At 62.2% G+C, this 68,350-nt stretch overlaps 1 protein-coding gene across 5 annotated transcripts; it reads left to right on the top strand.

Moving 5' to 3' along the window:
- The first annotated feature begins 17,198 nt into the window (after positions 1 to 17,198).
- Positions 17,199 to 63,638, top strand: WNT7B (Wnt family member 7B). Of its 5 annotated transcripts, XM_059187275.1 has the most exons (5): positions 31,353 to 31,577; positions 31,977 to 32,120; positions 41,811 to 42,037; positions 56,238 to 56,509; positions 62,403 to 63,638. In XM_059187275.1, the coding sequence occupies exons 3-5, from the start codon at positions 41,941 to 41,943 to the stop codon at positions 62,880 to 62,882; spliced, it is 849 nt and encodes a 282-aa protein (XP_059043258.1). In that variant the 5' UTR covers positions 31,353 to 31,577; positions 31,977 to 32,120; positions 41,811 to 41,940; the 3' UTR covers positions 62,883 to 63,638. The 5 variants fall into 5 exon arrangements, with proteins under 5 accessions (XP_059043254.1, XP_059043256.1, XP_059043255.1 ...); XM_059187271.1 differs by lacking the exons at positions 31,353 to 31,577; positions 31,977 to 32,120 and adding an exon at positions 17,199 to 17,662 and having other exon boundaries at positions 41,811 to 42,033; XM_059187273.1 differs by lacking the exons at positions 31,353 to 31,577; positions 31,977 to 32,120 and adding an exon at positions 17,199 to 17,662.
- The last annotated feature ends 4,712 nt before the right edge of the window (positions 63,639 to 68,350 follow it).

The following is a 68,350-nucleotide window of genomic DNA, read 5'->3' as shown; positions in this document are numbered from 1 at the left end:
TGTGGGGACCCCCTGCACCCACACCTGTGCCCACTCAGTGCTCAGTGCACATGGAAGGCTTCAGGGAGGAGGGGCACAGGTGTGGGTGGAGGGGGTCCCCACACCACACAGAGGAGGGGAGCATGGATTTGAGCCCAAGCCCAGGGCAGAGGTTAAGCGGTACCTCTCTTCTCCGTTTCTCTCTCTTCTCCTGTTCTGTTCCCCGGCGCGTCTCCTTCAGCCTGGCCCCGGGCTCCTGAGTGCAGCAGGCACAAAAGTGCCCCCCGCCCGCCCCCACACTGAGCTTCCTCCTCCCATCGGACAAGGCCCTCAGGTGGCACTCCAGGCCTCTGTCTCCGGGAGCCCAGGGGACAGGGCGATGGGCGATGGACAAAGTTCCAGGCAGCTGTGAGAGCCTGGGGGCAGGCGGGGACCATCAGGGGAGGCTGCCTGCAGGAGGGAGCCTCAAAGGGGAGCCGGAAGCCAAGGACGGGCAGCCAGGAGGAGGCCAGGTCCGGGAGAGCAGGTGGGAAGGAGGCTGAAGGCAGATGAGAGCAAGTGGACGGAGCCCCCGAAGCCAAGGAACCGAGAAGGTCCCTTGACCCTGAACTTGTGAGCTCGCCTGCTGGGCCAGAGAGGCCTGTGTTGGCAAAGACCGGGAGGCGGGGCTCCCGTGTGCCTGGGGACCAGGGAGCAGGCGGGAGGCTCAGGAGGGCTGTGCCTTCAGCGAGGCGATGGGGAGCCACAGAAGGTTATGGGGAGCGCGTGTGCCAGGCCCTCAGATGCTCACACTGAACGCCCAGTTCTGATCTGCTCATTTACTCGGACTCCATGACTCCTCGGACCGAGGGACATAACCACCCTTGCCTGCCCTGGGAGACGTGCCACTCTCGACAACACCGGCACCCACACCTGGCCAGGCAGCAGCGGAGAGGAGGCAGATGTCTCGGGGAGGGATCACAGAGATTCCTGCCAGCTTCTGACATTAAAATAGACTTTGGAAAGCAAATGGCTGAGACATTTTGAAAGAAAAACAATAAAAGAAGCTTCGAGAAGCCAGAGCCCTGGCCATCATGTGTTCTTGTCCCAGACAGCGGCTGTGGGGGACTGATGAGCGAGTGACCCTGAGAAGGCACTGCTGCAGGCTCAATGGGGTGAGGGGCCAGACCTGAGAAGTGTCACCGAGCCTCAGGACAGGGCAGGGCTGGCCGACACCTGCTGGTGTCCTGGTCCTGGCCGGAGGAGCAGGTCCCCATTTCCAGACACCCTGAGGAAAACATGCTGTCCCTGAGGCTTGTCTGGAAAGACAGTGTCTGAGGCTGGATACCCTTGGCCGTGGTGTTGTCACAGTCAGGGACAGCTGGAGAAAAAGCAGGACTCTGAGCTGACTCACTTTACCCTGTGGACCACCAGCATCGTGGGTCAGCAGAGCTCCACCTCCTAAGGCTGGACATGCCCATCTTTCCTCGAGGATGCTCTAGGGACAGAGTGCTCAGGGGGAGGGTCGGGCTGGGATGTGTCAGTCCCTAGAGCCCCCAGCCCAGAGTGCACCACGGGGGGCCAGTGGATGCCTGTAGGGTCCCAGGTTTGACCTGTGCACCCCCCTCCACCGATCTTGGATGCAAATTCCCATGGGGCCAGGAGCTGAGGCTCTGTGGCTACACTGACTTAGTGGGAACCCAAAGCATGGATTATTTTTCTTTGGGGAGGAGGAGGTGGCCCATCCTGGAGACATTTCACTTGTAAATTAGGTCTTGGCATTTCTCCCCCCTCTGTCTTGGCCCAGGAGTGGCCACCATCTGCAGTTGGGGCAACGGTGGTTTGGTTGCCCACCCAGTTGTTGACTGGGTGGTCCTGGGGTGAGCCGAAGGGCAGGGATGAGATCTGAGCCTGGGCGCCTCTGCTAGCAGGTGGGGGCCAGACAGCCATGTCCAGCCTCCTCAACTTCAGGTTCTGGGGGGGCCTGGGGGTCCCCCTCCCCCAGCCCCGATGTCCAGGCCAGGGAGTGGGGGCTGATCACAGAGAGTGGCGCCACTAGAGGCTTCTGGGCGGACAAGGAGCTGGTCACTGGTTCACTGTCCCCACGCCCCCGCCTGCCTCGGGCAGGAGCTGCTTCCGGCCTGCCGCAGCACAGACAATGCGCCAGTGGGGGAGGGGTGGCCTCGCGCCAGACCCCCCCACCCCCATCCCAGCCACACAGGAAGACAGCGTGTCCTGGAGTGAACCCGCAGCCAGGCGCTGTGACTTCGGGTGCCAGATTCCCAGAGATGCTGTCTCCATTCGACTCAAACTGATTCCTTTCAGCTTTAAAATGATGAGGGGCCCTAGGACCCTGTCTGGGAGGTAAGTGGGGGGCTTCAGAAAATCTCACCCTCCTCATCTGTGCCTCTTCCACAGTCGGTGTCCTTGGGTTATGCAGAACTTCTTTCTACCGCAGGGCCTTTGCATGAACTGTGCACTCTGCCTGACCTGCTCTCCTCCAGGTCTCAGCTGCAGTGCTGCCCCATGGCTCAAGTTTGTCTCCGCCCTTGCAGTAGCGTCCCTCCCCATCAGGTTGTTCCTGTTAAATGTGCCGTTGTGTTGGGCGCCTGGGTGGCTCAGTGGGTTAAGCCTCTGCCTTCAGCTCAGGTCATGATCTCAGGGTCCTGGGATGGAGGCCCGTATCGGGCTCTCTGCTCAGCCGGGAGCCTGTTTCTCCCTCTCTCTGCCTGCCTCTCTGCCTACTTGTGATCTCTCTCTCTGTGTCAAATAAATAAATAAAATATTCAAAAAATTAAAAAAAAAACTGTGCTGATGTGTCATCCGCTACCTCATCGCCGCACCCCACGGTCCTGAGCGGCGCTGGGACCTGCCTGTCTTGGTTCTTTCCCTATCCAGGGGGACCGCGTAAGTTCTCCCCAATCACTCCCACCCTGCCTTCCCTGCGTGAGGCCAACCTGGCAGTCCCCTCTACACCCTGCAGGGCTCAGCGATCATGACCCCCATACCGCCCACCCCTAAGTGTGTTTGTCTCTCCACCCTGGAAATGCCCTCGAGCCTGGGCCGAGGGAGCCGACAGACTCTCTGCAGAGTGCTCTGGGCAGGTCACCTGTGACCTCATCACAGACCAGCCCCACTCTTGGTGCAGCCCAGCAACAGGGGGCTGGTACTCTGGTGACCAGACGGGGTCCAAGCTGCTGGCCGCCCCCCTCCTCTGTGACCCCAGGGCTGGCCCCTGTGACGGATGATTGCCCAGCCACCAGGCCTGTGGCCCAAGAGGCCGGCTTGCAGAGCCCGCTGGGAGCCCAAAGAGCAGATGTGTACCGAGGAGCTGCCCTCCCGCCCTGAGGTCTGAGCCCCAGCCGCAGCCCTGCCCAGCTTCCCTGGTCCTCCGCCAAGGACGCAGCTCTGTCCCGGCCTCAGGCCCCGCCTGCTGCCCACTGTCCCTTGTCTGTGGCCCTCAACCAGGTCCCCCAGCCCACTGTGCCCAGGGCCACGCGCATCCTGAACCCCGTGGGTTCTGCGCCCCACCCCACAGACTCAGCCAAGCAGGGCTGCCTCTGGGAAGCCCTCCAGGATCTGCCGGCTCTCTGCTCTCTCTGGCATCCAGGACTCTTCCAGCACTGAGAAGGGGCCTGTGGCAGCTCTGACCAGCTTTCTCACCCGTTAGAGTCGGCCCCATTGTTCTTCTTTTTTCCAAGGGGAAGACACTCAAGTTTTTGCCTATTCTGGAATCTCCGACATCTCTTAGCATAAAGCCCAGCGCACAGCACGCCGCCGGGAAGATCTTGCTTGACATACTGCTGAGTGAGGGAGCCGCGGTGGGGCCGAGACTGAGGGAGAGAGTGTGTGTACGTGTGGCGTGCACACCTGTGTGTGCAGAACGTGCGTGTGTGCGGGGTATGAGTGTGTCTCTCTCTGGTGTGTGTCTGTATGTGGTGTGTGGAGTGTGTGGGGAGTGCACGTGTGTGTGGTGCGTGTAAGGTGTGTGCGTGTGAGATGTGTGTGTGTGTCTATGTGTGTAGCTTCCGGCCCTTTCTCCTTCCCCCTCCGGTCTCTGCCACCATCAAGGAGGACTGTCTGTGTGTTCCCTGCTGCCCCGGTGTCCCCAGCCTCAGTAGACGCCCACCTGCTCCGCTGGCCAACTCACCTCGACCCTCACGCCTTCTAGAAACTTCCCTGAAGCGCTGACTTCTCCCCAGCTCCGCGGCCCCTATCGCTGCCTTAGCCACCACTGGGGACTTAGTGTGGCATCGCGGTCCCTCTCCCTCCGGACCACGAGGGAGAGCACAGGGTATTATCCCACCCCAGAAAGGCAGGAAGCACAAGGAGACACTTCACATCCACTGGGAGGCTACAACAATCAGGATAAAGATAAAACACGGGGCGCACTGACAAGAGAGCTCGGCGAAATCGGGGCGCTCCCGCAGGGGTGTCCAGGGCGCAGGCCCCGGGAACACAGTCTGGCAGTCCCTCCAAGAGTGAAACACCGGGTGCCTGGGGACCTCCACTGGTTAAGTGCGAGACTCCTGACCTCGGCTCAGGTCGTGATCTCGGGGTCCCGGGATCGAGCCCCGCCCCAGTCAGGCTCCGCGGGGGGAGGGGGGGTCGGCCCCAGAGTCTCTCCTCTGCCCTCCCCCAGGGCTCCCGCGCGCAAACAAGTAAGTCTTAAAAAAATAAAAAAGTGAAACAGTGTCTGACCCGGGCCCCACGCGTGGGCAAACCCCAGGAGAGCAGAGAGCAGGGGCTTGGCCGCCCCCACGTGGCCTGCAGCTCCAGCCACAATGGCCCGGAGTGGACACACCGCGGATGTGTCTGCCAGAGGAGGAAGGCAGGCGCGACACCTGAGCCATGTGCACCAATCTTCGTCAGCCATCTCGGGTGGCCTCTGGGAGTCCCGTTCCGCGCCCTCGGCCCCATGGGGGCCCCACATTCCGGCGCTCCTCCTGCCCACTGGGTCTCCGTGTCCCCCGTGGGGCGGGGGCGCAGCCGGAAGCTACCTGGGCCCTCGCCACGTCCACCTCACAGGCCCCCACCCCCCCCTTTGTCACCACGGAGAGGTGAATGCCGTGCGGGGGACACACGGCTCTCTGGACGTCTGTCCCTCCAGCCGCGTCCCTGACTCACGGCCAGAGCCCGCGGTCACATCCTTTCCCGGCTGCAGCGCGCCCTCTGGTGGGCGCACTGGGAGTTGTCGGGGACCCGGAGCAGAAACCAAGAAGGGGGCGGACTCCAAGGTCAAGGGCTGCCTGGGAACAAAGACTTGCAGCCTCGAGTCTGGGGACAGGTCAGGAAGCACAGTGGGCAGGGTGCAAGGGGAGGCGGAGACGTCTGATTCCTCAGGCGTGAGTGCTGTGCCCCAAGGCACAGAAGGGGCTGCGAGCCCAGGACGGGAGGAGTCCCCGGCTTTGTCACCGAGGAGCTCTGGGTCCGTGTCTCACAGGGACCCACCTCCTTCGACTCAGCTCTGTCCCCAGGCCGGGCCAGCCTTTGGGGGCTCTGTGGCCCAGACTTTATCCTGACTGTGCCCACGGCGGAGAGGGTGACCATGCAGATGGAAGAGGCCCCGGGCCCAGGACGGATGGGCAGAGCTGGGACAGGGACACTGGGATTCATCAGGAGAAACACGGAGCTGGACCTCAGGCCATTTCTGGCCTCAGAACAACAGGGTCTTCTGTCACGGTCACGAGGAGGCTTGGTCCACACCTGAGGCTGGGGGCTGGTCCCCAGGAGACCCCACTTGGTGGTGGGTGGGGGGGTGGGGGTTTTCCGTCTCCGCCCTCCCGACCCCCTCCCCGACCCCTAGAGCAGAGCGGCCGGAGTGGAGGTCGGATGGGTCGCCAGGGGCCACTGAAGTCATCACTCAGGCCCACGTAACTGAGTCAAGACCCCAGAGCACCTGCTGGGGGGCCTCCAGGCTGGGGAGTGGGAGCGGGGGCAGGAGGGGGGTGCCCCCTGCCCACGCCCCGCCCTCTGCCTCCTTCCCTGGGGCCGCTGCTGAGCGCACTGTGCCTGCAAGCCTGCGGGGTGGGAGTGGGACGTTTCTCGGAGCTCTGTGAGCCCTGCTAGCAAGTTCACGGAACCCAGGAGGGGGTCATGGGAACCCCTGACTTGTAACCATCGGCGAGAAGCACAGGGGACGAGGGGGACTTGTGTCTGGCTTCTGAAGGTGGGGGCAGATTTGTGGGACTGGGCCCTTAACCCGTGGGCCCCACGCTGTCTCTTAGTGGACGGTCACAGCCAGTCCCACTGTAGGACGTCCGGCTGGTGTCCAAGGACCGCTTGGTGGGGAAAAGAACCCTCACATCAGAACCGGGTACAGAACTTTTTAGCATGACTGGGTCACCTAACCCTCTCCTCCAGTCACTTCCAGGGAAACTGAGGCAGAAGTGGTTGCTCTTGTCCGAGGCCTATAACATGTGGGGGCAAATCCAGGTTCAAAACTGGACCCAGTGGGTGGAGAAGAGGTTTTCCTTCTTGTTATGTTCTAAAATACCCCCGCACCCTCTTCGCCACCCCCTCCATCACTCATCAAAGAAGGTCTCTGCACGGTCATCCCAGGCAACCCACAGTAGCCTGGCCTGTGGACAGCCCCTGCCCCTGGACAGCACTTCAGGATCCAGGCTGAGATGAAGGGCAAAGGGGCTGCACAGACCAAGGGGAGGGAGCATCTTGGGCTTACCTGGGGCAACCAGGAGGGCTCCTTGGAGGAGGTGCCAGCCACCTCAGTGGGCTGATGAGGGGTTTCGGGAGCTTCATGGTGAAGTGGGGCTGGGAGAGGCAATGTATCCAAAAACAGACCATGAGGGGTCACCGTACACAGTCTGTGGGGCTGGAGGGGTTGGTGGGGGCTTGGGCTGGAGCCTCAGTGCAAGTGGGTTTGGTGAGGGTGAGGTGCAGGGACAGTGCTCCTGGGGACCACAGGGACGTGCCTGCAGGGACGCTAGGGGACAGGCAGGCATTATTCCTTTCTAAAGATCAAAGCTTCTGAAGGAAATTTCTTGGAAGCTTCTTGGAGCTTCTGAAAGGAAGTCACTCACCAACACTGCAGGGAAACCAAGGCCCGCGTGGCTCCCTCCTCAGCGGATGGACCTTATTCTTGTTCCCCTCCATGTCTTTGCTCATGCTGGTCCCTCAGCCCAGAAGACTGTTCCCTGGGCGGTCCGCCTGGCTCATCGTTCAGGGCTCAGCAACGGCCACCCTCCTCCCGGAAGCCTTCCCTGAACACCCCTGTCTGGTGCAGGCCTCCTTGGGGTTCCCACAGCCCTAGGCGCGTGTCGGTTTCTGTGGCTGTCCCAGGGACCCCGGGGCTCTGGGTCTCCGTCAGATGCAGCCAGTGGTCTCCCCTCTTCCTCCTGCCGTCCCTAGGGCTAGTGAATGAGCCTCTGTCCCAAATCATTGACAATGCTCTGCTATCCTGGGGGTCCTCCACACTTGCCCATCCTGGACCACAGGTCCCAGGGGGAATAGTGAATATCTTGGGGCCTAAGAAAGTCTGCACCTCTATTTCTGGGCTCCTAAGAGGACTTTCCTGGCCACAGAAAGATACATCTGTCCCGTGGACCCTGTCAGGCAACCTGCCCCTGGGATGTATTTGCTTTACATACGTATGTATGTGCTCCTGCGGCCATCCTCCTGTGAAGGACTGGAGACCCGACATCAGTCCATTCCAGGCCCATCCGCTCCCCCTGCAAGCTCTCATTCCAGCCACATTGGCTTGTAAGGCCTGGGTCAGGGTCTGTGTCCTCCGCGGCGGGCTCTGAGGGAGGACCAGATTTGGGGAGGGAGGTCATGGGACATTACGGCTGGCCAAGGCCTCAGCTTCAGTGACAACCTCCCATTTCACAGCTGACCAAACTGAGGCCCAGAACTTGAGCTGCAGAGGCAATTCTTGGGCCAAGCCTGGATGCTGGCAGCCTGAAAGCTGCTGTCGAGTGGCCTGTGTCTCAGGCTGAGATGAGGAGCCCCCGTGGAGGGGCTGAGGGGCGGGGTCAAGGCCCCCACCGCCCGGAGTCCCTGCACTGGGCGATGTGTGCAAGCAAGGAAATCCTCGTGAGGGCCGGGGACCCCAGTCCGTGGGTAGGATGCTGGATTGTGACAGCTAAAGGAGGGATTATGGTGCAGGAAGCCCAGGGGGCCCCCTTGGATGCTGGGGCCAGTACACTGGGGTGTGAGTCCTGGCTTGGTCACCGGGTGACTCTGGCAGCTTTCTCCCTCCTTGGGCAGCGGCTCTCTTCCCCCCCCTTAGAGCACAGGCTCTACCTGATATTGACTGTGAGTCATGGGGGGCATGGAGGCCACGTCCCAGGTGTCCTGGCACTCAGTGGTCAGCTCTGGGGCCATGGCTTTTGGGGCCCAAGACAAGGAACGAACACCCCATTCATTCTGGGAGATCAATGCGGCAAATGGGATTATGGCTACAGTTGCAATAACATTTCAGTTAATCCAGCTTCTTAAGGGTGAGTCCCCGGCTCAGTTTCCCAGTCCCCCAAATGGTCGGCCAGTCACTCCCCACATGGCTGGGGAAGCTGGGGACTCAGTCCTGGTTTCTAAAGACTACACCTGGTTTCGGAGGCACGGAGGGTACGAGAAGTTAGAGGGAGCAGCTCACGGGCAAGGAGCAGAGAACAGAAGTGCTCCCGTTAGACAACGAGCCTCTCTCCCGCACCTCCCCAGCCCTGCCTGCCTCAACGCTTTGACTGGAGCAGCCCAGCATGGGTCCTACTCAGCTCTCTTCTGGAGAACAGGAACGGCTGGGAGCGGGGGTGGGGTGGTGTGTCCGCCTGTTCCTTTATCCTTCAGCACAGAATTCCCGGACCTGGCTGCAGGCTAGGTTGAATAATCCATATTACTAAGAATAATACTAATCCAGGGAGGAGGTCTGAATAATTCGTTGCCCACCGGCTGGTGGATCCAGGCAGGGGACATCTGAATTGATCACAGAGTGGGGAGAGGTTGGTGACCATCTCCGCAGCTGCCTTCATAACAGAGCTCCAATTTTAGCTGGGTGTAATACTGCTCAGATAAAAGACTACATTTCCCAGCCTGCCTTGCACCCAGAGCTAGCCATGTGACCAAGTCCTGGCCAGTGAGAAGTCAGTGGGTGTGTCCAGGAACCAGGCGAAGCATGCCCTTCTTTGGTCCTTCTTCCTTCTTGGGGCCTGGGAAGTAGCTGTGATGGCAGAGCTCTAGCAGCCATCTCACACTCAGAGGCGAAGGGACACATGCTTGAGAAGGCAGAGGGAGGAGCTAGCAGGAGTCTGGGTCCCAGGTGACATGTACCACCCTTATCCTAGTCCTACTTTTCCTACTTCTCGACTTCTTTTATGGGAAAGAAAAGTACATCTGTGTCTTGCTCAAGCTCTGCTGTTAGGGTCTGAGTGGATCACATGGTACCAGCAGGATGACTGGGGAGGTCTCTAAACTAAGGAGCTGGGGCCACATCCTCCAGACCCGAAGCTGGGAAAGGCCTAGAGGGGCCAATAGAAACACAATACTTGCATGTTGGGGGTGGGTATGTCAGGCACTGGGTGTGGAACCTGCATCCTCCACTCAGAAACGTCCAAGCCTTGTATCTGCCCGAACTGCCCCCACCTCACCCAGCGGACATGGGCAATGACTGGAGACACAACTGGGGGGAAGGGTGCTACCTGGGTCTAGCAGGTGTGGGCTTCAGGGCACAGCAGAGACCCCATCACAGAGAGTGATCCAGACCCGAACGTCCATGGTGCTGTGGCTGAACACCCCCAGCTTCCTCGGGCAGCCGCATGCATAGTGTTTGGCCTTTGCCTAGGACACGGTCCAAGGTGCTGGCCTGGCTTTCAGCGTCTTTCATGGCCTGATCCATCCTAACAGCTCGAGACGTCAGTGGTCAGAGCTGGAAAGGAATTTCAGATGGGGAACAGCATGGAACAGCGGGGAAACGGCCCAGAGGTAGGGCCGCAGACTGCTGCCCCAGATTCCAGGCTGAATGGCTTTGGGGGGTGCATAGCAAGAGCCCAGAACACCCAAGGCACAAATGGCTGGCCTTGGGGGCAGGGAGGGGGTGAGGGCGAGCTGGTGAAGTCCAAGTACTTCCCGTCATGGGAATGAGTCTCTGGTCCAAGGTTTCCAAGTTTCTGTTTGTGGTCTGCTTGTTTTTCTCACATGAGGAACGGGCCTTGAATTTTCCTCAGTGTCCCATTGGCATCTTTGGAGAGACACCCGTGGCCTTTCTTCTTTGGCCGACTGATGGAACGTGCAGCAGCAAGCTTCTGGGGCTGCAACGCCCTCCAGGCCCCGAGCCCCACCCGGTCCCCACTGTGGCTCTGTTCCCTCCTCAGGGCCGTGCTGAGGCTGAATGAATGAATGGATCCTGTCCTATACGTTTGTGTTAAATGGAACATTTGTGATGTGTGGCGGACTCTGGCTCTCCTCTTGCCTGGCACTCACTCATCTCTTTCCATCTTCCTCGAGGGGCCGCTGCTTCCCCTTTCTGAGTCTGTGCCTTCTGGATGAGAATGACCCCAGCCTGGGTTCCCAAACCCCATGGGACCCAGGCCCATGCTTCCCGCTGCAGCCACAGTGCCCATGACCCAGTCCAGACTACACACAAGCAGCGACAGGCCATCTTGTGGTGCTGCTCGAAGGCAGGAAAGGGAGCTCTTTTCCTCGCCGTTGTGAGTGCCAAGACGGAGGCCTGAGCTGGCAGAGGCCACTGGGCAGGGTGGAGAGGGACTGCCTGAGGCTGAGGCTAACTTCTAGGTGAGCAGAACCAAGGGCAGGAGAAACAGAAATCACTGGCAATTTCACCTGAGCCCTGGATGCAGCTGTACCTGAAGCTCCCCTTGCCTTGGAAGCTCCAGTTACAAGAATCGCTGGTTCTCCTTTTCCATTCCTTACAGTGTAGCTTCTGTTATCTGTGATGGCAAAAGTCTGACTAATACAGGGGTCAGCGAGCACTGGCCTGGGGTCAAATGCCCAAGCTAAGAGTGGATTTGACGCTGTTACAGAGCTGTAAAGAAAGTGGACGTGTTAGAGAAGACTGCATGCCGCAAAGCCAGAGCGCTTTGCTGTCTGGTCCTTTACGGAAGACGTCTGCCGCATCCTGGATTAGTACAGTTCTTATCAAAATTCTTACTCTCAGGACCTGGGTCACCCATTTTCATCTTTCCTTTCGGGGTGGGAGCAAAAAGTTAGAGCCTGAGGAGGGCTTTAACTGCCCTCCGCAAATGTGGTGTGTGGAGCCCTCAGGGTGATTTTCACTGAGGCCAGCTCCCACGCAAATACCAATAGGAGCACTTTTCTTTCTTTCCATACTCGCTGCCCATCGCTGCTCCCACCCTCTGTCCTGTGGGGCTTCTGAGTGTCCTGGGTCACTGAAAAGAAGGAGGGGAAGTTGTTTGCACAGGGACATCTGGGAGGGAGTGGAAATCCTGGGTCCCAGGCTGACAGACGTCTTTCTGATGGACCATTCATGGACCATGTGCTGGCAGGTGCTGGGAACTGGTGGAAGGTTCCGGATCCGAAGCAATGAGAACAAGAGGTACTGTGGTAGGGTGACCAACGTGGCCTGGCTTTCCTGGGACTGTATGGTTTTAGAACTGGAAGTCTCTCATCCTGGGGACCCCCTCTGTCCTGGGATGGTTGGTCATTCCTCTGAATAGTAAGTCCTTCTCCTGGGCAAGCATGTGGCATTCTCTTGAAGCGTGTCCAAGCAACTCTTCAAAGTCCGGCCCCCGCTGTCCCCAAGTGTTCTCCTAGTGCTGGCCCCTAGTCCTTGCTCCCACCCGCCCTTCTGCCTTTCTGGCCCCAAATCCCGAGTCCCATGTCCTTTTTGTCTCCGGCTCCCCCAGCCCGTGGCCTTCATCCAGCAGATGGCGCCAGTTCTCTCTCCATCGCGCCGTGACACTGTCAACTCCTTCCTTGCTTTTCTTAGACCCTCCCTTTGACTTGCAAAAGCCGGGGTGGGAAGTCTCAGAGCTAAACAGGGACAGTTTGCCCTCTTTTCCCTCCCCCATGACGATCCTTTGGGGGCAGGTGCAGGCCTCTGATGACTGAAGGTAGATCACCCGCCTACAAGCCATCCCTGACTACGGGGCTTTGCCTGGACTTTTATTTTCTGTCTTGCAGTAGCTGTGTTGCTGCTCGCCAGGAGCCACTCTAAGCTGGAAGTCTGAACAGGGGCTCTAGGCCATGTCTCCTGCCCCCGAGGCCGAGTTGTTGATTCCCTGCGTTCAAGTGGCACGTCGTCGGGGAGAGTCAGCCTGCATGGCCAGGCAGGCGGGGTCCGCATTAGTCAGGGTAAGTCAGGCCAGCCGCTGTAACAACTTCCCCGCCATAGGGGATGATACAGGAAAGGTTCACCTCTCTCTCGAATCACAGTTCAGCCCGGGTTGGTGGGGTTCTCTCTGCGCCTCCGTCCGCCAGAAGTTTAGGCAGTGACACTCACCTGATTGTTGAGACAGGCGGAGGACAGCCTGTCACCAAGGTAACAATGGGTGATGCTTGCCTCTGCAGGGGCCAACCTGACCCCTGCCACCTTTGAGCTGAGCAGCAAGTTTGTTCCAAGGTGGCCCTGAGCCCGCCGGCAGACACCTCACATCCCGGATCTGGAACTTCCGCGGAGGTCAGAAGTCGCAGGGTGGGCTGCACGTTCTGTTCGTGGTGACAGACACTGGCTCCAGGCGCTCACTCCTTCTAGTTCTCGGGGCCCCTGGGCACCCGTGCAGTCCTGTGAAGCTCCAGGACTTGTCTGGGGGCGCGGGGTCCTCATTTTCCGCCACCACCCCCAGGGAGAGGGGGAAGCTCGGTCTCGGTCCACCCTTCTCTGGGGGAGCCCTTGGCAGCACACTGGGGCCGTCAGGAAGACTCCCGGGAAGGCTCTCTCAGGCTTCCGCTGGAGCTCATCTGTTTCCCTCAGCCTATTCTCCCAGATGGGCTCTGGTTCCCACTCACCAGAAGGTGCTCTTCCCTCCCACCAAGGGGGGCTCCTCCCCACAACCACTACCCCCTGACAGGGGCTCTTGAAAACCTCGTGCACAGAGAGGATCTGGGATGTGGGCTCGGAATATTCAACTGTTTCTGTATTTGTCCAATAGGAGCGTTCCCCAAATGTGCTGATCTCCGGAATCACCTGAGTGTTTACTAAACATGCAGGTTCCCAGGCCCCTTCCCCAGGACCATCCTGCAGAAGTAGGTCTGGAGTCATCCTAGGGGTTGGCTGCTCAGGCAAGCTGGGGACACTCCATTCAGGGCCCACTTCAGGTGGGCTCTCTCCCTTGTAAATCTTCAATAGCTCCCCAGTGCCCTTGAAATGGAGTCCGTGCTCCTCGGCATGGCATTCGGACTTCTCTGTCTGAGCCCCTGTCTCCTTCTGGTTTCATCTTTTACTTTGCTCCACGACTTCCCAGCACCCAGCAGCCCTTGCTCATACGGTTCGATCATTTGGATTTCCGCTTCCCTATCTCTGCGTGTCCAAATTATACTGTACTGGTTTCATACTGCTGTGTGGTCGATCTCCACAAGTGTAGCAGCTTAAAACTACATGCATTTGTGACCCTACAGTTTTGTGCTCAGAAGGCCGGCGAGGCGTGGCTGATTCTCTGCTCCGGGTTTCACAATGTAGAAACCCACATGTGGACAGGGCAGGGGCTCAGCTGGTGGCTTCCGGGCAGAATTCAGGTCCTGTAACTGTAGGCCTGAGGTCCCCAGTCCACTGCAGCTGTCAGCCAGGGGCTGCTCTGAGCTCCTAGAAGCCATCTGCATTCCTTGCCATGAGGCCACAAGAATATTCTCTGCTTTTAAGGGCGGGAAGGATTAGGTCAGGTGCGTTGGGATGATCCTTTTTGATGAACTCAAAGTCAACTGATTCGTAACCTTATCACACCTTTGCCATGTACAGGAATGGGTGTGATATGTTGTCATATTCCTGGTCCCAGGGATTAGGGCAGGACATTTTTGGGGGCCATTAGAAATTCCACTACCACAAATCTGTTCCTTTTCAGGCCCTTCTCATGTACCTCACTACCCCAAGGGTTTGCCCAGTGCCGCTGGGACCTTCCTCTGGGCCTGCTCTCTTTGGGCGTCGTCCCACACCGTGCTCCCTCACTGAACTGGGGATTCCCCGCATCAGGATGGGGGCGGTGTGCCCCGTATCTTCCACTCCATGGGGCACAGACCCCGTCTCCCTGGTGGTTGAGACGTGCAGTGGAAGGATCCCAGTGTCTGGGCCTGATGGACCTGGGTTCGAGTCCCAGCTTCACCAACCGTGTGACCTTGGCCAAGCACTTCCTTCTTCATCTTAGTTCCTCATTTTATGCAATAAGTGTGATAACTCCGTTGCACAAGGCTGTGTGAGGTCCCACAGCTGGGGACCCGCTCCTTGTCTGGACTGTGCCCAACACACACTCAGTGTAACCTGAGTTGTGGGGGCTCAGGAAACACTTGACATTGAAGCCAGTAAAAAGACTCAAGAGCAAGGCAGGAGAAAGGCAGCAAGAACAGGGTGTGGCCAATGCTGGAGATGGTGCTTGAGCCCCGTCTCAAGGTTGAAAGGATGCAATGTCCAGTCCCTGCTCTCCATGGCTTGTAACATTATGGGTTGTGGATGTCGGCTGCCTCCTGGAGAATCATCTGTTCCTTCGACAACTGCTTGTTGAGCACTTGACTGAGTGAGAACCAAAGCAGATGTGAAGATGGGCCCATGGAGCTTATAGGCTAGTGATAGGGAGCAAGTAATGGCATATTGTCTTCAATGTCACAAAGGGAACAGCAGATTGTTAGGATAGAGAATACCAGTGAATATGTTTGGGAAGAGGAATGTGTGGGCCCCTCCGATTTGTGATATTTACGCTGGGGTCACACAGAACCTGGGTAAGAGCGCTGCGCTAGAAGGGACGGTCAGTGCAAAGGCCCTGGGGCAGGAACTAGTTTGGTGTTTTGGTATGTACATGAGGGTGTGCACCCGTCCACACACACAAACACAAACACACACGGGAAGGGGATTCGTAGAGCTTTCCCACCCCAGATTCCCCCAACCTTGAAGCTATTCAGAGACTCCCCTGGAGACACGGAGGAGGAATCACAGACTGCTGAGGAAGTGACTTAGAGGTCTTGAACCCAGCCCCGCCATACCGGCCCTCCCGACGTTTGTCCCGCGCCGCCTGCCAGACGCGGCCAGCAGGGGGCAGCACGACGCTGCGACACGGTCCCTCCGCGTCTGGAGAGGCTCTGCTCTACGTCCGGTCCTCGCGGGGAAACTGAGGCACAGAGCGACAGGTCGAGACCAAGCGAACTCAGGGGTCCCGCCCGCTCGCCCGCCGCAACTCTCTCTTCTCCCCGCCCTGCCGCACCCTGCCCGGCTGCTTCCGAGGCCCGCATCGGACCGGGGTGGGCGGCGGTGGGTGCGGCGCGGTCGCTAGACCCGAGCAGGGAAGCCCCGCCGGCGCCGCGCAGCTCCCGAGGATTCGCCGCATGGACGGACGCTGGGACCGGGGCTGGGGGGCCGCGGGGCGGTCCGCGGACTCTAATCCGGTCGGGGACACCGCTCGCCTCGCAGCCCGGCGTCCGGCCTGGCCCGGCGGCCCGCGACGCCCGGGCCCCGCAGTGCGGGCTCGGACGCACCCTCCGAGCGTCCGCGGTGTCGCCGCCGGGTGGCAGCATCCGCCCGCGCGCCGGCTCCTCCCGCCGCTCCCCGCCCCCAGCGGGCCGCGCTCCTGCGGCCGGCGGGTAGGGCTCCTCGCCTCCTCCGGTTGCAGCGCTCCGTTCCCCATTCTCACTGAACGGGATGTCCGGGGCGCAAGGAACACTTTGAGCGAGGTTGACACGGTCCCTCCACGTCTCTCTGTGCCTCAGTTTCCCTGCCTGTGATTACTCACCGACGTTTCCACCTGGGAACCCTCCCCATCCGCCTGGCCTCCAGTCGAGGGGCCGAGGAATGGCTTGCGCGGGAAGGTTTAGGGACTTGAGAAGGATTAAGAGGGTGTGGGGCGGGGAGTTGAGCAGGAACGCAAGGGTGCAAGTAAGTAGGTTCTGAGTTAGGCTTCCCCAGGCTGGGGCTTGGCGAGGTGGCACTCAGGGTGGCTGGAAACAATTGCCCCTGCCCTATGCCCTCCACAGCGAGTCTCCCTCTCACTGGCCCTCAGGAATTAAGTGCTTCCCAGTTCCATGCACTCCTCCAAGAGTGGCTTGACGGAGTCCAGGGCTGAGAACTCGCGGAACAGCAGAGGAACCTGGCCAGATCAGCCGTTAGGTGGCTGGTCCCTGGCTTGCCCCTTGGGAAAGACAGAGCTCTGTTGGGACAGGGTCTGCCCGATGGCCACCCACTTGCCCAGGGCTGTGCCAAGCAGGACCACTGGGGGTGTGCAAGGTGCTGCAGCCAGGTAGACCTGGAGTTCTCGGCTCTGAACGTGGACACTGAGCTGGACACTGCAGAGGAGACTGAGCAGAGGCAGTGGGAGAGGCGAAGCAGGGAACCCCTGGGGGTGGGGAGCCTCTCCCAAAGCCAAGGGGGTCCCTCAACATCCTCCTATCCACTCCCATCATGGTACTTAGTCCAATGGCTTCTACAGGATGACTGCCGAGCCATCCGCCTGCATCAGTCTAGGCCTGTCTGTCCCTTCCCTGTCCCCTCTGGGGTAGTCTCTCCCGCAGCAGTGCTGACAGGTGGGGGTGACCCTGGGTGCTGGGGGAGGGCTCCATGGAGGTCTGTAAGGGAGCTAGCGATACTTGGGCTAAGGGTGTGGCCCAGGAGGACCCCAAGTGTATAATTGCTGGGGGAAGGGGAAGCCTGCCAAGAACGCCTATGGGGGTGGGTGGTCTCTGCCTCCCCCGCACTAGAGACTGGAAGAGAGTGGGCACTGCGATCTGTACCAGACGTTCCCCCCGCGCCCCACCCCTACCCCCTTGCCAGCATAGAGGCCAGGCCCACCGCAGGTGTCTCTTCGGAGACGTACCCTCCCCTGCGCCCCCACCCCCCTCACCCCCGCCCAACTCCGCACACCCAGTTCCCCTCCTCCTGACCAGTCCCGGGAGGCCGTTTGGAAGGGAGCGGGCCTGGGGAGGGGTGTGTATGTTGGGGGGGGGGTGGATGTGTTTGTGTGTCACGGGGGAGGGAGGAGAAAAGGGAGGGGAGAGCCCGGGAGCGAGGGAGAGAGAGCGCGCGGCGAGCGAGGAGGGCGGGCGGGAGGCGGATCCTCCTACCTGGGGCGCGCTCGTTCTCTCGCAGCTCGCTTGCCGGGGCCGCGAGTCACCTGGGGAGGCGGACAAGTGCGGACACATTGGCCGCGGCGGAGCTCGGCGAGGCGCGCACGGCCCCAGGCGGCTGCGCCCAGTGGAGGCAGCGCCCGCCCGCCCGCAGAGCTCGGCCCGGCCCCCGCCGGCGCTCGTCGTGCCCTGCGATCTTTCAGCCCTGCTCCGAGGTCGCGGTTCCCGGCCCAGGTCACTCCCCGGGCGCACGCGGCGGCGGAGGCAGCGGCGCCCCGGGCTCACCATGGTGGCAGCGCGCGCCGGGTGCTCGCGCGTCGCCGGCCGCCCGAGCCGCAGCGCTGGCTGAGAGCAGTTCACCGAAGCCCCCTGCCCTTGCCGGCTCCCCGCCCCGCTCGCGCGTCCCTTCCGGCCGCCGCTGTCTATGGCGCAGCCCCCCTCCCTGGATCATGCACAGAAACTTTCGCAAGTGGATTTTCTACGTGTTTCTCTGCTTTGGCGTCCTCTACGTGAAGCTCGGGTGAGTATCCCCGCGGGCAGGGGCCGTAGCCCCGGGTAGGGGCAGCCAGGAGGAACCGGTTCCAGAGGGTCCCGGCGGAGACCTAGGGCCCGAGGAAGTACAGGAGGCTCTTGGGGATCCGGGGCTGGCCTGCGTGTCGGACCCTCGCCCCGGCCCAGCAGAGACGCCCCCAAACGCCACGAACGGCAGGTACTCCCGAAGTGCGCCGAGTCCGGGGCCGGTGGAAGGAGAGCGGGGCGCGCAGGCGGCGGCGGCCAGGCTCGCGGGTAGCGGCGAGCGTGCCCGGCGCGTACTTTCACCTGTTTGGGCTCCAGGCCCTGGGGGTGGGACGCGCCTTCCCTCCCCCGGGCTGCGCTGGGCGCCGAGCCCGGGCCGAGCGCTCGCCGTCTGGAGGGCGCGCCGGGGCCAGGAGCCGGGGGCGTCGGGCGGCCGGGGAGGCCTGGGCGGGCGGGGGGCGAGCACCCGGGCCGCGAGCCCGCCGGGCCGGGGCACCTGCCCGGGCCCTTCGACCCTATCCATCACCCGGACGTGTTGAAATTGCCTTGACAACTCGTCCGGCTGGCTCGGGATGGGCCGCGCGGCGGGCCCGGCGCCTCGGGCTCGGTCCGGGGCCCGAGCCCCCGCCCGCCCTGGGCCCTCGGCCCGGCCCCCTCTCGCCGCGCTCCCCCTCGCGCGGCCCGGCGGGCCGGGCTCACTGCTCGCTGCAGTAGCAGCTCCGAGTCGTATTTCCACATTCCTGAACCCAGCCGAGTCCTTACCTGTTGGGCTGCGATCTCCTTTAGACAGAAGCTGTCTCGGCCCTGCTCGAAGTGGGGGTTGGGGGGGCGATGTGACCGTGAAGCGGGGTGCGGTGCACCTCGTTGGGGGGGGGTCGCCCACCGCCCGCGCCCAGCCGCGCCTTGCGCCCCTACTGTGCGCCAGTGGCGGCCTCTGGCCGGAGAACAGGCGGTGAACAGGCCGTGGGGAGGCGGAGACGCGGCGTCCCAGGCTGGGAGGTTAGAAGCACCACCTGAGAATCATCACCTCCGTCTATCGCCGGTCCCTCGGTCGCCCCGTCCGCCATTTTATTGATGGGGAAACTGAGGCCCAGCGGGCAGGGACTGAGGCCTGGGCGGGAAGACCCAGCCCTAACCTCAGTTCTGCAGGCCTGGGCTGGTGAGCCTAGGGCTGCTGGTGGCTCTGTTTACTGTTGGTCTGTACAGGCTGTGTTCTTGGGTGTTCCATATGGAGGTGAGGGAGCTGCACTGCGTCCACCAGGGGCTGGGGGTTGGGAGGGAGGCACTGTGTCCGGAACCCAGCAGCCCTGCAGTGTCTCTCCCTAGAGCCCCAAAAGTCATGGGCATATTGAGGCTCTCCCTGGTCCTCAGCACTAAGGCCTTGTCCGCTCCTGGCCATCCTAGGGTTAGGTCCCCGTTTTAAGGATCAGGAAACTGAGCAAGGGACGCCAATTCACTAGTCCCCAAGAGTAAGAGGCAGAGCTGGGACTGGCTCTGGCCTCCACCGCGGACCCCTCCTCCTAGCACCGGCACCCATTTCTCGACAGGAGTCATCCAACAGAACAGCCCTCCACCCCCCAGCTTGTGGGAAGCACTCCAGGACCTTTCCCTCCCCACCCCAGGCAGCAAAAAGGGATCAAGGTGGTGCCCATCCTGGGCTCCCAGGGCTGGTTGCAGAGCTGAGAGGCCTGTGTGATGGACCTACTGACCCCCAGACACAAAGCAGCTTCCCTCTCTGGTCTGTAAATGGGACTGTGGCTCTGGCCATCCTGAACACGGTGGTGGCCTGTGTCTGAGTAGAGAGAGACAAGGGAGGGAGACCCAGCCTGTGTGCAGGCCTCTCTGGGAGCCGGCAAGAGAGCCAGATGCCACCTTCTGCCTCCACTCAGGGACCCCAGGGTGGGCAGCTCCTTCCCCTGCTGTACCGCCTGAAACATATGTTCCTGGGGGCAGAGGAGAAAACCAAGGCTCCAAACACCCTGCAGAACCACGTCCGGGAAAGCTAGGGATCCAATGGGATCCACTGAGGGGAGCGGACTCCACCTGGGTCACTACACAGCCCCTGCAGCCCACCTTGCTGGGTGGGGGTGGGGGGAGTGTGGCTTGCTGTCTTTGCAAGCCATCTTGGTTGCACAAGGTGTGGGTGGGGGGGGCAGTTGGGCCCAGATGTGACCAGAAGGGTTAATGACTTGGGAATGAAGTACATCCAGGATAAGGTTTGGGCTTCATTCCTTCCCCTCACTTTCATTGGTGGCTTTGGATGGGCGCTTTAATCTCCCAGTCTGCCTCCCTCATCCGAAAAGTGGGGTCACAGTAGCACGTCCTTCTAGTCCTTCTCATCCTTCTTGGGGTACAGCAAAGGAATGTCTGTCCTAGGTGCCTGTGCCCTGGGGGGAGAGGTGGGGCCCCAGTAAACACCTGTGCTCACCAGCCCAGCTGCCGTCTCTGTCAATGACCTCGGTCTCACCACCCTGGGGACTCCTCCAGGTGGTGGATTTTAAGGCCGCAGCAGTTCCAAGCCAGTGTCAGAGATGCTTGCACTGGGATATGCACTGAGGGATACTCGTGATCATGCCCTCCCCCCGCCCCACCCAGGCCCGTGTGTGGTGTGTGCGTGTCTGTGAAGGCACACCGGGAACCTCCCCCACTTGTGCACAAGCAGCCAGCACACAGATGTAGAGCCCTGGGGGAAGCTTCCACACCAGCAGGGAGGGAGAACTGGGGCCTCACCACACCTTTGGGGATCAGGGCCCCAAGAGGAGGTTTGCCTCAGGTTTTGAGCAATTTCAAAACAAATGGCTTTGGGGAGTCACGGTTCTTCACTTTTGGACTGAACAGCCTCCAGCCCTTGGGGAAGCCAAGCCAGGGCAGGGACAAGCCATTGGAATTCAGGCACTCTCAGCCCTGCTCCATTCTCGCCCTGGGAGAGGCAGAGGGGTCCAGCGGGATGAAGGTGAAGGGGCAGCCCCCTGCGTCTGGATGCTGGGCAGGAATCTCCAGGCCGCGTCTAGAAGGTGGGAAATGCCCCATCCCTGGACCACTGGCCATATCCGCACAGACCTCTCGTCCACATCCCTGCCTTGTGCTCCGTGGACAGGGTCCGCACTGTCTCTGCAAGATCATCCATATATAGCTAGGCTTGGCACACAGCAGGAGGTGGGACTCAAAACCTCAAAATAAGAAGTGGGTTTCTGGCTTTTAAAAAAATCACGGGAAGAATTGTTTAGGAAGTGGGTCCTTGTGAATCTGCTCCTCCCTACACCTCCCCCAATCGACCCGACAAAGGAGAGCAAAAGAAGCGAGAGGGGGAAGCCAAATTTGGGGTTCTCCATGAACCAATTAGGGGTGCCCTTTCACTGCCTCTCCAAAGAGGCGCCGAGGCAGAACCCTACAGAGACACCAGTGCGCATGTGCACAGGTGAGTCCTGCCGGACCCGGCCTAGTTGTTTGGGGTGAGCGTGTGCGACTCGCAGCCCGCCTAACCAAACCCAGGGGCGCACGCGGGCGAAGGTGCAGCACCCACAGTGCGTCTGTGCGCACACACCTGCGCCCTCACAGACGCGCCCACGCTCCCGCGGGCACACGCAGGCACATGCAGGCACATGTATGCGAACGCGAGAACAGACTGCCGAGCACAGCCCCCCAAGAGGAGCGCACGCCCCCGCGCAGTTACGCCGAGGTGCCTCCCCCCCAGGTGCACCTTCCAGAGCCGGCCGGAGCTGTGTGGTTCGCTGAAGCTGGGCGGGGAGGTGGGGGGATACGGGCCAAGGCAGTTTGGGCAAGCCCTGGGGGCGGCTCCTGTCGCACGCTCTGGTCAGCCTCCCCTTTAAAAAACCCGCCCGCAGAGGAGGCGGATGTAGGGGCGGCCCGTCCAATGGCAGCTGCGCGCCTCGAGAGACTTGGAGACTTGAGCCAGAGCGAGCGACAGAGCCGGTTCCGACCGATCGACGGACGGAGGGCCAGACAGCCGCCGAGGCGCACCCGCTGCCCGTCCCCTTTCTCCGCGCTCCAGCCGAAGCGCCCGCCGCGGCCCCAGCCCCAGCCCCAGCCCCAGCGCGATGCTCGGCCCTGGCGGCGGGGCACGGACGAATCCTGCGCTGGGGCCCGCGCGCCGGGGTCCCTAGCGCCTGGCGTCGCCGCCCCACCTCGGGGAAGGCCGCGGAGACCCCGGCCTCAGCTGGCCCCGGCGCCCTGCCCGCCGGGCCCGCCAAGCCCTTCAGGAGCGCCGGCCCACCATGCTCCTGCTGTCGCCGCGCGGCGCGCTCCTGTCCGTGTACTGCCCGCAGATCTTTCTCATCCTGTCCAGCGGCAGCTACCTGTGAGTGCCGCGGGCCGCGCGCGGGGCGGGCGGGGGTGGAGGAAGCCCTCTCCTCGGCCTCCGGCGCAGGAGCCGGGCGGGTAGGAAACTCGGCAGTGGAGTCCCTGGGCGGGGCACCGGGTGCCCGACGCGCTCGGTAGGCTGGGACTTTGGGTGTCTTCGTCTGCCTAAAGCGCCGAGGGGGAGGACTTGGGGGCGGCTGCAGCAGTGAGAAGTTACGGCTTTGGGGTCAGAGAGAACGTGGCTCGCCAGAGGCCCTTCTGCTCGGGTGGCCCAGACTGCGCGCACGGAGCGCGGCGGCGGGAGGGCGCGCGGCGGCGCGGGGATTCCCTGCGCTGTCCCACCGGAGTCCCGGACCAGCGGCATTCCCTTCCCTTTATAAATTCGCGGGGCCGGCCCGCCTGGGCCGCCCTCGAGAGAGAGCCGCACGCACACACCCGCTCCCCCGCGTACACACTGGTGCACACGTGCACTCTGCGCCCCACCAGACAGCGCCCGAGCTGTCCTTGGTGGTGGCTGCGGCTTCTCGCGCCTTCCCGCGGCGCTGAGCTGCCCGACCCAGCCACTGCCCACTCCTCACCTGGCGGCGAGGGGGACGCGCGCAGCGAGCCTGCGGTCGGCCGAGGTGCGCCCGGGTGTCCCGGCCAAGGCAGCGCGCGGAGCGTGGGCGCGCGTGTGCGTCGGGACCGGCAGCGCCCACCCGGCTCGGGGAAGCTCCAGGCAGGGCCCGACCTGGCCCAGGGAGCCGAGGGGGCGCGTCGGCGCAGCAGTGGCTTCGCCCGATTCCTAATGGGACGCATATGCTCTGGCCTCCGATTTAAAAAGAAGTTTGATTTATGGAACCGCCGTTTGGGGGAATTTAAGCTGGATGCTACTGATTAAACCTCAGAGCTAGCTCTCCCTCCCCTTCTCTCCTCCCCTCCTCCTCCCCCTCCTTTACACGCGGGCCACGTCCGGGGTCGCCTAACGCGGCCAGAGGGGGCAGGCGCTGCCTTCCCGCTCCCCGCGCCACCCCCACCTCCCGCGCGGCCGCAGTCCTAATAAATCGCCGTGCCCCCACCCCCTTTTAATAGAGGCGCAGCCAATTTCTCCTCCAACTCCTAGGAAATTACTATCCTACCAGTTTTCCTTCTATAAATAGTCGCGCATCTTGAAACAAAAGTTCGCAACCGCAGCCAGATGCTGCGAGGCCCGCGGTTTCCCGGGCTGTGGGACATAATTACAAGGTCCGGGCGCAGAGAGTGCTCCAGGCCCGGCGGGCAGCCCGGCTGCAGAGGGATCGCCTGGGGAAGGTGGGAGGGGGAGGACCGGCGGCCCCAGGCAGGGAAAGGGGCCGGATTGGGACCGACTGATCTTTGGGGAAATCAGGCTAGGAAAGCTCCAGGCTAGAGAGTCCTGCTTCCGGCTTCCCTCCCGGGAAATGAATCAACCAAGGGGGGCTTGGAATCCCAGCCTCTAGTTCTCAGAGGTCAGAGGTGGAAAGCCTCCCCCTCCTCTGAACACCCCCTCCCATCTCAATCTTAAGCTAGACAATCAGCAGCTAAAGGCCTAAAGAAATCATTTTTGGAGCCAGCTGGCCGCGGTTTGGCATTAATGGGGAGGTGTGCAGGGGTAGGAAACCAGGAGAACTCTGGGGCTTGTCTAGAGTGGGTATCGGAGAGGAGGAGCTGGGCGACAGGCTCAGGAGCTGCAGAGAACAGCAGCGGCGGCTGTGAGGGGCTCTGGGGCAGGTGGTGGGCCGTGTGTGCGTGTGTAGACCCCAGGGTTTCCTTCCCGGTGGGCTCCCGCCATCCAGGGCTGCAGTGATTACCATCTGTGCCCACATGGGCTTGCTCCCTGCGTGTTCATTGCCAGCTTTGTTGGGAGAAATTCTCCAAAGGCGACGGTTTTCCAAATGTTCCTGGGCCAGTGCTGGGTTCCAGGGTAGGGGGTTAGGGGCAGCAAAGCAGACTCTGCTCCCCGCCTTGCCTTCGGTGAATAGCTGCTCAGCGCCAGCCCAACCTGATCTTCAGCCCCCACCCCCTGGGGGGAAGCCCTGATGCCAGGCTTTCCTGAGGGGAGATTCAGTTCGCTGTTCCCAGGAGCCAGAGCGGGAGCTCTGGGGTTTCTCCTGCCCCATTTGGTGGGTACTGGGCTGGCCTGGAGGAGGCCACAGGTGGGAGCAGGGCCCCCAGGATACAGATGACAGTGAGAACGGTGGGCAGCACCTGGTGGGCGGCTCTGCGCTGGTGCCCAGATGCCGTTGAGGGGGCCCGTGCAAAAGGGCTTTGAGAACTGTAGGAGGTCAACAGTAACCCCACCTCACTACCGGCGGGAATACTTAGGAAGGTTGGCCCTGTGGGATCCGAGGATTCCAGGGGCAGGAGGAGCCCTGGGCAGAGGTTTCTTTCTGCTCCAGAGAACTTTCCAGAAGGCATCCCACTGCTGGGATCACAGACACTGGTGGACAATTGATCCTGCCCTTTTCATCTGGGCTGCTCTCCCAGCTCCCTGTCTTGGGCTGTGGTCCGTGCATAGTGAATCCCAGATGCATGCCTGGGCCCCTGCCACTGATTGGGTCGGACGGGTGTGCTGGCCTGGAAGGGCCCTGAGCCCCCGCCTGATGCTGAGCTTGGCTGGCCCTTGCGAGGCAGCTCCGGCCAGCCTTACCCTTCTCTGTGCTACTGTTGTCAGAACAGAAGCTTCTGGGGCCAGTGGGGGGAGTGGGGGGTGGGTCAGGGAGGGCCTCAGGGAGGGCAGGTGGGGGACCAGAGGCCCAGAAGAGGGCTGTGGTATGGTCAGCTGGGCTGGGCCCTCGTGCCAGGACCGGGCTGGCCTCCTGTCCTGGGCAGGTCCCTTCCGGCCTTGGCCTCCTCCTCCCAGATGTGGAGGTTGGCTGCAGTGACCCCCCCAGGTCTTCCGGTACGAGCCTCTCATGGTGACCGCCCGCTCTGGGGAGCTGAGTGAGTCATGGGTGACGGGGCGGTTACTCACCGACCACCTGGCTGTGGGGGGTGGTGGGGGGCGCTCACCGCGGCCCTGCCAAGGCTGGGCCTCTTCCCGGCTCGGCCACTGTGGCTTTGTTGGTGGTGCCAACCGCAGGCCCAGAAACTCTGTGGGCATGACCCTGGGCGGCGGGCATTGATGAATCAGGCCCCCTCCCCGGGCAGTGAAGCCTGTGTGGCCGCAGAGCCGGGCCGCCCAGCTTAGCCTGCATCGGTTTCCCCCTGGGAGCAGCAGCTCCCGGCTTGCATCTGTCCAGGTGTGGGAGGTGCTCTGCGGTATGGCCTCGGGCAGGTCCAGGAGCTTCTCTGGGCTGCAGTCTCCTCATCTGTGGCTGGGAGATGGAGATACTTCCTCTCTGCCGGCACACGTGGGGCCTGCAGGCCACCTGGACTCCAAGGCACATGTGGCTCTGTGCGGCAGTGGGCACCGCGGGTGAGCGCCGGGAACTTCCGGGGACCCCTGGTCTGAGCTGCAGGAGTGGAGCTTCTCCCTCACAACATGCTCCTGGAGCCCCACAATCAAAGGGGGAATGGTGCGCTCTGGGGGTGACTTCTTTTGACCCTGTGTGTGTGGGAGTGTGCGCTTGAGTGCAGAGGAAGGGCCTGAAGGGGAAGGTGGTCCTCCTGGGCCTCCTCCAGGCCCCGCTGTGCCCTGCAGCCGCCCGGAGGCCCCACAGCGGGGAAAGGCTCATTTTCTGACCTAGCTTCCCTTGAGTCCTCCCTGCTCCGGTTCCCATCCCTGCTCCTGCCCTAGCTGCCTGGGTGCATTCTGGAACTCGGCTTTGCCCTGGAGCTGCCAGGACTAGGGGGACTGAAACTTCTGGAGTAGCCGTGAGGACTCGGTGAGCAAATGCAGAGATGTGGCCCACAGGGTGCTTGGTATACAGTAAGTGCTCAGGAGATGGGGTCACTCTCAGCAGTCAGGTGCAGGGAGGCCGGCCACCTGGGAGGCAGAGGGAGGCCTCGTGGCCGTAATTGTTCAGGGAAGAGTGTTGAACTCTCTGGGGGTGACCTCAGAGGGCTTCCTGGAGGAAGTGGGATGTTGATGAGCAGAGAGGCCCTCTCGAGGTCATAACCGCCCTCCTGGTCTGGAACTGGTTCTGCCACTGCCTCTGAGAAGAAATTCGCCCTGTGGTGGTCCAGCAGAGAAGGGTGTCCCCAGGGCCCTGCGGCCTCCTGGGGTGATCTGGGCAGGTACATGGTGCTCTGCAGGGAGGGGGCCACCATGAAGGGAGGTGAGTTTTGAGGCCCTGACTACACAGTGTTTCCACGCTTGGGTCCTCTAGGGACGCTGTGGACGCTGACAAATCACACACCATGTTCCCCAGAGTCTCAGGCCGGCCTCGGGCGGGGGGGCGGGCTGCATAGCCTATGGGTATGGGGAGCCCAGAACTCCTCCTGGGGGTTTGGGCCAAGGCTCTGTTGTCAGGCTAGCCTGGGCAGCACCCCATGGGTGGTGGCAGCGGGGGAATGGGGTGGGGTGGGGTGGAGTTCTTGGTTGTAGAGACGTAGAGATCCAGACCCTCCGGCAGCTCAGGTCTGGGGGTACCCAGAACAGGGTCCTTTTCTGTGCAGCCCATGGCCAGTTACTTAACCTCTGGAGGCCTCCCCCTGCCTGGGGCAGATGGAGGGACTTCAGCTTCCATTTTGCATGGCCCTGGGTCCGGCTCAGATAGGGTTTAGCCCCCCACACCCCCCACCCTCTGACTCCCCCAGCAAGGGACAAGGGGCCGGGAGCTCTCTCTTGTCAGATGAAACCTCGACCCAGGGCTCCCTCAGCCTGATGAAAGGGTCATTGTGTGGTGCGGGCCGCCCGCTGGCCAAGGACAAAACCTCCGTTTGTCCTCCTTTCCTGGCGCGGGGCTGGGGCCTCCCCTTGGGCTGGCTAACGGGGTGGGGGTGGGCACAGGTGCGCTCGGTCCTCGCTTTCTCCATCTATCCTGTCTCCATCACAGAGCTGCTCAGCCTGCTCGGGCGCCCTCCCGGTCCTGCCCTCAACGCAGGGTGTCCGCAGCCTCCGAGGCGTGGGGGGGAGCCCCAGGCCTGGGCCACTGGGCCAGCCTGTGGTTGGCAGGGGAGCAGTGAGCTCTCCAACCCTGGAGGCATACAAGCCGATACAGGACTGAGGGCCCGGGATGCTGGGCAAGGGCTCTGCCTGGAAGGAAGCCAGCACTCACGGGTCCTCTGTGCAAGGCAGCCACGGCTGTGGTTGGCCCGCTCTGTGACTGAGGATACGGAGGCCCCGGGAAGGTCATCCCACAGCCTCCCGCCTGAGCAGGTAGCTTCTGAGCACAGATGACACCACGAAGCCCTCAGTCGGGGGGTGTGAGGGCAGCTCACTAGAACTGTGCAGCCCAGGTGGCCGTCCTCCTGCAGACCCCAAGGCCAGCGAGGTGCCCGGTCCAGGACGGGGAGGACACCAGCCTCACCGGCACGCAGCCCCCCAGGCGTCTGCCGCGGTCCAGAAGGGCCCGAGTCAGCATCCCCTCGCAGTCCCATCCTGATAAGACTGGGGGCCGCCAGCCCTTTTCAGACCTCAGCCCCTCCAAGGCCACCCCTGTTCCAGACCCTCCTCCACGGCCTCCCAGACCAGAGGTGCTCCTTGTGCAGGAGTCCGGGCACGTGCCCAGCGGGAGCCGCGAATGAGCAGGACCCCAGAGGGAGGGAGCCTTGGGACAAGGGTGGGCGATGTCTCAGCTTGCCCCCCTCCCGAAGCAGGCCTAGGGGCTGCGGGGGTGTGAGGGGTCCAGAGCTGAGACTTAGGCCCTCACTGTCCCAAGTGGCAAAGGGGCGAAAATCACTTTTGAACCAGAGTTCGTTCAGAAGAAATTGCCTGCCCACAGGACAGACCCCTGACCCAGGGAGCGGGGAGGGGGCCCAGGGCTCCACCTTCCACTTCTGGAAAACTCAGGTCTCTTGGAGAGGCCGTCTGTCACGGGGCTGATGGGCGCCCCCCACCAGCTGGGCTCTGCTCTGACTTTGTTTCCCCCAGCTGCCAGAAAAGGGAGCTAAGCAAGGGGCCCCCACGTGGGGGGTGGCGAGGTGAGGCGCGTGAGGGGCAGAGTGCTGGGGACCCCTGGGGTCACGCTCAAGGTGGAGCCCAGGCCTGTCTGCCTTCTCATCTGCTGTCTGCGAGGGACCGATCACACCTGTGCCTTACAGCTGCCGAGTGACCAGGAGTCATGAGGCTCTGATCGAGGGCTCACTCTGTCTCTCTCTCTCTTCCCCGCTCCCACCTCCACATCTTTACACTTGGAACCAGAGGGACACCTGTCCCTCCAGGTGTGTGAGGGGACCAAAAGGCCCTCAGATTTCTGCTCCCGGGTCCCTTCCTGCCTTGGGCCCCAACCCAAGGGGCTTTGAGACTGGCTTGAGCAGGGAGAGAGGAGGTGGTCCAGACTGGCCAGCTCCTGACCTTCAAACTGGGGCCGGCAGGTGCATAGTTGCCGCATACCATGGACTTGGGGCAAGCCTCCCCTTTTCTGGCTGGGGCTGTCCCCGTGGGTGGTGGTCTCGGTGCCTCAGAGCCCTTCTGTCCCCACCTCCCCTTCCTGCCAGGGCTCGTCACTGCTCAGGGCTTGCCCTTCTCAGCGACAGCAGCCCTGAGCCAGGCAAGCGAAGCCGCCCGTGTACGGGGCTGTACTGGGAAAAGCTTCCCTCCTTCCCCATCATGTACGCAAAGCCCCGTGGGGTCCTAGAGAGCAGGAGATCCTGGGAGACCTTCTACTGACCCGGGCCCTGAAGAATGTGCTGGGGACAGTGGAGTTCTTGGCCGACGGACAGCCGTGGGGCGGGGAGGGGGCACTGGGAGCGGGCGTCAGCCCCTCAGAGTTGGCTGGGGCCGTGGGAGGCGAGGTCAGGGTGGCAGAGGGCAGGCCCAGGCCCAGGGAGCCCCGGGGGAGCAAGTGTCAAGCAGGACAGGGGTGGGCAGCTTCACCCCGAGCTAAGGGAGGCCCCTGAGTGTGACAGGGACAGGTTTCCCCGAGGCAGGGCCCACAGGGTGGACGGGCGCTGATTGGGGCAGACGGGCGCTGTGAGCACACTCGGAGGCCCGGCCAGTGGTAGTAGCTGCAAGTAGCCCTCCGGGCCCTGTCCCCCGCCCCCTCCATCTAGCACCAGTGCAGCTCGAAGTTCATGCTGAGTTAGGGCCCAGTCAACCCCCTCTGGGATGGTCAGATGGCAGCTTCTGCATCTGGGTCCCAGCGAGGCCCGTCGGCCTAGTCAGGACCCACTTGCCCAGGGATGGCCCCCAGTGTGCGCCCCCGTGCGTGTGAGTGGCCACAGGGGTGGTCTGGGGGGCTGGGTGCCTTCCTGGCTCCTTGACTTAGGTCTCCTCATGGTGACTTCTCCGCTGGCAGGAGTACTGGGAATTTCCAGGTGCTGCTGGCCCCCCCCACCTTGGGGGAGCCCACGTCTGTCCCAGGGACCATCCACCTGTGTCAGGAACCACAAGGCCAGGAGTGCACTTGCTGGGGGCGTCCTCCCTGTGGTCCAGCGCCTGCCGCCTCCTGCCCGCCCCCACCCCCATCCAGGGACCTGGGCCACAGGTTGTTTGCCAGTCCCTTCTGGAGGGGAGGGAGAGCCCAGGGTTGCAGGCGAGTCTGAGTGTGAGCCCAGAGCCACCCCTGGCTCCCTCTCACTGCCTTTCTTCCAGAGCTGGACATTCCTGCAGGGGGAGGAGGAGAAGAGGGGAGGTTGAGGGGAAACAGGTCCTTAGGGCCTGGGGCAGAGAGCCCAGAAGTGGGGAGAAAAGCTGCAGGGCTGGGTCCTGCTCCTGGCGCTGATGTAAAATCCCTGCCAGGTGTCTGTGTGGCCTTGGATGAGAGCTGGAAGCTGGTTGCGGAAGGCAGGGGTGGTGCTCAGGACTCCGGGCCACTCAGGGCATGGGGTGGGAGGGGGATTGCTGAGCCCAGGGAGGGGTTCTGAAGGTGCAAGCCCCATCATGTGGGCCATCACAGCCGCCTGATGAGGAGGGAGTGGACTACTCCTTGGTGGGGGGGGGGGTGGTGAGCACCCTGTGCCGTAAAGCATCCAAGCCGAGGCAGTGGGCTGGGGTTCCCCGATGGTCCAGAAATTCTCAGAGGGGGCAGCAGGGTGCTTAAAAAGTGAGGTGAGTGCTGAAGGACCCTTGCCCAGGGTGCTCTGGCCCAGAGGAACCGCCCGGTTTGGTGAGAGCAGGGGGCAGGGCCATAGAACTGGGGACAGCCTGGGTGGGGCTGGGCTCTGCTCTGAGGGGTCCTGTGGCCCAGATAGGCCCCCACCTCCAACCGCTCCCAGAAGCCCCCCACCCCCCAGGATGTCGCCCAAGGCCGGGTCTCAGGACCAGGAGCTCGGCCCTGCCCCGCATTCTGCACAGAGGTGACAGCCCAGTGTCCCCTGCCTACAGGGACAAAGGCCCCTGAACCCACTGCTCAGACCAGCCCAGAAGGCTGAGGTGCTGGCCGACCCATCAGGCGCCTAGACTCCTGGCCTGGCCCTGGGCCAGATGCCCTGCCAGCTTCCTCCCACCTGTCCCCCTCACCTGTCTGTCCCTCCATCGGTCCTGTGGTTTCAGGTTGACCTCCTGGTCTCCCAGGCCTGCAGGGTGCCCCGGTGTCTGACAGAGCTGCAGCACTGGGGCCTAGGCCAAGACCAAGGCTAGGGGTCTCACCCTGCTCAGGTCTCAGCTCACTATGCAGGCTCAGCTGCCATGAGCCTCGGGGTTTCAGTGTCCCCTCTCCCCCAACCCCCCGTACCACGGGAATTGAGAAGAAAGATCAGGGGTGAAGCCTGGGAAGGTCCAGAATATAGCAGAAAGTGCAGGAAGTAGGTCCATTGCCTGAACCTCAGCCCCCCGCAGCCTCCTCTGGAGGCCAGCTTAGCTGTGACCATGAGCGGACAGAGGACAGAAGGCAGACCAGTGGCAGGCTTCTCGGAGGAAGAGGCATCAAACTGGGCCTGGAATCTTGCCAGACTGCTGGAGGGGTCTGGGCACCTCTTGCCTTGCCGGTCAGTATGGCCTGAACCCGGGAGGGTCATGTTGGGTCCTGGTTTCCCAACAGAGGTCTGGAAGTTTCTGAGGTCAGAAGTCAATGACCCATTGTGGTCACAGTGAGGGGATGAGGTTCTGATTTCACTGACTTAACAGATGTGGGGGCTGGATGAACCCTCCGGGCCCGGGGCCGCCTCATCTGCGGCTCCCCGTGCCCCTGGTTGTGCTTGTCCCCCTCTAGCAGCCTCAGCCCTGCCCGAGACCCCTGTCCGCTGCCTGCTTCCTCCCAGGATTGCCTGGTTTCCCTCCAGGGTGGGGTCCCAGAATGCCAGGCCAGGAATGCCAGCTATGTGGGGAGGGCGGGCAGGCAAGCGCCCGCGGGGGGCGTGAGGGAGCCGCCGGACGCTGTGCTCTCTTCCCCGGGAACACCGCGGGCAGTGAGCTGAGCCGGGCAGTGGGCTGGAAAGATCGCAGCAGGCAGGACCCGTGGTGGAGGGAGCTCGGCTGCAGGAGCCCCACCTGCGAGCTGGGGCTGTTCTGCCCATCGGACAGATGGGCAAGCTGAGGCCAGCGAGAGTCAGCGGCCGAGCAGACCCTGAGCACAGGACCCCAAGCCCCGAGAACCTGCCCTAGGATACAGCCACAGGTATCGCTTCGGTCCCTCATGCAGATGGGAAACTGAGGCCTAGGCAGGGCAGGGAGGGCTAGAGGGAGGGCTTCATTGCCCAGCTGGGCCTCTTCCTGCCTCCACCCTCTCTGCACCTCCGCTGGGGCAGCCCCTGCCCACCGCCCGTGCAGCTCCCTCTGTGTTCTCTGCGAGCCCCCTTCCTCCTCTGTAAGGTTAGGCCGGCAAGACCCACCCTGAGGAGCTGCGGGGGGAGGGGGGGCAGGGTGGGGGGCAGGGTGGGGGATGCCACTCAGGAAGGATGGTCATTTCGGTAGGTCCCTCCCTCCAGGGCATCCCCCCTCCCCCAAGTTCTCCCCCTCCAGGCCAGTAGGGGGAGAAGCCATTGGCTGAAACAGGGCTGATCATCCCTATTTTCAGATGGAAAGACTGAGGCTCAGAACAAACCTTAAAGGCGGCCTTCCTGAGGTCTGGGGCTGTCCCCAAGGCCCATGCTGCCCACTGAACAGGGCCAAGAGTCCCAGCAGGGGAAGGAGATGAGCAGACTTAACGCCAGGAGGACAGGTGGGTGGAGTGCCCCCGGGCCTTTGCAGGAGCTGTGTCCGGCTCTGCTCCAGCTGTTCCGTGTCATCCTGTTCCACCCCACAGAGGAGGGCTGCGGGGACCCCCTGGGTGCCAAGCTCTGGCACTGCGATGGTGACTTGGGGGTTCTGCAGAGTGACTCCAGACCAGGAAGACCTTCTTATCCCCAATTGACAGGCAGGAGCACCGAGGCCACCACCAGCTGTGCCCCACCCCCCCAAGGCCTGCTGCTGGCTCTGGAGCTCAGGAAAGAGCCTCTTGCCACCTGCCGATGGCTGGGAAGTTCTGGGCTGACCCCTGTCCACCTGATGGAGACAATGGGGGGGACACGGGGTGGGTGGGCGTGGGGGCCAGCTGCTGTCTTCCCAGGTATTTGCGGAGTTACTTCCTGGACAAGTGGACCCAGGCCCGCCTCTCTGGCTGATCGCAGATAATTAGAACATTCTTCAAATATTTTGCCGGAGGATGCCCGAGAAGGAAGAATTAGAAAGCGCCCCGGGCCAGGAGCGTGGGCCGCAGGAGCTCTGGGCAGCTGGGCAGCAGGGACCGGGGCCGGGGATGGGGCCTCCGAGGGAGACAGGGCATCTGGCCCAGGCCTGGCCAGGCTGTCCCCACCTCCCAGGGAGCTGGGGCTGGGTTGGGCGTTCAAGTCCAAGGCTAGCTCAGGGCTGGGGTGGGTGCGGGGCTACTTTGGGGATTCCTGCCCTGGGGAACTCACAGCTTGTGGGGGTGGATAAGCCTTACCTCGAAGGGCTTTAGGAAAGGCCTGAGGGGGTCGAGCACCGAGTCCTGGCCCCCTGGGGGGCAGGTGGGCGAAGGTCTCTGGGAGGAAGGGCTCTGCCATGGGGAGGTCAGTGGGTCTGGGAGGAGAGCAGAGGCGTGGGGGTGGAGTGATGTAGGAGGAGCGATAAGGGGGTGCCTGGGGCTGACCTCATGGGTGGTCCTTGCAGCCCTGATGGCTCAGGGAGGTAGGGGCCTGGCTCGGGCTCCAGGCCTGCCGTCCTGCTCTCTGGGGCAGGGAGGTGGGTGACCCAGAGGGCAGAGGGGGCATGGGGAAGCCCTTCACATCACCGCCAACCTTCCTAGAAGTGGTAGTCGCCCCCTGAGCAGGGGGAAGGGGACCCAGGGAGGGACAGCTATCCCCTGGTGACCCCCTCTGGTTCCTGTGGCTTGTGGGGGAGGGGTCAGGGCTGTTGAGGTCCAGCAGGCTCCATCATGAGGTCTGAGTTCTGGGAAGCGCTTGGATACTGCGTCACCCCCGTGGAGGGCTGCCCCGGTCCTAGCCTAGGGAACATTCCCAGGATTCTGTGGTCGGTTCAGGACAGGGGCTGCCCCAGCTCAGAAGCCTGGGAGTGGGGTGGGGGAGCTGCATTATGGCTGGTTCTCTGTCCAGAGAGGGGCTGCGGAAGAGGAGCTCAGGCCGGGCTGGGTAGAGGTCGCTGCTGTCGGTGGGGGGCCGGCCCCCTCTACCGGGGCATCTGTATCCTGGGCTGTGGTTTGTGGGGTCGGTTGCTGGGGAGTTTGTAAGGGAAACAGGATACTGAGGTGGGGGTGCCTGGGTCCCGTGGCCTCCTGAGGATGCAAGGCCACATCGTTGCCCGTCATCTTAGGGCCCTGCGCACAGATCAGAGCTCGAAGCTTCCTCGGGGTCCAAGAGGCTGTTCGGCCACGTGGTCCCGTTTCTCTCCGGCTCTTCAAATAAAAAAGGCACAGCTTGTCCTGTCCCTGGTAGTACCAATGGATCAAAGCCCTCTCGAGGGCTACTTCGGGGCAGCCTTACCCCACAGGCCTGGACCCACTCTGCCTACCTCCCGCCACTAAGCGCTTGGCCTTCACGTGTGGATGGCTGTTTTCTCGGTCATACGTAGATTGGGAATAGAAGCTAATTTTTAAGTTAACCTGTAGCAGTCTAAGTGCAAACGTGAGTATGCCATGAGACCCCCCAGCTGCCTGCCCACCCAGCCTGCGCCACTCCCCACCCCGCCCCACCAAGGATGTCTCAACTGCCTCTTGCTCCCTGTGGAAGCTGGGGGTCGCTGTTCACACTCAGTGGGTGTGAACGCTTCCATTCACGCATTCCACTCATTCCCTCTGCCCTCTTTCATTCACTCGCTCCGTGAAGGCCACTGAGGGTCTGTGCCAGGCGCAGCGCCAAGTGCGGGAATAAGACCCCTGACACCCCGGGACCCGCAGCAGGGCGAGAGGCCGGACTGTTTGGAGAGAGTTCGTGACTCAGCCCCCAGCACGGACTGGGATCCTTCTTCCAGAACCACTTGATGAAGGCTCCCAGAGCGGGTTGGCCCCCGTGCAGCCTCCTGCCCCTCCCCCCGGGGGACCAGTGTGGGAGGATGGCTCTCCAGACGAACAAGCGAGCAGGCTCCCCACTATCTTTGAGGGTCAGAGACAGGGGTGAGGAGGCACAGGCCAGTCTGGGGGCACGAAGTGTGGGTCCCAAACCCTGTTCCCTACCCTCCCTCCCTGAGCTACTCAGCAGGTGGGTGGCTGGGCCTTTCTGGACCTCTGGTTCCTGTTCTGAGGGAGTAACATAATAATGATGATGATGATGATGATGATGATGATGATAATAAATACCTTCCCACTGAGGGATGCTCTTAGCCCAGAATCTAACGCCCTGGAGGTGTCCTTTCTGCCCCGAGACACTAACTCTGAACAGCATGAGGCATTTAGGTTAGACGCTTGGCTCCTGGGGCAGGATTTGGAAGGTCATGACCTCCCGAGTGAAGCAGGGGTGTCCTGTGTGGAGACAGGGGAGGGCAGCGTGGCTCTAGTGCTCGGCGGAGGGGGGACACTGGCTCCCCATCCTTCTCCTCTCTGGGCCTCGGTGTCCCTGAGTATGAGATGGCCCAGATATTGTTCCCCAAGGATGTCAGGATAGGGAGGCCGCCCCAAGGAGCCCCCCGCCTGGGCCTTGGCCAGAGTGGGGCTTGACCTAGATGGGGTCTTAACGCGATTCGGGCTGCACTCTGGCCCAGCCCGCTGCTGCCTGGAGGAGGTGGTGGCTGGCCCGGCCCACAGCAGCCTTCACAGCACCTGCTGAGGGAGACATTAGCAGTCACCCCCCCCACCCCCCTGCCCCCTCCATGGCCGCCGGCACGGCACGCACAGACAAGGCACAAGGGCGTGATTGTCACCCTTCCTACTGTATTTCTCAAGAGTACTTTCCTTACTTTAACTTTTGTAAGAAAACGTGAGTTTTCATTCTGATTTTGCCAGCCCTAAGAAGTTTTGTATTGCAACATTTGGCTTTTCTGTTAAGATGTAACTTACATAAGTACAGAGATCTCGAGTGGACCTCCTGATGCGTTTTTGCGGTGTGGGCATGTATGGAAACGATTTCTCAGCTTGGGTTGGAGAACCCAGCAGGCTCCCCGGGGCCCCCTCCCGGTCTGGGCCGCCGAGCTAAGGGTAGCTTCTGACGTGTGGAGCTTTTATGTTCTCCTGTCCGGCAGTGTGTGTGTGGGGGGTGTCACACGTGTTTTCACACACGTACACTGTTTGCCCTTTATCACTGCTGTCACCTCCTGCACGTGACGACGCCAGCCGTGGTCTCCTGCTGACGGACACCTGAGTGGTGGTTCCCAGTGTGTGCTGGAGACACCTGTGCGCGCCCTTGGTGAACGCGAGCACTTGTTTCCTGGGGTGTCTAGACCCTGGACTGCATCTGATCCAGGAATGAGCCCAATCATGGTATGTGCGGCGGCGGGTGTTGCCAGTGTACACGTTGGTCCTCGTGATGAACACAGCTGGTCCCTGATCCCCACAGGGACTGGCTCCTGGGGGCTCAGTGAATGGAGGTCCCCAGAGAGGGTTAATAATAGCCAAGGTTGATGACGTCTCCTCACTGGCCGGCATCATGGACTCCGCCCAGCAGCGCTATCGGGATTCCCACCTTGCGGATGTGGAAGCCGAGGCACAGAAAGGTTAAGAAACGTACCTAAGGTCTCATAGCCCGGGCGAGGCAGAGCCAGGGTTCCATCCAAGCCGGCTGGCACCAGTGTCACATTCCCGGCCTCTGCCCTACAGGGCTGCCCAGTGGGTGACATGGTACCCGGCTAATGTCATGGCAAGGGTCTCACCCTCTTGCCTCTTCTGCACCACCTGTCACCTGGTTGTGTTCATCTCGCCCCTAACCCCTGGGATCCCCTAGTCCTAGAGGCAGCCCTGGCCCCTTGGGACCTCTAGCAGGTAGGATGAGCCTCCTCTTGTCTCTTGGCAGCCCCTGCTGGTGACCTGTGCCCGGGGCCAGGAAACTGCAGGCAGTGCCTGCGGCTTCGCACCTCTGGTGGGAGACCAGGGGCCCGTCCGCAGTCCCCGGGACAAGGCAGAAACCCCTTGTCCCGCAGGCTCCCTTCATGGGGCTGGCCCAGGCCGGGGCTGAGGACGTCTGCCCACTCCTCCTGCCGTCTTACCTTTGTCCCAAGGCCGAGAGGAGTCTGGAGCAGAACTTTCCATGGGAAAAGTCAGCGACTGAAGCCAGAGCGGCCAGCCTGGTGTCTCTGTGCTCAGGGCCACTCGGCACCTCCCTGCCAGCTCTCCCAGGGCACCTGGGTGGGCAGCTGCAGGACGAGAAGCCCCCCGGGGTGGGGGGTCTTGCTGCTTGGGGTGCCAGTCAATCAGGGTGTGGCCTGCGTTCGCCCTCCTCCCCGCTGCTGCTCCCCTCTCCTCCCCCCTCCCCCTCCTCCCCCCCATGCCCCCTCCCTCTCCCCCACTTCCCCCCCATTCTTCCCCCCTCCTTGCCCCTCCTTGAGGTCACCGATTTCTAGTTACCACGCGTTTTGGGCCCTTTCCTCTCTGGCAGATTCCCTAACGAGGATTCCCATAACTGCAGCCCCCGCCCCTCCAGGTGGAAGAAAGAGCGTGGCCAAGGCTGGGGTGGGCCAGGCCTTCTCAGGGGGGCGGTGGGCAGACGCGCTGTGAGTGAACCGACCCGCGGGCTGCAGGGGAGGGAAGGGCAGGGTGGTAGGACTCCGGCCGTGGAAGCTGTCCATCGACCCGGACTGAAGGAATGAGTGACCTTGGAGGATTTTAAGCAAGAGAAGGAGTTAAAGCCGTGTTTAGAGACTAAGAAGTGGGCATAGTTTCCGGCTCTCGGCTCTGGTACTTGTTATGCACCTGCCATGGGCCTCTGCCTGCATTCTGGAAGCAGAGACCAGGCTCTGAGCCTGGCTGTGCAGCCCCAGGCACGCGCCCTAGCCTCTCTCAGCTGCGGTCTGCACAGCTCTGCCGCGAGGATGTTAGGAGAGAGGCCTGAGCCCGGCAGAGGCCCGTGTGGTCCGCGGCTGGTGTTCAGAATGCGCGTATCTCATTACATGAGTGGATCAACCCCCACATTTTAAAGAAGACAATTGCAAAATGATTTTGAATTAGCAGCTGTATCTGAGTATTTATGTTCCTGGCACAAAATACTGCGTGACTATCTTCCCTGATGTCTTCACCTCACCTCTGACCTGTGCTCTGGGTACTGGGGGCTGTCGGGGGCTCCTTTGCCCCCTGCTTCATTGGCTCCACACGTCCTGGGAAGCATACAAGTGGGGATCGGCTGGGCAAGGACCCTCTTGTCCCCTCCTGCCGAGCCCACCGATGTCCAAGGGGGCAGAAGTCCTGTGCATAGAGAGACTTTTAAAAAATTGGGTTTGAAATACACATAACATAAAATTCGCCACTTTAACCGTTGGAAAGTGTGTCAGGCAGCGGCGTATCGCACTCCCCATGGCCTCTTTTGGGCTCCATGACTCTGCCGCCACGCGCGCCCAGCCGGCTCTCCCCGCGTCTCCTCCCTGCGGCCCCGGGCGGCTGCGGGCCCGCTTTCTGTCCTTCCCCTGACACTTTGTGCAAATGCTGGCGTACGGCGCGCAGTCTGGGTGCCTGTATGCCCAGCGTACTGGATTTCAGGTCCCTCCCTGGAGGGTCGATGGTTCGGATGGACCACGGCCTGTCTGCCCATTCATCCCCTGGTGGACATCTGGGTTCTTTCCTCCTTCTGGCTCTTGGGGACAGCAATGCTATGAACATCCACCTCTCTTGAACACCTGTCTTCACCTGTCTTCAGCTCTGGGCATAGACCAAGGAGTGGAATGGCTGGCCCCTATGATAATTCTACATTTCACTTTTTGAGGAACTTCCTGACGGTCGTCCACAGTGGCTGCCCCATTTTGCATTCCTGCTGGCGACGACGCACGAGGGCTCCAATGGCCCCACCGCCAGCCAACACCTGGCACTTCCTGTTGTTCTTTTTAAAATTAATTATTTTAATTTATTTATTTATTAAATTTATTTTATTCTTTTAAATTGTTTTTATTATTTATCAGTGAATAAATTTATTTGTCTATTAATTTTATTAATTAACTTAATTAATTGTTTTTATTAATGAATTTTATTAACATACGATGTATTATTTGCCCCAGGGGTACCTCGTCAGGGTTACACACTTCACAGCACTCGCCATAGCACATACCCTCCCCAACGTCCCTCACCCAACCACCCTCTCCTGACCCCATCTTCCCCAAGCAACCCTCAGGCTTTCTGTTGTTCTGACCTCTTCACGGGAGGGCCGGTGCGAGGTGGCATCTTGCTGGTTTCGATTTGCGCTTCCCTCAGGAGTGCTATTCCGAGCCTTTTCACTTCCTGGTTGGCCATTTATCGCTCTTGGGAGAAATAGCTCTTCAAGTCCTTGGACCATTTTAATTTTTTTAAATTTCTTTATTATTTTTTAAAATTTTAAAACTTTACATTTTTTAAAAGATTTTATTTATTTATTGGACAGACAGAGATCACAAGTAGGCAGAGAGGCAGGCAGAGAGAGAGGGGGAAGCAGGCTCCCTGCTGAGCAGAGCCTGATGCGGGACTCGATCCCAGGACCCTGAGATCATGACCTGAGCCGAAGGCAGAGGCTTTAACATGCTGAGCCCCCCAGGTGCCCCCCTTGGGCCGTCTTTAAGCTGGGTCGTCTTTTGTTACCATCATTTGTGAATATTTACTCACTCATTCACTTGTTCAGCCAGTCCGCACTCATGGGCACCTACGGGATCAGTCCCAGGAACCCCACCTTTAGCCGGGACCTGGCCCTGTGCTCAGGGCCTTGTGGTCTGCTGGGAAGGCTGTGAAGAGCCACAGTGAGAGCCCACGGCTGAGGCTGGTACTCGAGAGACAAGTGCCCACTGTGTGTTTCCTCGGATGCCTGGGGGCCAAGGCGTCTGAGCTCAGGGGACTTGTGCTTGGGCACAGGCAGGTAGACTTTGCCTGACAGAAAAAGGGAGAAGGAAGGCATCCCAGGAAGAGGGACCAGCGCAAGCAAAGATGGTGGGGTGGTAGGAGCCAGATCCCGGAGGCCTCCGATTCCACGCCAAGGCACCTGGGGAGCTATGGATGGGCTTTGAGCAGGGGAGCGACACGGTCAGACCTGGGTCCTGGCAAGAGGGCTGGGGGGTCTGCTTGGAGGCGGGAGACCAGGGTTGCGGTGATCTGTTTCGGCCCCTGGGGTCCATCCTCAGTCCACTGAGGTCGCCCTGTTCAGAACCTGTTTGACCAAGCTCCCACCCCCAGCAGGGTTCTTGTCCCAGGCAGTGGGGAGGGTCTGCACCCTGGAGATGGCTGGAAGAATTTGGGAATGTGAAGCTTTCAGTGTCCGGGATCCCAAGCGGGCTCCGTCCCGAGGCCTGGAGGCTGGTTCCCATCCATCTCAGTTCCCCGGGTCGGTTTTCTGAGCATCTACAATTACTTTGGGCTGAATTCCCCAGATTCCAGCCCGCTCCCAGCCCAGCCCGTCCAGATGCTCTTCCTCCGCGCCAGCCTTGGGCATTTCTGCCCATTGTGCCCGTGGGACACCCAGGGGGGTCTTGGCCAGATTAGTGAGTGGGGCGGGCGGGCCGTGGGGATTGAGTGTCACAGGGGGGCCCGGCCTGAGGCACGTGCTGTGTGCTCACGTCACACGGGGACTTTCCCAGCTGGCTGTGGGTGCTTGGCTGCCCTGGAAAAACACGGGCTTGTTTCTCTCCGGCCAGTGGGCAGGAGCAGGGAGCGCAGGGCGCCGGGAGGCCAGGGCACGGACGTCGGCTTTGGGGAGCCCCTGGCGGTCTCCCTCATTCCCACACTTTGTCCCTCACTAAGCCAGTCTGGTCTCTGGTTTGGAAGCCAGGTGGCACTCTGAAACTCAGCTGTTGCCCGTAGGTGTGCCCAAACCAGCCCCCAACTCCTTCCTGCTTGCTGTCCTCCCCCGGCCCCCGCCCCCGCCCCCGCCCCCGCCCCCGGGCGCTCAGAAACAAATAAGGGTTTCTGCTCAGGACAGTTTGGTGGGTCCTCAAAAGCCGACCATATGACCCAGCAATTCCACTCCTCGGAATATGCCCCCCCAAACTGAAAACAGGGACTCAAACAACACCTTACACGCCCGTGTTCGTAGCAGCACCAGCGGCCGCTAGCTGGTACGTGGATACACACAAGAGGGTCGCTGCACACGATGGAATATTACTCAGCCCCAGAAGGGATGGAAGCACGGACACCTGTCACAGTGGGGCTGAACCCCGGAAACATGATGCCAAGTGAGAGCAGCCAGACACGGAAGGGCACAGATTATGTGACCTCATCTCTCCGAAAAGTCTAGAATCGCAGATTCATGGTTGCAGGGCCTGGGGGAGGGAAGGGGATAGGGAGTGTCTGCTGAGGGGCATGGTGTTTCATTTTGGGGTGAGGAAAATATGTTGGAACGTGACTGAGTGCTGCAGACCCGAACCCTTGAAAATGGTTACCTGTACAGGAGGGGAATGTCCTCTCCGAAAAGAAACACACCAGGAACAGCTCATGTGAACAGCGGGAGCCTGGCAAGTGCCCTCCAGTGTCCAGAGGGCTCCAGATTAGTGACATGGCGCCCCCAGGGGGCCACTCTGAGGATACAATGTTGCAAAGAGGACCCTGCCCAGCCCAGCACATACTAGGTGCTCAATTCACATCTGCCTCTAGTTCCTCCCGAGTCTACGCAGTCATCCAGAAACGAGTGAATGACAATAGCAGCCGTCCCCGTGGATGCAACCTTTCTTCCTGCAGTTGTCTGGTCTGAGCCTATGTGGTAGTAGTGGTGCTGGGCTGGGGGGGCAGATGTGTTACACTCCCATTTCACGGATGTGAATACTGAGGCTCAGAGAGGCAGAGCGCCTTCCCAAGATTACAGATGGGTTGCAAGGGGAGTTAGGTTTGGCTCCCAGCAGGACCAGCCAGCTCAGCAGTCCTGCCTGGGCCAGGAGCTGTTAGTGTTGGGGAAGCCCAGTGGTCAGGCGTTGGGGGTATACTCTCGGGGGTGGCTGGGCGAATCCTAGGCGTGAAGTCCTCTGACCCGGAGTCTGTGTGTCTGACTCAGAGGCATGGGGAGCTGGGGTTCTTGCATTCTGTGGGACTGTTGACTCCCGGGACTTGTGACCCATGGCTCTGGCCGTGCGGAGGCTGAGCACCTTTGCAGGCTGGGATCACGTGTTTTGGTCCAGGGGAGATGGATTCTCTAGGACAGGGATCTGTGTTTTGTTCCCTGGTGACAGAGCTTGGCATGTAGGGCGCCTAGAGTCTACCAGCTGACCGAGAGACTGAGCGAGGCAGGACGGCAGGCAGAGGGCGAGGTGCCCCGCACCACCACTCACCTCCCCGTGTCCTCTCCCCTCTCCGCAGAGCGCTGTCGTCCGTTGTGGCCCTGGGAGCCAACATCATCTGCAACAAGATCCCTGGCTTGGCCCCGCGGCAGCGCGCCATCTGCCAGAGCCGGCCCGATGCCATCATCGTGATTGGGGAGGGGGCGCAGATGGGCATCAACGAGTGCCAGTACCAGTTCCGCTTCGGACGCTGGAACTGCTCCGCCCTCGGCGAGAAAACCGTCTTCGGGCAAGAGCTCCGTGTAGGTAAGGGCGCCTCAGGGCTTGCAGGGACCCAGCCACGGTCGGGGCTCCGGGGGCCAGGCACTAGCCCCCCACCCCTCAGGAAGCTGTGCGGGGCTGCCCACCCTCCCTGGGCGGCACGAGCCCCAGTGTCTCTACAAGCCTGGCCTGGAGGGGGCAGCACCCCAGGGAGACCCCACTTGTGTGAGTGGCCGAGGGGTGTCTTGCCGGGCCGTGGGGCTGGAGGACGCGGCACTTTGGCAAGGCTGTGAGCCCCTGGGCGGCCAGCGGGTAGCGCAGTGTGGCGGTTAGAGACGCAGGGCTCGGCGGCTGTGTGGAAGGAGGCACGCCGCATCATCTCTCCCTGCCTTCGTCTGTGTTCGTCTGTGTCCTGCAGGGGGGTTTGGGGTGTGGGGGCTGGAGGCGACTGGTGCCCTTTATGGGGAAGTGTTCCAGGCAGAGGGAGCTCGCAAGCAGAGACGCGTGGGATGCTGTGCGCACACGTGTGCGAGCGCCGAGGAATCCGACAGGCTGGCGGGCAGGGCGGGGGGCAGGGGGTGCAGGGGGAGTGGGGCTGGGGAGGGGCCTGGGCCTCCGATGCTCTGGGCAGTGGCAGCTACTGCAGGGCGCCAAGCAGGAGTGGCCAGAGGTCTGCTGGCCGTGTCCCAGTGTGCCGTGTCCTGCTCCTAGATCACATGCGCCACCTCCGTGTCCTCACACAGCCCTGACGGAGGCTCCCCGGTGCCCATTTTACAGGGAAGGGGACTGAGGCCTAGTTGGGAAGAGCTCAGAGGGCAAAGTGGGACTTGCAGAGCCTCACCTCGATTGGAACTCAGCTCCGTGACCCTGGGCATGGCCCTTGGGGCCACTCAGGGCCTCGGGGTCCTCAGCCGTAACATGAGCTCCGAGCGAGCCGGCTGTCACCTGGGCCCCCAGGGCCTCTCCCGGGCTTCTCCCGGGCCTACACACAGTAGGTTCGCGAGAAACTGCCTTTGAGCTGGTGGGGGTGGGAGGAGAGGCGACCTGCCCTTCCAGGAGGGTCAGGCGGGGGCGCAATCACTTGGAGGCACCGTGCCAGGCTTGCGGGGTACCCTGCGATTTCAGACCCCCACCTGCAGGCAGAGCACGTCCTTCCGGTCCCAGTGGGCCAAGGAGCCACAGCTGCTGGGACCCAGGCCAGAGCCAAGCTCTGCGGGGCTTGGAACGCCTGGCATAGGGCTGGGGTGGCGCAGGGGAAAGCCCCTGAGGCCCCTTTGTGGTGAGCAGCCTGTGGGTGGCACCTGGCAGAGGCGGGAGGGTGGCCCCACCCCCTCCCGGGGGCCCCACCACCCAAGTTTAGCTCCCTCCCTGCAGGTGCCCGCAGGGGAGGGCGGGGCTCCCTGCTCCATCCTCTGCAGGGGGGAGGGAGTCCTCGCCGGTGCCTGGTGCCTGCTCTCTGCCTGCTTCCTGCCTGCTCCCTGCCAGGGGTCCGCTTGCCTCCCTGGCCCCTCGCTCCCGAGACTCTGGGCTCTGAGGCCACTGCGAGCAACCCCACGGCGCCGCTGAGTCAGGAGGTCACCTGCGGCTGCAGGTTCACGCATGACGGACTGGGGCTCCGATCCCGGTCCACATCTCCCACCGCGAGGGTTAACCTGCTTCTTCACCATGGGGAGAGACACGCAGTGGACATGGTCCTGTGGCTGGGCAGGGTGGTGGGCGCTTGGACTTGTAAGAGACAAAGGCAGTGAGGGAGCTGTGGCCACTCAGGCCAGGCAGGGGGAGGCTCATATGTGGTCCACAATAAATGCCAATAAAAAGGCCAAGTGGAGAGGTTTTGGCCCCAGCCCATGACCCGTGCCGCACCCCCTGCCCCATAGTGGACACTTACCAGTGCCCACCCTCATTACCTTTACTGGCCGGGATCATGGCTAACAGCTCCCAGCTCTTCCTTCGTGGAGACCAGTCCTGGGCCCAGCAGGAGCCCAGGAAGGTCTGCAGCTTGGCCTTGAAGGGAGGGTCTGTTGCAGCCACAGACAGACTCACTCAGGGGGGGCTAAATTCTGCCCTTGCCTGGGTGGGGGCGCCCTGCTCTTCATGGCTTGGGCTTCTCGGCCTCTGCTTCCAGGGAGCTGACCTGAGGCACCTCCTCTCCCTTCCACAAGCGTTTCAGAGGCAGTTTTCGGCCGCGCTCTCTGCTCCCAATACGTGCCCTCCATCCCACACCTTCTAGTTCCCGCCACCCCTGTCCAGGCTGTTAATGACCTCCGTGTGGGCGACTGCGCCCCTCTGCCTTATCTGGGCTCCAGCTCACCGGGGCTTCCTCTTGTCACTCTGGCTGTGTCTCCTGAGCCCTGAGCCCGGCCCCAGTCATTTCTCCCCTGCGGCCAAGACCAGTGTAGCTGCTCCCTGGGGAGCACTCAGTAAGCGTCACCCGAGGGGACCTCTGGCTCAACAGGCTCGGCCTCTTGCTGCTTAAATCTGCCATGCTTGCCTCCCCCCTGACCTAAGCACCTGTTGCCTCAGCAGAAACCTGCGTTTCCCTGCCCACCCTCCACCCTCCCCACAGCCCCTGCAGGGCCTGCCTCTCTGTCCCTCCCCAGGCAGCTGTCCATGCCTCCTCCTGCCCCCCCTCCAGTCCTGGTCATGCCATGTCACTCCCTTCCTCCAAAACCTGCAGTAGCTCCCTATTACCCCAGGATAAAGGTAACTCCTTCACCCAGAGTCTGGGTGATCCCTGTCACGCCTCACCCCCACCTCCCTTCATCCCTTCTGGAAACCAGAGCGTCTCCCTGGCTGACTTCCTCCTCTCCCCAGAGCATGCCAACCCTTGGCTCCTCGGTGGCTTTGCCCCCGCTGCCCGCAGCCCTGGGAGGCCCGTCCCCTCTGCTCTGCTTGTTCACAGCTCGTTTCCCCGGAGAAGGCTCTTTCCCCCTCCCTGGCTCTTCCTGTCCACAGCCAGGCCAGGCACATTCGGGAGCTTCATCCTCCAGGTCCCTCAGCCCCGGGGCCGGCTCTTCCTTCACCCTGCCCCGGGGGGTGGGAGGGGTGAGCTCCCTACCACCTGGGCCGAGGCCTCCTGCCCTGCCGAAGCCCTCCCTGGCTCCAGGCCGGCCCCTGTGAGGGAAGGCCCGGCTCCCGTTTTAGCTGGGAGGGCTCTGGCTTCGGGGGTCCTGCGGGCGCCCTGACGGGGGTCCGAGTGGGCACCTGTCCCTCCCAGGACTCAGCTGCTGGGAGTCACGAGCAGGAAGTGGGGCCGAGTGGCACAGCCCGCCCCTGTCAGAGGCATGAGGCCGCCCCGGGCACGAGACGGGAGACGGGCCATGAGCTGGCAGGCAGCCGGGGGCACTCGTGGGAGCAGCCGCTCAGGCGGTACTGATTAATGATTGGCCCCAAGTGGGGGGATGTCCTGGGTAGGCAGGAGGGCCCCCTTCAGGCTTTGCCTGTGACCTTGGGCCATACCTCAATCTTGAGAGCCGAAGGGAAAGCCCTCAATGGGCAAATGAACCCCTGTGCAAGGTTCCGGTCCCTTTTCCAGCAGCTGGTGCTATTCTTTGTATAACTCCAGGAATGGGGAGCTCACTCTGCCACACGAGAGAGATCTTCCTAATGCTGCTGCACTGGCTTTGCCCTGAGGCGCACCCCCCCCCCCCAGGAGCCACTTGTTCTGCTCCCTTCAGGGAGTCAAGACCCCCACACAGTGTCACCTCATGTCTGGCGGCAACCCCCCCACCGGCAACAAGAGGCCCCCCCAGGCCTATTTCCTGGCTTAGCGAGGATGCTTGTGACCAGGCCCCTCCGGACCCGGCTCTTCTGTTAGCTGGCAGTGAGCTTGAGGAGGGGGTGACTGTGTCCCCAGCTCTTCCGCCCTGGGGTAGGGGCGCAACACGAGAGCCGGGTGGTAAACTTGTTTCCCAGGGATGCTTGTTAGACACTTGGGCCCCCAGGGACCCAGAACAAGGCAGAGCATCTCTTACAGGCACAGTCATTGGGTTGGGACTGTCGAATGGGGCTTTCCTGACGGGGTGATGCATGAGATGGGACCCAAGGGAGAATCCGAGTGACCCAGCCCGGCCTAGGGTGAGTGTAAGGAAGTGGGTTCCAGGCAGAGGGGACAAGTGCCAAGGCCCAGAGGCCAGAAAGTGGCTGGTATTTTCTAGGAACTGCGGAAGGGTGACCCAGGGAGCTGGGAGCTGGGAGTCCGGTGGAGGGGCAGAGCTGGGGCTCAGGGACCCCGAGGACCCACAGAAGGCAAGGGAGGTTCTGAGCAGGAGAGGGACTTCTCTCGAACACTGGTACCCTCCAGCCACTGCCCCACCCCCGCCTGAGCCCCGAGCCCTGTGGGACCCACTGGCAGTGGACAGGGGGGCTGTGGCTCCAGCTCTCACCCGCACCCCCCCGCTACCAGGGAACGCTGAGTCCCGCCCATCATGTGCAGCCTCAGACATGACCAGGCATAGGGGCCACCCCTAATCCCGGCTCACGTGGCTGCCCGGGGCTGGCGGCTGGCTCTGCGGCAGGGGCTCAGCAAAGGCCATCGGGTCCTGGACAGTCCGAGGGGGCAGAGTGACCTCTGAGTATCTGAGAGATGAGGGTCTCGAGACTTCCAAATCAGCCACGGGCAGGATCCTTGGAGAAGGCGGCCGACCCTGTGCCCGGGCGCCTTGCCTGCGGTTTTGCTGTCTGGGGCCCAAGGGAGGCGTGACATGGGTTTCCGGGAGGGACGAGGGCTCCGGCCACTGTTGGCCGATGTGCACACATGGACAAGTGCCCTAAGTGTCAGGTACACGACAGATTTTGGGAAACTTCCAAAGGAAAAGAGCAAGTAAATACCCCTTTGCTGACCTTTACGACAGTCCCGCGTTGGCGTGGTGACGTCTGGATGCCGGCTAATGACACGAGCTTACCAAGTCCCCCTGCTTATTCTCACTCTCAAGTGACATGTGGGGCTCACGTAGGACTTCTGCTGGGTGGTGCCGTTCTCAGGGGCGCGGCCTGGGCAGGGCCGGCGCAGACACTCGTACCCAGATCCAACTGTCTCCACTCTGGAGCGATGGTGCTCCGGCTTGGGGCGCAGCAGATGGGGAGGGGACAGAGAGTCACACTCGCTGGCTGCTTCCTGGGGCAGGGCAGGAGTGGGAGGGTGAGGGCCTGCATGCATGGAGCGCCTGCTGTATGTCAGTCCAGGGGGGCCGGGAGGCAGAGTGAAGGCCACCCCGGGAGTGAGAGCAGGGAGAGCCAGTGAACCAGCTGCCCTGGGCCCCCACTGTGTACCTTGGGCACAGGCTCGCGCTCTCTCCGTCTGTGTACCCACCCATACCAGGGGCTGAGGCTGGGGCCAGGACTCAGCTGGAACTTGGGGTCTGTCGTCAGGGTGGGGGCAGCTACGAAGGCCCTCCACTTCCTCTGCGCCCACTCTGGGGTTCTGCCCAAGGCTCTCACGGACAAGGGGTCCAGGGCTCCGGGCTCCGGGCTCCAGGCTCTGGTCTACGGAGGCAGGACACAGATCACAGGGTGGGCAAGCCTCACCTTTGGCCTTTGAGGGTCAAGGCCTGGCTGGACCTCGGCTGTTCTCCAAGCCTGACTCCTTCGGTGTTGAGAGAATCACTTCTGTTCTGCCTGCAGCCCCTCCAAGGCCACTGCGGGGGGGCCCTTCCCTCGGGCTCGTCTCAGCTCTACTGTCCACACATCAGAGACGTTGAGACGGAGGATCATGACCCACCCAAGGTCACGGAGCACTAGGGCCTCGAGGGTTGAACCGGGCAGGCCAGCCCCGTGTCCCAGCAGAACTCCTGGCACCAGGGGCCAGGATAGACTCAGGGAGGAAGGGGTTCTGATGCCACCGTGTCCCCACACAGCTGCGGTCATATGCCACAGCTGGGACGAGGCACCGTTCATAAGCGCAGGCTGTTCGAGGCTGACCTCCCTGCTGGACGGTCACAAGAGGGGCTGCCGGAAGCCAGGGTACACCAGGGGCCTTCCACACCCCCCACCACCACCACCAGAGCTCCAGGGAAGGGTGCCAGCTCTTGGAAGGCCATCCCAGCTTGGGACACAGATCCCGAGGCTCTGGCTCGGGGGGGTCCCTCGCAACGTGGCCCTAAGCCAGGCTCTGCCCCCTCTGGGCCTGGGGACCCCCGTGCCCAGCTGGAGCGCGGCCCACGTCGAGGGTGGCTGCGTGGCACGTGAGGGCATCCCTGGGTCAGAACAAAGGCCTCGGGCGCTCAGGCGCTGCCGGCGTGTTCGGACCTGGTGTGTGCTTTTTCCAGGGCTCTGTTTGTGACAGGAGCAGGCAGAGCTTAGTGTGTAGACCATGACTAAACCACAGGTGAGCTGGGGTGGGGGCCTGGGGCCCGGGGCTCTGGGCGCCCTCCTTCAGTTGCACAAACAGGGATTTAGGAAGTTGCTGGGCTTGGACGTGTCTCTGGGGCCGCTGAATCTCCATTGTCCCCTGCCTTGTGCTGGGGTCCCCGAGCCTGAGCCCCATGTGTGCAGTAGGAGTTGTGAGCCTGGGGCCGGTGGCTGAGCCCTGTCTGCGGCCAAGGGGCCAGGAAGCCTCACTGGCCCCACCCTGGGCCCCTGGGCATCCCCCCACCCCCAGCTCCTGCTCCCTGACACCTGGACGTGGGCACTGCGCCTGCGTGCCTGGGTGACACAGGAGCGGCTGACCTGGCCTGGATGTCGCCTGCCTCCCTCGCCTCAATCTCTCCACCCGTGAACTGGGGGTGGGGACGGTATTCCCAGACACTTCTAGGCTTGGGAGAGGCGGGGTCCCACTGGCCAGGCCTCAGGCCTGGAGGACTCGGGGACCACTCCAACCCTTGTCCCTGCCCACCCCAGCCCCGGCTTCTCTGTTCTGACCTGCTTCCCAGGAAGATCCAAAATCTCCCGGCTAAAGAGGATTAGAACCCATGGCACTGGCTTCATTCCCGTGCTACATGGGGAAACAGGCTCAGGGGAGTGAAAGGCTGGGTGGCCCCCGGTTCCACCTGGGTTGGCCCCCGTGATGGTCAACAGCAGGGCCAGAGGCCCCCCAGGCAGGGCTTCAGAGCCCAGCTTCCCCTGCTTCCGCTGCATCCTGGGGGCCCCAATCTGCCCATGGCCAAGGCAGCTCCTTGATTTCCCCCAAAACTAAACCTCTGCACCCCAGTCTCGGTGACAGCCCCACCATCTGCCCAAGCCCCCCTTCAGGAGACTTCTGGACTTATCTTTCCCTAAACCCTCACCAAGTCCACCTGCTGGTCTCACTGCTTCCACACTTAGACTGTGTCCCAGGCCCGGCCTACCTCACTTCCTCTGCCTGGCCGGCCACTAGTGTTTCCTACCCAGACGTGTATGCCCTGGTCCCACTGCGCTGCCCACAGCCAGCCAGAGGCGCCCTTTCAATGTTGGTCACAGTGGAACCCTTAAAGTCCAGCCCCCTCCCCATGGGCTCCCCAAGTCGACGTGGTATGGCCCATTTCATGTTTCACCCTCTCCCCGGGGTCAGACCACTCACGCCATCTTGTTCCCTTCTCGGGGCTTAGCCTTGCAGTATCCTCTGCCTGCACACTGTTCCCTGCACTCGTGCATGACTTATATCTCATCCTGCAAGATGTCCCCAGGAGAGGCCCTCCCTGGTCACCCCCAAGTCATCTGCCTGTGCTCTCAGGGAACCCCCTCCGGGCTGTGTGCTTGGCCCTGACCTGACCTGGGGGCCTCACCTCTGGGGGCTCTGGGGGTTTGGCCAGGAGAGTGGGTTGTGTTTGGTGTTGGGGGCACCGGCAGCCCAGGTCGCAAGTCGTGGTCATCGGGATGGGAGGTAGGACAGCGTGCTTTCCCTGTCCGTCGTGTGGGGAGCGGTCTGAGCGTGACTCTGGGATCCCGGGTCACATCCCAGCTCTGTGGCTGGCCTGCTGTGTGACCTTGGGCCAGTCGCCTGCCTCCTCTGAGCCCAGCATCCTAACCATTACTGTTTAAATAGAAAAGAAGTTGTGCACAACCACTAAAAACCATCAAATACTATATGTTTTTAAGACAGCTTGTTGAGGGAGAATCCACATAACCCACAACTCGTCTGTTTCAGTGCCCAATTCTGTGTTTTCTTGTCTCTTCACGGAGTTGTGCACCCAACATCGCCTTAATTTTAGAACATTGTCCTCACTGCAGAGAGAAACCCCACACCCCTCGGCTATCACCCTCCAAGCCCCCAGCCTCTGACTACGCTCATCTGCTTCCTGTCCTTATGGGTGCCCCTATTCTGGGAATCTCACCTCAGTGGGATCGCACACCAGATGGTGACCTTGGACCTTGGACCTTGGACCTTGGATGGTTGACCTTTGCTGGTGTCTCTCACTCCATACGTGTTGTGGAGCGTGTCGCCCTCCATGGCGTGGCGTGTGTCCATGTTCGAGTCGTTCCTGGGGTGGGGAACTGTTCCCTTTTTGGCCCGCCCACCTCTTGCGGATCCGTTTGTTGCGACGGACACGGGCAGCTGCCAACGCCGCCGCCGTGTTTACATCGCAGCTCCCGCGTGGACACATGTGTTCGGGTCTCCTGGGGCCACACCCTGCAGGGGATTTCTGCGTCCTGTAGTGATTCTATGAGGAGCTGCCCCAGTGTTTCCAAAATGGCTGTGGCACTTTCCATCCCCTCCCCCCATGAGCCCGTGAGGGTTCTGGTGTCCCATGTCTGCGCTGACACTTACTATTGTCCGTCTGACTTGTTTTACTCATCCCGGCGGGGCTGGAATGGCAGCCTACTGTGGTTTCAATCGGCATTTTCTAGATGGCTCGGGACATCGAACATCTTTCCTGTGCTCAGGCTGTATTTATAGCGTCTTGGGAGAAATGTCTTTTCAGATCCTTTGCCCATTTTTCATTGGGTTATTTGCCTTTTCATTATTGAGTTGTAGAAAATGTCGTATCGGGGCGCCTGGGTGGCCCAGTCAGTTAAGCGTCTGCCTGCGGCTGAGGTCATGATCCCAGGTCATGGGATCGAGCCCTACATGGGGTTCCCTGCTCAGCGGGGATCCTGCTTCTCCCTCTGCCCCTCCCCGACTAGTTCTCTCTCTCTCGCTCCCTCTAGATCCCTCTCTCTCTCAAATAAATACAATCTTTAAAACAAAAAGAAGAAGAAAATGCCTTATTTAAGAGAGGCCAGTACAGGTTGGCAGAGAGGCAAGGGGAGCTGAAGGGTGCTGGGCCCCTGCCCGGGATGTGAGCAGGTGCCTGCGTGCTCTCACGCTCCTGGAGCCGCGTGCATGTGGAAGCCCGGGTACATGCCCGGGGCCACACACGTGTGTGCACATGCAGAGGGACACCCACAAAGACCCCGCATGTGGCGTGTCACTTGCGGGGTCAGGCGTGCTCCCCAGGCCTTCTCGCACAGCCCCTTGGCCGTATCGGAGCTGTTAGCCTCATTGGCAGGTGGGGAGACGGAGAAATGAAAGGGCCCTTTGACTGGTCCAAGGTCGCCCCACTGGCCAATGTCAGGTCTAGCCTTGAACTCCCCCTGTCAGACTCTGACCTCCCCTCCAGACATGTGTGTGGCCCCAGACCTTTGAGGCTCCTGCTTGGGGACAGAGGGACGGTCCTGGATGGCCCTTAGCTCTGAGGTCCCAGATTCCTGACTCGCCTTCTAAGAGCGAACCACGTGATTTCCCCCACCCTGCCTCCCCAGACTGGCAATGAGCTCTGTTATGGCCTTCTAGAAATAGTATGCCACGCACCCAAGCAGCAGGTAGCTTTGAGTAGACAGCAAGGGGAGCCTCTGGGGTTTAGGGAGGGTGGGCTCAGGCCCCGGCTCTGTCCCAGGAGGGAAGGGGGAGCTCAGTTCTGCCCCACTTTGCTCAGGAAGCTTTCGTCCCTTCCAGCGGCTGCTCATAATGACCTCCTGGTGCCAAGTGTCCTCCATTGGGTCAGGGAGGGGGGACGACAGGAGGGACTAGGTCCTGCTGTCCTGGGCAGGACCCTCACTCGGGACATCGAGGCCTGGCTGGCACCGTGAGGGCCTGCAGCCAGCCAGGGGCTGCCTCCGTTTTCTCTCTGAACCTGTCGTCCGGCGGGGTCAGTGAGGGCTTGACTTTGCACAACCTGTCGGAGAGAAGGCATAGAGCTGGGCAGCCCCTCAAGGGGGCCTGGTTCCTCGGTTTACCCATGCGGCAGTGGTTTCTGAAGGTTCTTCTGCTCCAGATGTGTTGGGTTTATGCAGAATATGCGGAGAGGGGGTAGCGGGGCAGGGCCAAGTGGATCAGCCCCTGGGAGGAAGCAGAGTGATCGCTGGGCTTGTTCTGGGCTTGTTCTGGAACCCCGTGGACTCTGGAGGCCCCAGGCCGGCTCCCCATGTGGGGATGGTGAGGGCCATGCCCAGCTGCCCTGTTTGCTCTTGGAGCTTCTCCTGGGGCAGTGGAGCCCCAGGAGAGAAATGTGAGTCCACTTGACAAATGGGGATACAGGCTCAGAGATGGTGTGGGAGCTGCCCGGAGCCACAGAGGAGGGAGCAGCAGCCTCTCCGCTGGGCCAGCAGCACAGGGAGCTGCGGACACGTGGACCTGGGCAGCAGCAGGTCGGCGCCCACCGGCGAGCATCAGGGAACCAGGCCGCTCTTCTGTTCAAGGCTAGGGGTGTGTCGGGGGCAGGCAGCTGCCTCTGCTCCCCGCCCCCCCCGCCTCCCCCCTCAGTGAGCCTGGCCAAGCTAGGCTGCGAGGGGAATGGTAGGTGGGGATGGGTGAGGTCAGGGTCCAGGGGCTTGAGGTCATCTCAAGAGCCACCTGCCGTCACTGAGCAAGGCCCAGAGGTTCGAGGGGCTTCCGCCTAAACCCAGCACCCACTCATTCTCCTCTGGGGGAAGATGTACCGGGGGGCGGGCACAGGGCCCCGAGAGTGGCTGTGGGGGGACTGTCCCCCACACCCCGTGCGGTATCCAGCTCTGTGGGTTGGCACAGTGACGCTCCTGCTCCATGAGGCTGTCGTGGGAATGACATGAGGTGTGTGTGTGGACAGCGGGGCGGTGAAACCCCGGATCTAAGACCTAACGTCGCCTCCCGCGAATCTCCCCAAACTGCCACTCGCTCCCCGATCACCTCCCCCTTGTCTTCATGGCCAGACGGAGGGTTTGGCTCATTAAAACCAAATAAAAAAGGAATTAGCGGGAGTGGCCGCCCTGTGAGTAACCGATGAGTAACCGGAGTCGGTGCTGGGCTTGGGTATAAACCGGGGGGTGCCGGGAACTCTCACAAAGGACAGAGGGAGGCTTTTGAGAACTGTCCTCCAAGCGCACGGGACTCTGGACCTGCTTGCCGGCCTGCAGGCTTTGGGACAGCAGGACGCAGGAGGCGCCAAGTTGAATTTTGGGCAGAAGGGGGCTGGGTGGCCTGTCCCAGGGCCTCCGAGGGAACGCCCACTCCGTCCTGGGACTTGTAACTCCATGGGCCAGGCCTCTAGGTGTGATTGCACAATCTTGTGAGATCTCTACCCCACCTCCAAGGCGCTGAGCTTGGGACGTGCCCTCTCTGAGGCTGGCTCCCACCTGTGCTCCCCTGCCGACCGGTCACTGAGCCCCAAGGTCCACAGAGGGTCCAAAAAGCGGCATCTCCTTCCCAAAGTCCCCCATAGGTGCCTCCTCTCTCCTTCTCTTCTGCATGAAGTCGCTGAGCTGCAAAGACACCCTCCCTCGGCCTCTCTGGGCCTTGATGCCACTTGCCTGGGTTCTGATCCTGCTCCGGCCACTAACCCCGAGTTTGATGGGCTTGCCTGGGCTGGAACCATGATGAAGCGCCTCGCACGACTGTCTCAGTGCTCGGGGAGAACAGACGCGAGCGTGAGGGTGTCTAGTGCACCGGGAGAGACGGCGAGTGAGAGCATTGGTGTGGGATCCGCAGCCCTAGTCCTGGCACCAGGACAGAAAGCACTGTGTGCTTCAGGGGTGTCTCTGGCCACCCATGCCTGGCTCCTCCTGATCCCGATGGCCTCTTTCCTTCCTACGCTTGAGCTCATACTTCTAGCACCAGATAAGCAACCTGTTTCACACCTTGGCACCTTTGCTCCTGCCGTGTCCCCTGCCCAGAGCACACGCACCCACCGCACACGGCCACGGGCCACAAAGACACTCCGTAAACACACGCCATACACGTACACCCTCACACACCACACACTCCTATGCACTTGCAGGGAGTTAAGTCTAACTTCTTGTTAAGATTCCCTTTACTTAAGGAGGTGTCACCTCCTCCAGGAAGCCTTCCTAGACTCCGCCACTCAGAGAGGCAGGTGGGGACATCATCGAGGTTCTTGGACCCCTCAGCCCTTCTCGAAGAGCTCCGTGGTCACCTCCTATCCTGGAACCCCTGATGCAGTTTACCGCACACTCCCCTGCACCCTAAGGGTCCATGTGGGGAGCTTGTCGGCAGACCCTGCTGGGCTTGGGCAACAGCCGGGAGCTCGGTAATGCGATGCCCTTCCCTTCAGATCACCTTGACCTAACTTGAATCCGGGGAGGCCGAGGCCCCATATTCTCCCTGGGCTTGACCTTGGAGCTCCCAGCCAGCCCACCTGGACAGTGCCCGGCTGGGGGCCTTGGTGCTTCTCAAAAGGGATCTGTGCTGAGAGATTCTTCTCACGGGGGGGGGGGGGGCGTGCCAGGGGCGCAGAACCCATGCTGTTGGTCAGCAGGTCTCGGGGGATCGGGCACTGACCCCAGGCAGGGTGGGGGCAGGGGTGGGCAGCAAGGGCCCCCGGGGCAGTCCTGTGTCCTTTGCAGACCAGGACCCCCGACACCACTCTCCCTCAGAGGAGGGAAGTTTCCAGGGTGCCGTCGCCTCTCTTTGGCGACAGAGGTGAAGCCTCCTCCACACGGGGCCTCCAAGACCAGCAGGTCCTACCCTGGTCCTCAGTCCAGATGGGAGAAACCCCAGGGAACAGGAACCCCACAGAGGGAGAGCCCCAGGGGAAGCTCCCCCCAGAGGGCTGGTAGGTGAGGAGGTAGACCCGAGAGCACATACCCAAGGCCGATCACGGCGGGCAAGTCGGTGGTGCTTCGTGGATGTTCATGGAAAGGACATGACTTGAACTTCAACCCTCCCCATCTGGGGGTGATTGCTCTCGCCGCAGTAATGGGGTAGTGGTGGTCACAGGTACGGGGCCTGTGCAAGCACGGGGATGTCCCTGATTTCCATGCCCATGGTGCCGGCTACGGAGGGCCACACATACCTGCCACGTGGCCCGCAGAGAGCCTTGGAGCTCATGGGCAAGAGGGGACGGGCCAAGGTGTCCGGATGCCCAGCCAGAGCCCGTGGAGAATAAAGACTGAATCAGTGCTGAAGCCCTCCAGCGGGGAGCCCATAGCCCCTCTGGAGCCAGGACGGCTCAGTGACAGAGCCGACTCCGAGGACAGTCACGAGCGATGAGGAGCCAGATCTGGGGCTGAGGGGAAGGGGTCAGCCAGGGCTCCCTGCTGGCTGGCAGTCTGGAAAGGCTGCCTGGAAGAGGAGGTGTCGGACCCGGCCTTGGAAGGTCATTAGGATTTGAGAAGGGGGAGGAAATTCCCTTCAAAAGACCAGGAGACGCCCAGGAGCATGTGAACAGCACTGGAAGGAAAGAGTTGTTGTTTGGGGCCGAGAACGGGGAGGCGGGACGGGGAAGCCGGCTGGCCTCGGGCCCTTCCCAGCTCAGGCAGAGGAGGAGCAAAGCAGGTATAGAACAGAGGAGCCCAAACTGCACTGTGGGCTCCCAGGCTGGTGGCTGGGGCGTGAGGGAGCTGGGGAGGACTGGAGCCCAAGGTCTGGGCAGTTCTGGGGGCCTCGGAGTCAGGCAGGGAGGCTGGAAGAGAGGAAAGGTGCAGGAAGCTGGGCCTGGTGATGGGTGACAGCCGGTGGTCAGAGACAGGAAGGCGGCAACACAGAGCCTGGAATTGGGGTGCTCTGAGATGTGTGGATTCTGCCTGGTTCTCGGCTGCTGGGTGAGGGCGCCTGGGATCTCTCCCAGGTTTGGGGAAAATGCACCCCTCTCTGCCCCCCCCGCCCCACCCAGTCCAGGCTTTTGGGACAGGGAGAGATAGCAGTGGTCGCTGGTGGTGGGGCCAGGGCCCACACCGAGTGCCCACGGAACCCCAGGCACCGTCCTCATCATGGCCTGAGACCCAGGACCTGCCACCCCCTGAGCCGAGTCGGCAGCCCAGAGAGGGCCAGCGCCAAGGCGGGGTCGCATCAGGGGCCAGCAGCGGGCCGGGGCCGAGCCCTGCGGGGCCTCACCATGCGCACACCATCCCCCTGCAGGGAGCCGCGAGGCCGCCTTCACCTATGCCATCACCGCGGCTGGCGTGGCGCACGCCGTCACGGCCGCCTGCAGCCAGGGGAACCTGAGCAACTGCGGGTGTGACCGCGAGAAGCAGGGTTACTACAACCAGGCCGAGGGCTGGAAGTGGGGCGGGTGCTCCGCCGACGTGCGCTACGGCATCGACTTCTCCCGGCGCTTCGTGGATGCCCGCGAGATCAAGAAGAACGCCCGGCGCCTCATGAACCTGCACAACAACGAGGCCGGCAGGAAGGTAGGGCGGGCGGCCCGGGCTGGGAGGGGGCGGGGGCAGGGGGAGCGGCTGCGGCCTCACCTGGGCTCTCCTTCCCCACCTGGGGGTGTGCTTGGGGGCCTGGACCCTGGAGGTGTGCGGTGGGGGGCACTGGGCACGGCGTCCCATCTGACCCTCCCATCTGACCCTCCCGGCAGCTCTGAGGTTCCCATTCCAGAGGTCTGAAGACTGAGGCTGGGGGTGGGGCTCTGGTTCTCAGTGGCGCGTGGCAAGGCTGAGACCAGGACCCAGTGTGGGGGTGGCCCCTGGGCCATAGTTCCGTGTCCCTGCCCTGGTACCAGACGGGTCGTACCAGCACACCGGGAAAGCTTCCTGGAGGAGGCACCTTTGGCTCAGACTGCCTGCTGGACTGAAGGAAGGGATGTTCCCAGGAGGCAGGAACAGCCTGAGGAAGGGCGGAAACCCCAGGAGCCGCCAACCTCACACCCGGGCGGAGCAGCGCGGTGGGGCAGTAACGGAGGAGGTCCGGGCAGGACCACACTGGGGCAGAAGTCAGGGCGAGCCCGGCCCCGCCTCAGGGAGATGAGGGCCCCAGATACTGGGCTGGGAGGAGCGGCCGCCATGGCGGCAAGATGGCCCGAGATAGGGCGCCAGCCGAGCGGAACGCCTCTCCAGGTCTGGCTCCCCGGCCCCAGGGGCTGCGCCCCGGGCACCAGGCCCTGCGGGTCTCTGCAGGACAGACTTGCCTGCCTCTGCCCCAGGGACCACAGTGAGCCAGCTGCACACTCGTTCACTCAACAAACACTCCTTGTCCCTTCTCTGGGCCAGGCGTTAGCTGGGCCAGGCACAGGAGACGAGGCGGAGGAAGACCCGGCACCAGCTGGGTCCTCATGAGGGGTACAGAGGCCGTACCCTGGGGCAGTGAGAGCTGGGAGACCCTGGGGGGAGGGAGCAGAAGCTTTCTGGGGGTGGTGATGTCTAAGCAGAGCCTTGAAGGACTCGCCAGCGCTGAGAAGAGCCCCGGCAGGAGGGCGTGCTCGGGCCAGGGGCTGCCCAAGGAGTAAGCAAAGCCCGGGCTGGGACAGCCTTGAATGCCAGGCCAAGGGATCGACTATCTTGTAAGCAGTCAGTGGCTAGTAAATGACTGTAAAACGAAGGGACAGACAGACAGAAAAAAGGAGTGACACAGTCTGTGCCTCCGAGGAGCTCACAGACAGCTTGTGGGCAGTCAGGTCTCCACCTGAGCTGGGAGAGGCGGAGGAAGGCAAGGCATGAGGAGGGCTCCCCGGAGGAGGTGTGCTGTGCCCTGGGTGCGACCGCTGGCCCTTGAGCCTCTGCAGTAGCTTAGGTCCTGACGCAGGGTTTTCTAACACCCCTGGGAAGAAGGTCTCACCATCTCCATTTCACACATGAGGCCGCGGAGGCCCACAGTGGGCGGCCGAAGCCCTGACGGCTCCCGTGGCCTGAGCTCTGGTTCGTGCTTGGTGGGAAGAGTCCGAGGAAGCCGCAGAGATGGGGGAAAGCGCCCTCCAGGTGGAGGGAGCAGCGCCAGCGAGGCAGGGCTGGGGGGCCGGGGTGGGTGGGGTGGGGGTGTGCCTCGGGTAGTGTATGCGGTGCAGGGGGCCTGCTGGCCCAGCTCAGGGTGTCCAGGCAGGCAAGCGGCTGGCACGTGGATAGGCCTCCCAGTGCAGGGGGCCACGGCAACCACGCAGGATTCTGGCTGGATTCTGGGCCGTAGGCGTCATGGCAGGGGGCCTGGGTGCGGGAGGGTCAGCACGTCGGGTTTAGGACCGTGAAGCCGTGAACTGAGACGGGGAGTAGGGGAGAGGCAGGTTGTGGGGAGAGGACCCAGCAGGGCAGGCAGGCTGCAGGAAGGAGCTCTCCTGGGGTCAGCAGCCAGGATTCTGGGGCCAGCACCACCCCTCCCTGTCTGCGAGTCCCTCCTCTGCACAGTGACATGATGCACCCTGCACAGTGACATGATGCACCTCGTCCCCCTCCCTGAGGGCCTTCCAGCCACCCCCGAGCCCGAGCTGTGAAGCACGCGTGCGGCCCGAGCCCTTGGCAAAGGACACTGGTGGTGACAGCCATGACCCTGCAGGGCAGGGGTCCTTCGGCTCCCCGCAGCACTGATCATGGTGGGGTGGGGGCATGGCTTTTGAGGTTTCCATAAGAGCTGAGTCTGGACCTTCTTTCTGGTCCCATCAGAGTGTGTCCGGGCTACGTCTGACTCTCTGGGGCCAAAGTTCAGCAAGTTGGGTGGGAAGCAAGCTCACCAGGGCCACGTGAAGTCCCACAGCCTGGATGGCTCAAAGCAACAGAAATTATTCTCATAGTTCTGGAGCCAGAAGTCCTAAACCCAGGGTTCAGCAGGGCCATGCCCTCTGATGGCTCTGGGGCAGGACCCTGCCTGCCTCTTGGTGGCTCCTTGTCTGGTGGCTTCATAACCCTGCTTGACCCCATCTGCACGTGGTCTCCAGCTCTGGGCCTGATTTCTTTTCTGTCCCTTACAAGGACACCTGTCCTTGGGGTTAGGACACACCCTGATCCAGGATAACCTCCTCTCGAACCTTAATTACACCTGCAAAGGCTTATTTCCAAACAAGGGCACATCCTGAGCTTCCTAAAGGGGAGACACTGTTCAGCTCACCAGGCCCCTGGTGGGATAGGGTCAGACAGGCTGAGCAGGAGACCCACGTACCACCAGCTTCTGCGAGACTGACACCAGGGCCGCCCTGCCCAGCCCTCCCCTGGACAGCATGGCCTTTACTGAGCAGTTACCCTGCTGTGCGGTCCCAACGGGATGGGCAGGAGCAGTTGGGTGCAGAGGGAGGCCACGCCAGAGCAGCAGATCTTTGCGCCTACTGCCCTGTAAGGCAGGAGCCAGCCCAGCCGGGGAGGTCTGCTGTTGGGATGTCCCCGGGCTCTTCCTGGGGGTGACAGAGGTCTAAAGCCATTGCTGAGAAGGGTCCCAAGCCCTGGGAGCTCAGGCAGGACCCCCATTAGGGGCTACAGCCCTAACCTGACCTCATCTTGGGTCCAAGCTGGTCCTGCCCCAGGGGGCTCACCATTCTGGATGAAAACCCAGGGTCCAGGAGGGGTGACTTATGCAAATCCCTGGTAGAGAAGCTGCTGGCCACATTGGGTCCCCAGGTGGGGGGAGGGGGCACAGGACTCCCTCTCTCCCTTGCTTGGTGCCCGTGCCCACGCCCAACTCACACGGTGGCCGGGGCGAGAGGGTGAAGCCGACGTGGACCTTACCGTCCCCCACCCCGGGCCTCACACACCCACGGAGGGTCAGGCCTCCACTGAGGCCCCAGAAAGCAATGTGTGAGGCGTATGTGCTGCTTCCATCCCTCCTGCCCGAGGCCAGTGCCCAAGTGGCGGGTTATGTGCCTTCTGTGGACGTGAGGATACTGTGACCACCGCATCCCCCCCCCCCCCCAGCTTGGCCACAACAGAGCACTATTCCCAGAGCCTGGGCCGTGCCCTTATTCCAGAAAGAACACCAGGTTGTCCTTTTCCTGGAGGCCCCCGTTCCACCCCTGACGGGGGAAACCGAGGCCCCACTTCTCTGGGCGAGGCTGGTCACGCTGCGCCCTCCCAGGTGGTCTCCTGGGGCAGCAGGGCTGGCGCCACCATCGCTGTCACTCTTATCTCGAGGGCGCTGGAGACGGAAACGGCACATTCTTGAATCCTGTGATCACTTCCCAGGACAGGCTCGGTCCCCAGGGACCCAGCCAAGCGAGGATGCGGCTCCCCACTCGCAGACAGCTGCCCAATCGGCTTCATCTGCCCACCGTCCCGGCCTGGCCGCGCGTGGTCTGAATGTGCCCGGGCGGGCAGTGGGTGTGGGGCCGCCTGGCCTTGGTGAGGACAGGGAGATGGGGGCAGGGCGGGGGCGGGGGTAGCCTGGGCCACCTGGCCTGGACAGCCCTGGCGGGTCTCAGGCCATCACAGCCTGTCGGAGGAGGCATCTCCTGGGCCAGCAGCCCAGTGCACTGGGGACTCTGAGAAGGCCGTCCATCGGGTCAGCTCTTGGCCTGGGGGTCGTATGTGGCAGGCAGTGTGGTCAGGGCAAGAGAAGCTTGCTGGCCTTGAAGGGTGGGTTGGTGGGGAAAGGGTCTTTCTGGGGAGGAGAGGGTTAAAGCAAAGACGAACATGGGGTACCGGTGAGGGAGGGGAAAGGACGGACAGGAGGGCGGGGAGAGGGGCAGGAGGCAGACAGGATGTGCTTCCCCCCGGAGGGGGTCCCCCCTCCATAGACCCCCAGGGCAGACTTCTGGTTCATGCCTCAACCCAGACACCCCATGGCTCTGTAATTCCAGCTTGGAATATTCCTTCCCCTTGACAGTGGGGCCTCCCCTCCTTCTCCCCATGCCAGCCTCCAGGTCTCCCCCGCAGCACATCATCCACAGGATGCTGGACCAGGCAGTCCCACGCACCCCCACCCCCTCCCATCCAGGACACCATCCTCAGGGGCCACCCAGCACCCACGAGACGCTCACGTGGGCCGAACCTCTCCTCCACAGACCTTGTCTGCCCCCTCCCCCTCCTGGAGCACTGTCCTCTCTGCCCAGATGAGCAGCTCGTCTTTCCCCATCCACACTCCATGCAGGCACCCCTCCTGCGGGAAGCCCCCTTACCATGGCAGGGACCAGCCCCCGGAACCCCCACCCTGGATGGTCTGCGTAGGCTTCTTCTTCCGTTCCCCATGCTGGACTGTGGGCCCCTGAGGTCCTTGCCCAAGACCAGGGCGCCATGACGGCAGGGCAGGGAAAGTGATCAGGATAGTGGCGGGCCCTGTGCGATGTTCCTCTCATTCATTCAGTCATTCATTCCCTGTGGGGCTCCTCGTCTGGGCCAGGGCTGGGGTTCTGGCCCAGGAGGCGGGAGGGGGGGGGCGGCCAAGTTCCCTCTGGGTGGGGCTGCCCAGGTGAGGCCCGTGGGGCCGAGACAGCTGACAAATGGTCCTTCTTCAGCCGCGGGCCGGCGGCTAATGATTCCCCATCTTTAATCAGGTCTGCTGGCAGGGCCCTTTCGATCCAGGTAAATGAGTACCTGGGGTCAGGGCTGGCTCTGGGAATCGGCCTTCCGGGACCACGGAGGAGGCCCAAGGAAAACACACGGCTGCGCCCATCGCGGGCCCTCGGGGAGCTGGGAAGAAAGAACAACAGAGTCGGGGGCCGGCTTCCCAGCAGGCGGCACGCCTGGGCCTCGCTGACCCGTGCCCTCACCCCTGCTCATCCCCCCACTCTGTCCTTCAGCAGACACGCACAGAGCTCCGTGCAAATACCACTGAACAGCCCTTTATTAAGCACCAACTACATACTGGGCCCTACCCTGGGCAGGAGGGCGGAAGTACAAAGGAGAGGTGGGGACTGGCACGTCCTAAGAACCGACCGTAGCTGGGTGGGGCTCCCCGCGGGGCACCTGCACCCCACCAGGCTGGGCGGAAGCCCCAGCTTCTCCACGTGCTGCCCTGCGATGTGCAGGAAGCCGCGTGCCGCCGGGCCTCAGTTTCCACATCGGCGCATTGACCTGAAGGATTGTGAAAATTTAGTGAACCACATTTGATAAGCATACGCCGGGCTCTGTTGCATCCCGGATATTCTCACTGGACCTTCCCGAGGTCCTCTGCAGTGGGGACCTACGGTCAGCAGCCCCACTAGGTGGATGAGAAGAGGGAGGCTTGGGCCGGGGAGGCACTCAGGCGGGACCCTACAGCGGGAAGTGGGGGGGGGGGGGCGCTAGGCTGGAGGCAAGGGAGGGTAGGGGCGGGGTGCCCAGACCAGGGCCACCCGTGCACACTGAGCTCCTGCCCTGTTGCCCACAGGCCCTGGAGGGGTGGGGTCGGGGGTGGGGCGGGGTAGCCCAGGCCCCGGCCCCGCACACTGAGCCCTGCTGCCCACAGGTCCTGGAGGAGCGCATGAAGCTGGAGTGCAAATGCCACGGCGTGTCGGGCTCGTGCACCACCAAGACGTGCTGGACCACGCTGCCCAAGTTCCGCGAGGTGGGCCACATGCTCAAGGAGAAGTACAACGCGGCGGTGCAGGTGGAGGTGGTGCGGGCCAGCCGCCTGCGGCAGCCCACCTTCCTGCGCATCAAGCAGCTGCGCAGCTACCAGAAGCCCATGGAGACGGACCTGGTGTACATCGAGAAGTCGCCCAACTACTGCGAGGAGGACGCGGCCACGGGCAGCGTGGGCACGCAGGGCCGCCTGTGCAACCGCACGTCCTCGGGCGCGGACGGCTGCGACACCATGTGCTGCGGCCGCGGCTACAACACGCACCAGTACACCAAGGTGTGGCAGTGCAACTGCAAGTTCCACTGGTGCTGCTTCGTCAAGTGCAACACGTGCAGCGAGCGCACCGAGGTCTTCACCTGCAAGTGAGCGCCCCGCCGGCGCGCATGCGCACACCGCTCGGCGCGCGCCCCCGCCGCCCCCCACTGCGGGGGGCTCCTTCCCGCCCCGCTGGTCTCTTCTTGTGGCGGAGCCCTGTCCCGGACCAGCCCAGAGGTGTCCCTCTGGGGCCTAGGGAGTTCCTGCTTTTCTCTGGGGAAGCGGACCCTCCGGGACTCGAGCATCCCCTCCCCCGCCTGGTGGCACGGACGACGTGGAAATGCCATGCGGCCGGCCACGCCACGCGGGCCCCCACGCGGGACCCTTCCCCTGGCCGCACCCGCCGCCCGGGGCCTCGGGGTGGCCCGGGCAGATGTTGACCAAGTTTATTTATGTGTCGTTAGTATCAGAGAAGAGTAGCACTAAGGCATAGCCAGTCCTAAGTGTACCCCGTGTGAGCGCAGCCCCTGGGACCCCCACTTGCTCTCCAGTTTCTGGACAGGGAGCATCCCTCCTGCACAGCACCCTCTGACCCTGCCCCCAGAGGGCCGAGGAGAGCCACGGACAGGGACCCTTCTTGAAAATCGTATCACACAAATCAAAATGTCCCCCACCTCAGGCTCCAGGAGTGCTGCGTCCCCTCCCTAATGCTGTCCCCCCTGCCCAGTGCCCCCGCCAGCCCAGCAGCCTCAGTTTACAGAGCCCACTCCTGCCCGGAGCCAACCGGAAGCCTTGGACAGCCCTGCGCTGGCTGGCGGTGGGCTGGCGGGTGGGGGGCGGGTCAGGGGTGTCTGCCTTCTTTGATAGATGCAGACGCGAGGCCCCGAAGGGCTCAAGAATGAGCCAGAGACCCTGAAGTGATGAGTGGAGGCTCCTGCCTTGGCTCGGGCATCCTGACCCTGGGCAACATGCTCTGGGGACACCCAGGGTGGCTTGAGACTGCCCCCATGTTTTGAGAAATCGGGCTGTACCCCTCCTTCCCTGCCGCCCGCCACACAGGGACCTGTACCCCCAGAGATGCCTGCTGGGGCTTCTCTATGGCCTCTGTGTCCAGTCCTACTCCTTGGGCCCTGACTCCAATGCTGAGAAAGCTTAGAGCCAGCCTGCTGTCCCGGCAGGTGTCTGCGCTCCAGACCCCTCCCCCAGGGTCCCTACCTACACACCCACCCTCCCCTGAAGTTCAACTCACCCTCAAACTTGAGAGGGGTCCCTGCTCAGGTCTCATGTGCGGGCTGGGGAGAGACCAGAACCCTGGGACTCGGGGCTGACATGTCCTCTGCGAACACGTCCACCCTCCCTCGGGGAGTGGCTTGCCGGCAAGGGTGGTGTGCGGCTGGCTCCTGGTGTGTTGCCCTCCGCTGCTCGTGTGTCCACCCCCCGGCCCCCAGTTTAGGGTATTTTCATGCAGAAACCTGTGGAAATGTGTCCTCAGGCAGCTGACAAGCCAAGTGGGCCCGACATTAGCCTGGGGTGAGTGACACTCTCTGGGCCCTGGCCCTGGCATCTACCCCGTGGGGATGCCAGGACACTCCATCAGCTGCTGTTCCCGGCACCTCCAGGCCACGGTGAATGCCCCGCCCCGGTCCCCTCCTCTCCGGGTCCCAGGACACTCCAAGTCCACAGGCCCGGTTAACTTATATTGTTATATAGCGTCGAAATGTCTATCGTGTCTTTTAAATTATTGTGACCTACACTGGGTACTGGAGGGAGGGGACAGCCTCACGCAGTGCCCCGAGCCAGGCTCCTCCTTCTGCTTGAAATGGACTCTTGGGGCCCTGGATGCCATCGAGTCACACGTATTATCCAGGCGCCTCTGCCGAAACCCTCCTCAAGAGTCTGTCAGCGGCAGCCCCTCCCTCGGGTGAGAGGGGTCAGTGTGGCCCGGGTGGGGCGGGGGCGGGGGCGGTCGGGGTACTGCGTGTCCCCGTGGCCCTCCCACTTGAAGAGAGCTGGTGGGTTTCGGATGGGCTGTGTCCTGCCTTCCCCGGAGGGGAGCGTCCGGTCCCAATAAAGCTGGAATCAGAAGTGAGTGTGTGCGGAGCCCACGCGACGCCCTTGTGGCTCTCTCCCCCTGGGGGTGGGGACGAACGTGCTGTCCACGGGGACCCTGAGGCTCAAGCCCCGTCGGCCCTCAGGGGCCTCACCTTCTGATTTCCTTTCCCCTCTGTGCAGGCTGAGTAGGCACTGTGCCCATGCACCTCTGTCCTCACATGTCGCACAGGTTCCAGGGGAGGCCTTGAGTCGTACAAGCCTTCAGGCACCTTTGGGGGCCACAGTTCCCAGCAGGGGCCGCCGGTGGTGGCTGAAAACAGATGCTGGGTTGCTGGACAGCCCGGGCTGTCTCTGGACAGTCTGGGCTCAGGGTATGGGGACAGGATGCCACAGGTCTGGTGCCAGAGCCAACTCATGGGGCTGGGTGTGGGCTGTTCTTAGGAGAAAGGGGGGCTTGAGGGTAGAAGACCCACAGCCAGGAGGCCTGGCTCCATCCATCTGTCTCCTGCTTTGGACCCCAACTGGTCTTGGGATCCCTGTGGATCTATCCTTTGTGTCTGGTGGGGTTTTGCTCAGGTGCCCCCCTTGGGTGCTTCTAGTCCCTCCCAGGCTTGGGAAGACAGCCCGAGGCCCCTGGGAGCCCAGCAGCCCCTGGCTGGCCACCAGGCCTTGCTGCTTCTCCTTGGAGGCCTGGGTGCCGCCGGGCCCCCGCACTTGCGGTAGCCGTGTGAACATAGAAGGATGAATGGCATTCCTGCCGAGGGCTGGAAGGCATGCGGTGGGGCCGGTTTGGCCACTGCCCGCTGTCCCGGCAGCCTGGCATCGGGCGGAACCGCTGATCAAACAAGGCCCCGTCCACACTGTGCCCGCCGGGGCACCCACGGAGCCTGGCCCCAGACCCAGACCCCAGCGGAGGAGCTACTCGGTGGGGTTCTAAAGGAGGAGGCATCTTGGAGGGTGTGGAGACAGGAAGACGGATGTAGAAAGCTCTGGACTTGGAGCCCAAGCCCAACCCTTCCAACAGCCAGGCATGGGTAACCTCTAGGGTGGCCCTGACTAATCTATAGCCTCAGTTTCCCCATCTGAGAGCAGGAGGTGGCCCAGGCCAGCACTTGGTGGTTAGTGGGGCCCGTGGGGCCTGCGCCTGGGCCGGGCAGTTTCGCAGGAGGCCCTGGTTCCCTGCGAGACGGTAAGCAAATCCGCGGTGGTGGCTGCAGCCAGGGTCCGGCTACTCCCACAGGGCCAGGAATGAGGAAAGAGCTTCAAGAATGCCCCAGCCCCGGTGCCCAGACTGTACTTACTTCTTGGCCATGGTTCAACCCCAGCCCCAGCCTCCCAGGGCCACCTGGCACATCCTCCGAGGGGCCCTGCCTGAGGTGTGGAGCTCACACCGCCCAGCCTGCCTGGGGGCCCACCTGACCCCCAGCCCCGGGCTCCGCCTCTGAGGCTACAGTTTCAGGAGCATCCCCAGACAGCCTCCATCCCCCGCAGTGGCTAGTTCTCCTCCACATGGTGCGTTTGCCTCCTGGGCTCCAGGCGCCCTGCTCTTAGCTAGCTGGGCATGCCAGGTATCTGACTCCCTCTCCATGATGGCCCAGGGGTGTTCCTTCCCCAGACCTGCCTTCCCACCGTGCTCCAAGAGGCGGTCACCGGGTGCCAGATGTGGGCAGACTATGAGGCATTCATTCATTCCTTGCTCATTCACTTGTTCTGTGGTGCTGGAGGCTGGGCCCTGGGTTGGGCCCTGGGGATAGTGGCGACTCACGCCTGGCCTTGATCTCCTGGGGCTCTGGTTCTTCACTTGGCTCTCCTGCCCTGAGTGTCAGCCTATTCTCCGGGGCAGCCCCTGGCTGAGACAGCCTGACAGATAGGAAAAGGCTTTGGGTGGGTGCTGGCATAACTCTGGGCCTCAGTTTTCCTCTCTAGAGTGGGTATAGTGGAGCAAGTGGTGCCGGCCCAGCCCACCTCTCTCCTTCTGTGTGTGGAGGGTGCCCCTGCCCACACTTGGCTCACAAGCTGGGCTTTAGCACCAGGACCCCTCCCAGCTGTGCCCCTGCCCCCCCCCCCCCCCCGCAGGACCGCCCAGGCTGTCTGCGGTCAGAGCTCACAGGTCTCACAGGCTGTTCCTTGGCGAGGCCTTCAGAGGCCTTCCTGATCCTCTGTCTCCTCTCCTAAGCCTGTGCCCACCCTGCCTCCACGCAGATCCCCCTGCCCTGCCGGCAAGCCAGCCCTTCCCAGAGCTCCCTGTGGAGCTCCACACCACCCCCTGCCCCTGCCCGGCCTCCCCCGGAGCTGTGCCCTCTGGCCAGGAAGGCCTTTCCACCACATCCCTTCCCATAATGCTCACTTTCCAGCAAACTTGTTGGGGCCCTGATGTTTCTTTTACCCTCCACCCAGTTTCTCTGCTGATGGAGAGGGGGGCTGCTGCTGTGACTGTCCCTGCACCCAGCAGGTCTAGGGACCTTAGAAGTGAGAGGCTCTGTGGAACCCTGAACTCCCACCATGCCAGACGCAGGGTCTGGTTCACAGTACCCACCATCTTCACAATACCCCTTCCCTATATAGGTCAGCGCTAGCTCTGTTTTACAGATGGGAAAACCCAGGCACAGAGAATGAAGAGTTCTGCCCAAGGTCACACAGCCAGCAGAGGCAACGTCAGGATTTGAACTGTCCTCTGGGGTCTTCCTTCTACCCGACTCATATGCCTCCTCCCACCAGGGGAAACTGAGGCCCTGGGACCTTGCCTATGGCTGTACAGAGACGAGCGGGAAGAGAATGGCCGAGGCAGGTCCAGGGGTGGTGGTGATGGCCGTGTTCTGCCTCCACCGAGGATGGAACAAGAAAGACTGGCTTGAAGGCCGCGGGCAGGATCTGGGTTAGAGTCTAGACGAACTTCGCAACTCCCAGAGCAGGAGGCCGACAGGCTGGGGAAGAGAGGTGAGCGGAAGCTGGAGCTCTTTGCACTCAGGCCAACAGGGGAAGTGTGAGTTCCCCTGAGCAGAGCGGCCAGGGCTGCTCCTGGAGGCACCAGGCCAGGAACGGAGCCGCCAGGAGCCAGAAAGTTCAGCTGGATGTCAGCCTGGAGCTCGCCTACAGCTGTCCTGGCCCCCTTCCCTCCTGTGGGTCTGAGCTTGCGTCCACCTTCCTTCCCTGGGATGCCGCCTGCCTTCCCATCACAACGTTGGCCTTGCAGGGCCCTGGGGACTCAGCAGCCTGGCCTGGGCGTCCCAGGCCCTAGTGAGTCTCAGAAGGCCCGAGAGGGCTGTGGGCTTAGCAGCCCCCTCAGGCCCCAGCAGAGGCCTAGTGGAGGGGGAGGGTTGGCCAGGGGGTTGGCAAAAACTTTGGGGATCGGGGCTTCCTTATAGCCTGTCCCGGAAAAGCCTGGAACTGCCTGGCCAGCTCCCCTTCTTGTGTCTCTGGATGTGGCTGGAATTCTGCTTTCATATGGGAGGTGATTGAAAAGAAAGCCCTCACAGCCTTGCAAGGAAGCAGCCCAGCAGGCCGGTAGGTCCAGGATCAGGGGTCCT

Source organism: Mustela lutreola, chromosome 8 (genome assembly GCF_030435805.1).
Source record: "Mustela lutreola isolate mMusLut2 chromosome 8, mMusLut2.pri, whole genome shotgun sequence".
NCBI classification, from domain to species: domain Eukaryota; kingdom Metazoa; phylum Chordata; class Mammalia; order Carnivora; family Mustelidae; genus Mustela; species Mustela lutreola.
This window is presented reverse-complemented; position numbering and strand designations above follow the sequence as displayed.

Coding starts and splice junctions, on each gene's coding strand:
- WNT7B (XM_059187271.1), top strand. CDS start 17,567: ATGGCGCAGCCCCCCTCCCTGGATCATGCACAGAAACTTTCGCAAGTG. Junction 17,663..41,810: donor GTCCTCTACGTGAAGCTCGG/GTGAGTATCCCC, acceptor CCCTCTCCGCAG/AGCGCTGTCGTCCGTTGTGG. Junction 56,510..62,402: donor ACAACGAGGCCGGCAGGAAG/GTAGGGCGGGCG, acceptor TGCTGCCCACAG/GTCCTGGAGGAGCGCATGAA.